Source organism: Melopsittacus undulatus, chromosome 21 (genome assembly GCF_012275295.1).
Source record: "Melopsittacus undulatus isolate bMelUnd1 chromosome 21, bMelUnd1.mat.Z, whole genome shotgun sequence".
Lineage (NCBI taxonomy): Eukaryota > Metazoa > Chordata > Aves > Psittaciformes > Psittaculidae > Melopsittacus > Melopsittacus undulatus.
In genome coordinates, this window is record NC_047547.1 from 1395791 (window position 1) to 1464880 (window position 69090).

Here is a 69090-nt window from a genome sequence, read left to right on the forward strand (position 1 = left end):
GCCCCGAACCCTATGGGCACCCCATGAGCATCCCTGTGCCATGGAGAGGCCCCCACCCCATGGGCACCCCCCCGTGGCACCCTTGGGTGACCCCAAACCCATAGGGAACAGTGGGGCCATTGGGTACCGCTGTGCACGCCAAGGAGCCCCATTGCACCCTGGGGTGACCTATAAACCCCATAGGGAACAGTGGGGCCATTGGGTACCACTGTGCATGCCATGGAGCCCCATGGCACCCTTGGGTGACCCCAAACCCATAGGGAACAGTAGGGCCATTGGGTACCACTGTGCACGCCATGGATGCCATGGACGGGGGGGCACATATTTGGGGGGGGGATATAGGATCTATAAAGGGCAGCATAAAGCTGGGAGTGAAGGTGGGATAGGGCTCAAAGCTGAGCCTAAAAATGATGCGTTGGGTCCTAAACTGCCCCAAATCGGATCCATATTAAAGGGGGGGGGGGGAATTAATGCCCCCCCCCCAAATAACCAAAAAATGGGTGAAAAATGAGGAAAATCCTTAAAAAAAAAAAAAAAGGACATTTATTCAGCCTCTGGAGGTGCTTCCACAGCGAGCGACAGCGCGGGCGCAACTAAAACCAACCCCCCCCTCCAGAGAGACGGGGGGGACGGGACACGGGGGGGGGGGCTCACCGGAATGATTCCACAAGATGGGAATACCGCCCCTCCCCCCCTTCACACCCCCCCCCCCCTCCTAAAAGAACCTGGTGTACAATGAGTCACAAACACAGTCCTGGGGTGCAAGGACACAACAAAGGACATTGGGGTGGCTTCGATGTGGGGGGACCCCCCCCTTTTAAACTGCTGTTAAAGGGGGGGGCCCCCCCCAACATGGGGGGGATCTGCGGCTTCCCTGTCCCTTCTGTGCCTCGGCTCTCCCACTAAGGTTGGGTCCTGTGGGATGACAATGGAGTTAGGATGCCAGAGGGATCCCATGGGATGCTGGGGGGGGTGGGGGGGTTATGGGGGGGGGGGTTGGTTTTGGGTGGTTTCCTGCTTGTTTTCCCTTCATTTCCGGGTGGGTTTCATCCCTCCTGGGCCATTGGAAGAGGGGGAATTCCCATTGGGATAAGGCTGAACTCCCTCACCTGGGGAGGGGGGGGGTTAAAACCTCCTCCCCCCGTAGCTGCCGCCGCCGCTCGAGCTCCCGTAACCACCTGCGGAGGGGGAGAGGGGTCAGAACGGGGGGGATATGGGGGAGAAAAAGGGGGGCAATGGTGCGAAAGGGGGGGGGAAGGAGGGGGAAAGGGGGGGGAAGGAGGGGGAAAGGGGGGGAAAACGGGGGGGAAAAGGGGGGGGAAAGGGGGGGAAAGAAAGAAATGGGGCCCCACACTCCATAGGGAACAGTGGGGCCATTGGGTACCCATAAAGCTCAAGAGCATCCTTGAGTGATCCCTGCATCCCTTGCAGGTCACTGGCACCCATTGGTGATCCTTGCACCCCATAGGGAGCAGTGAGACCATTGGGTACCCATAAGGCTCAAGAGCATCCTTGAGTGATCCCTGCATCCCATGCAGGTCACTGGCACTCATTGGTGATCCCTGCATCCCATAGGGAGCAGTGGGGCCATTGGGTACCCATAAGGCTCAAGAGCATCCTTGAGTGATCCCTGCATCCCATGGGGGTCAATAGCACCCATTGGAGATCCCTACACCCCATAGGGCCACTGGGTACCCACTGTTTATGCCATGGAGCTGAACAACAGCCTTGGGTGATGCCCGTGCTCCCCAGAGCATCCCAGCTATGGGGGGGGAAAGGGGGGGAAAAAGGGGGGGGGGAAGGGGGAGGAAAAGGGGGGGTTAAGGGGGGTTCACTGTGGACTCACCTCCGCCGTAGGGCCCCGAGCTCCTGCCCCCGAAGTTGCCTCCCTTCATGGGCCCGAAGTTGGGGGCCTGGTTGTTGTAACTGCCGAAGTCATTGTAGCTGCCCCCCCCACCGAAGTTACTGCCTGGGGGGGGGAAAGGGGGGTGAGGAAGGACAAGGCAGACAGGGGGGGAGCCCAGTGTCACAATGGGGGGGCTCAGAGGCACTGGGAGCTTTGGGGTGACTCCATTGGGAGCCCAAAGCCTGGGGGGGGGGGGGGGGGAAACAGGAAGCCCCAGGGCACCATTAGGGTTAATGGGGAACCCAGGGGCACCCAATGGTTCAACTGGGAGCCCCAAAGCACCCAAGGGCCTATGGGGGTGCAGAGGGGGTTAATGTGGAACCTGGCCCCCACAATGGCCCAATTGGGGTACCAGATACCTGGGGGGGGCAGAGGTTAATGGGCAACCCAGAGGCTTATGGGGGGGGGGTGAATGGGGAAGTGCCCCCCCCAATGGCCCAACTGGGATACCAGATCCCTGTGGGGGGTTAATGGGAAACCCAATGGCAATCATTGTGCCCCCCCTCACCTGTGCCTGCCTCGGACAGCCCGTTCCTCACAGCCAGTGCTGGGCCCCTTGCCGGCCGCCGGCCCCCGCTGCCACCGAATCCCCCCCCCCCGTTGTTGTAGCCATCGTAGGTGCTGCTGCCGCCGCCGTAGCCCCGGTTACCGCCACCGCCGCCGCCGCCACCGCCACCGGAGTAACCGGGGCCGCTGCCACCATAACCTGAGGGAGGGGAGGGATGGGGCTGAGCAGTGGGAATGGGGCTGGGGGGGGGTCCTGCTGATGCAGCTGGTGTGGGGGGTGATGGGGGAGCTGGGGCCGCAGCCTGATGGGGATGGGGAGGATGGAGACACGGGGGGTGTCCATAGGGATGAATGGGGAGGGGAGGGATGGGGCTGAGCAGTGGGAATGGGGCTGGGGGGGTCCCTGCTGATGCAGTTGGTGTGGGGGGTGATGGGGCCGCAGCCTGATGGGGATGGGGAGGATGGAGACACAGGGGGTGTCCATAGGGATGAATGGGGGGGAGGAGGAAGAGGAGACAGAGCCACATTCTGATGGGGATGGAGGAGGAAGATGGAGCCATGGTGGTGCTTAAACAGGGGGGGTGCCCATAGGGATGAATGGAGAGGGAGTGCAGAAGGAGCTGGGGCCACATCCTGATGTGGATGGAGGAGCCATGGCAGTGCTTTAGAAACAGGGGGGGTGTCCATAGGGATGAATGAATGGGGGGGAGGAAGAGGAGCTGGGGCCGCATCCTGATGGGGATGGAGGAAGATGCAGCCACAGGAGGGTGCCCATAGGGATGAATGGGGGGGTGTGGATGGAGGATGGAGCCCACAGGGGTGCCCATAGGGATGAATGGAGGCCGGGGGTGGGGGGGGATGCAGCCACAGGGGGGTGCCCATAGGGATGAATGGAGGCCGGGGGGGGGGGGTGGCTGCTCCCTGACACTCACCCCGACCACCGAAGTTGCCACCGCGGTTGAAGTTGTCATTGGCACCGAAGCCACCACCGCGGCCACCACCACCACCGAAGTTCCCGGAGCCGCTGCGGCCTGAGGGGGGGGGGAAGAGCCATTGGGAACAGCACCGGCAGTGGTTATGGGGCCGGGGGGGGGGCACGGGGGGGGGGGGCTCACCTCGCTGGCTGGCTGAGGCACTGGCCATCTCCTGCTTGGAAAGGGCTTTCCTCACCTCGCAGTTGTGCCCGTTCACAGTGTGGTACTTCTGGACTGGGGGGGAAGGCAGAGAATGAGGGGGGGAAACAGCACCAGGGATGCGGACACCATCCCTGAGCCCAAATGGGAGATATGGATGGAGGGATGGACCCCCCCCCAACAAAGGGATGCTGCTGAGCATCACTGATGGCAATCAGTGCACTTCATTCTAAAGGGCTGTCATCCCTGATCCCAAATGGGAAACATGGATGGATGGACCCCCCCTCCAACAAAGGGATGCTGCTGAGCATCACTGATGGCAATCAGGGCTACTTCATTCTAAGGTGGGGGGGATGCTTTGGGGGGATCCCCCCCATGTGTGCATGGGGCCGGAGCCGATGGTCCCCTCCGTGTCCCATGTGGTAGGAAGGGGATGGCTCCGTCCCCAAGCATCCCTGGTTCTCCAGTGGATGGGATGGATGGATACCAGTGGGGAAGGAATGGCCAAGGGAGTTGGTGACGGGGACAATGGGATCGAGCCCCCTCAGCCCAAGGGAAGGGATGGGATCCAGTGGGATCTGGATCCACCCAGAGCTGCCAATGGCAACCTCAAGGAGCTCAACAAGGCCGTGCCCATGGATGGGGCGATCCCAGGATTTGGGGGTGCTGGACAATGGGAAGCTCCCCATGACCCGCACTGAGCCCCCCTGTGCTGGGCTGCACCCCCAGAGCGTGAGCAGCAGCTCAAGGATGGGGCTCTCCCCCTTTTACTGCATCCTAGGGAGATCCCACTTGGATGCTGCATCCGGTTGTGGTGTCCTTAAGGATCTGGAGCTGCCGGAGCAAGGCCATGAGGATGCTCAGGGGCTGGAGCAGCTCCCATAGGAGCCAGGCTGGGAACACTGGGGCTGGAGCAGAGCAGCCTCCAGGGGAAGAGGGACTGGAGTGATGGGTTCCAACTGGAAGTTCCACTTGGACATAAGGAATAGGAGGGGGCTGGGACACTGGGATGGGCTCAATGGAGAACATTTGCCTGCTCCATCCCATCAAACACAACTGGGTTGGATCCTGGCGCATCCTCCTCCAGCAGAAAGCATCCCAAGGGTTGGAACTGCTTCAGCCCCATCCCAAGGCTTGGAACCGCTTCAGCCCCATCCCAACGCATCCCAAGGCTTGGAACTGCTTCCACCCCATTCCAACGCATCCCAAGGCTTAGAACCACTCCAACCCCATCCCAACACATCCCAGGGCTTGGAACTGCTGCAGCCCCATCCCAATGCATCTCAACACATCCCAAGGCCTGGAACCGCTTCCACCCCATCCCATCCCATCCCAGTGCATCCCAAGGCCCGGAACCACTTCAGCCCAATCCCAACGCATCCCAAAGCCTGGAACTGCTCCAGCCCCATCCCAATGCATCCCAAGGCCTGGAACCGCTTCCACCCCATCCCATCCCAGTGCATCCCAAAGCCTGGAACCGCTCCAGCCCCATCCCAGTGCATCCCAAAGCCTGGAACCGCTCCAGCCCCATCCCAGTGCATCCCAAAGCCTGGAACCGCTCCAGCCCCATCCCAGTGCATCCCAAGGCTTGGAACCTCTTCAGCCCCATCCCACCGCATCCCAAAGCCTGGAACCGCTCCAGCCCCATCCCACCGCATCCCAAGCTCTGGCATCAGCACTCACTGACGATCTTGTCGACAGAGTCATGGTCGTCGAAGGTGACGAAGGCAAAGCCGCGCTTCTTGCCGCTGCCGCGGTCGGTCATGATCTCGATGACCTCGATCTTGCCGTACTGCCCGAAGTAGTCCCGCAGGTGATGCTCCTCCGTGTCCTCCTTGATGCCCCCCACGAAGATCTTCTTGACCGTCAGGTGAGCGCCAGGCCGCTGGGAATCCTGCGGGGGGGATGGGAGAGGGGTCAGAGGGGGGTGGGATGGGGATGGGATGGAGAGAGGATGGGGATGAGGAGGGGATGGAATGGGATGGGGATGAAATAGGGATGGGGATGGGATGGGGATGGAGAGAGGATGGGGATGAGGAGGGGATGGGGATGAAGAGGGGATGGGGAGGGGATGGGGATGGGATGAGGAGGGGATGGGGAGGGGATGGGGAGGGGATGGGGAGGGGATGGGGATGGGATGGGGAGGGGATGGGGAGGGGATGGGGAGGGGATGGGTTTGGGAATGGATTGGGATGGGTTTGAGATGGGTTTGGAATGGGTTTTGGAAATGGTTTGGGATGTGCTTGGGATGGATTTGGAGATGATTTGGAATGGGTTTGGAGATGGTTTGAGATGCATTTGGGATGGGTTTGGGAGGGGTTTGGAGATGGTTTGGGATGCATTTGGGATGGGTTTGGAAATGGTTTGGGATGGAATTGGGGTGTGTTTTGCGTTGTTTTGGGGATAGTTTGGGGTCACTTGGGGATGGTTTTGGGGGGTGTTTGGGGTTGTTTTGGAGGTGGGTTTGGGTCAGTTTGGGATAGGTTGGGATTGGGTTTCGAGGTGCATTTAGAACAGGTTGGGGATCAGCGCAGGCTGTTTGGGATCAGGCCGGGATTGCTTCAGGGATGCATTTGGGATGCTTGGACCCCCCCCCCCCCAAGCAGAGCAGCCCCAGGGCCCATCCCCACCTCTCTGGACACGGCTCTCTTTGGTTCAACGACTCTGCCGTCCACTTTGTGGGGTCGGGCGTTCATGGCTGCGTCCACCTCTTCCACCGAGGAGTACGTGACGAAGCCAAAGCCTCGGGAGCGCTTCGTGTTCGGGTCCCTCATCACCTTGGGGAACAAGGGGCCACGTCAGGAGCCGGCCCCACATCCACAGGGATGCGGCTTCTTCCCATCATCCATAGGGATGCGGCTTCTTCCCATCACCTGTGGTCCCTTCCCTCCTCAGCACCACGTGAGCATCGCCCAGAGGTGATACCCAATGAAAGTGATGGGGAGCAGAAAGGACTTGAAGGCCACAAGGGACTTGGGGGGCTCAGAGGACTTGGAAGGCTCAGAAGTCTTGGGGGGCACAGAGGAACTGGGGGGCATAGGAGACTTGGGGGACACAAGGGACTTGGGGGGCTCAGAGGACATGGGGGGCACACAGAAGACTTGGGGGGCACAAGGGATTTGGGGGACACAGAGAACTTGGAAGGCTCAAAAGACTTAAGGGACATAGAGGACTTGGAGGGCACAGAGGACTTGGGGGGCATAATGGACTTGGGGGGCACAAAGGACTTATGGGGCACAGAGGACTTGTGGGGCTCACCACGCAGTCGGTCAGGGTGCCCCATTGCTCGAAGTGGCTGCGCAGGCTCTCGTCTGTGGTTTCGAAGCTGAGGCCGCCAATGAAGAGCTTCCGGAGCTGCTCGGGCTCCTTTGGAGACTGTGGGGAAGGGGGAATATAGGGGTCAATGGGGGGGGGGTACCCCTAAACCTCCTCCATGCCCCCCCCTTGTAGTCACCCCAAAATGCCCCACCTGGAGCTGCTTTGGGCCCCTCTATCTCCAATGGGAGCCCCATCACTGCACCCCCCCGCCACCCCAAAGCCCCTCTCTGGGGTCTCCAGCCCCATAGGAAACCATTCACCCCCCAGCCCCATCGACACCCCCAATACCACCCAATGGGGCTGCACAGGGGACCCCAGCACCCACTTATGGGGCAGAGCAAGGCCCTGGAAGCCCTCAGCCCCTCTCTATGGGGCCTGAGACACCCCCCAAGTGTTCCTCTATGGGGAACCTCAAGGGACCCTTCCCCCCCCCCCCATGTCCTTGTTTCTGGGCTCACCCAGACCCATGGAGCCCCCAACCCCTCTATTTAGGTCTCCCCATGCCCCACACCCCCCCAGGCCCCATTTTAACCCCTTTATCCCCCCCTATGGGGCTCGCCCGGCCCTATAGGGCCCCCCCCATTCCCCTATGGGTCCCATGTCCCCCCCCATAACCCCAGTCGTACCCCGCTCCCGCGCATGCGCGGCGCCGCCATCGCCCCCCGCAGCACAAAGGCGAGCACGTGGCTGGAGAGGGGGGAACGAGCGGTGGGGATGGAGGGGGGGGGGGGGGGGGGAGCGCGGGTTGCGCATGCGCTAAGACACCACCCCCCCCCCCAACACCACCACCGTGCGCCTGCGCACAGGCGGCGGGGGTCGGCAGAGCGGCGCGCAGGCGCAGTGCGCGCGGTAGGCCGCGGGTGAAGGGGAACCGGGAGGGGGAACGGAGGCGGAACCGGAGAGGGGGGGCGGGGGGGGGGAGGGGCACCGGGGCCGGTGCGGGAGCGGCGGAGGGGGCGGGGCCCGTACCTCGGCCTTGGACATGGCGGCGGCGGCGGCTCCGCGATGCTCCCTCCGTGAGGCGCCGGCTCAGAAAGGGGCCGAGCGAGCGCAGCGCCGCCGCCTCACTCGGCCGCCCCCGCCCGACGCCCCGCCCACCGCGCGCTCCCATTGGTCAGCGCCGCCCGAGGAACTCCCCCGCGCCGCCGCTGATTGGGCGGTGAGAGGGGGGGTGAGGAGAGGCGCGGGGGTATTGGTGGAGGGACAGAGCTCCGCCCAGCGAGGGCGGCGCTGATTGGTTCGTTTAGGGAAAGTCCCGCCTCTGCGCGTCGCGGATTGGGTGACACCGACACAGCCCCGCCCTACGCTGCTTTTCCCGCTCCGGCTTAGAGACATCTCCGATTGGCTCCCTCCCTAACGGACCCGCCTCCGCCTCGTTGTGATTGGCCAGTCCCACTCCGCCGCCTCTCCCATTGGTCGGCGCGGCCGTTCCTCAGCGCGGCCCGGCGGCGGGCCCGGCTCAGGTCGGGGAGCGGCGGCGGAGGAGGCGCAGGCGGGGCCGCCGCCGGTGCCGGAGGTGGGGCTCGGTCCGGAGCGGTGGTACCGGATACCGGGGAGGGGGGGGGGGGGGTGGAACCGGGGAGGGGCGGGCGGGCGCATGCGCGGAGCGGGGCCGGCGGCGCCTGCGCGGTGCGGGCGGTTTTGGCGGGCGGAGCGCGGAGCGGCGGCGGAGCGGAGGGAGCGGACACAGAGCGGGGGAGGGGCCCGGGACGGAGCCGCTCCGGGGCTGGTACCGGTAACGGGGGTGAAAGGGAGCCGGGGGGGGCGGTGGGGGGGGTCTGACGGGGTGGGATTTACCGGGTGGATGGAGCGGCTCGGCAGCCAATGGGAGCGGCGGGAGGGCGGGACGAAGAGGGGAGTGATGGGGGAACGGGCCAATAGCAGCGCGGCTGGGTGGGGACGAGCGGCGGCGCTCGCAGCCAATGGGAGGGCGGGCGCTGCTGGGCGCTGGCCAATGGCGGCGGGTGGCGCGCTCTTTGGCCCGCCCCCCAGGCCCGGGCCCCGCTGTGGGGAGCCGGCACCGGGAACCGGCACCGGGGGGGGGGGGGGTCGGGTTTGAACCGAATCTGGGCTTTTTCACCCCAAATTCACCGCGGTTTGCCTCAAAACTGCGCTTTTCGTCTCAAAAAGCGCTTTCCCCCTCGGAAAGCTGCTGCTCTTTTGTTCCCCCCGGACCCCTGCAGCGGTTGGGAACGTGACTGGCCCGGGCTCCAAAATCTGCCCTTTTACACCCAAAATCTCCCCTTTTTATCCCCAAAACCTCCTTTTTTATACCCAAAACCTGCCCTTTTACACCCCAAATCTGATCTTTTGTACCCAAAACCTGCCCTTTTACACCCAAAATCTGCCCTTTTATACCCAAAACCTCCCCTTTTGCACCTAAATCCTAACCTTTTACTCCCAAACCCTTGCATTATACGCTCAAAACCTCCTCTTTGCACCACAAATCTCCCTGTAACACCTAAAACCTTGCGTTTTATACCCAAAATCTCCTCTGTACACCTAAAACTTCCCCTTTTATCCCCAAAACCTCCCCTTTATGCCCCAAACTTCCCCTTTAACACCCAAAACCTTGCATTTTATACCCAAAACCTCCTTTTTGCACCCAAAACCTCCCCTTTAACACCCAAAACCTTGCATTTTACAGCCAAACCCTGGGGTTTAACTTGTGGGGCACAAAAAAGAGGGGTTTTACCCCAAACCCCATTCCCCCAGACCCAAATCCCTTCATTTTTAAGGCATTTTACCCCAAATAACACTTCCCTGTGCCCAAATCCCCCCATTTTTAAGGGTTTTCAACCCAAATCACATTTCCCAATACCTAAATCACCCCAAAATGGGGTTTACCCCAAATCACGTTTTCCTCTGCCCAAAACCCCCCATTTTTAGGGGCTTTTAACCCAAATAATATTCTCTGTACCTAAATCCCCCCAATTTAAAGGGGCTTTGCCCCAAATCACAGCTCCCTCTTCCCAAAACCCCATCATTTTGAAGGCTTTTACCCCAAATCCCATTCCCCATTCCAAATCCCCATCATTCCCAAGCCATTTTACCCCAAATCACAGTTCCCATTCCCAAACCCCACATTCCCAAGGCGTTTACCCCAAATCACTGTTCCTCATTCCCAAAACCCCCTCATTTCCGAGGCTTTTACCCCAAATCCCATTCCCCTTTATTCCCAACCCATTTTACCCCAAATCCCATTCCCCATTCCCATTCCCCTTTATTCCCAACTCATTTTACCCCAAATCCCATTCTCCTTCCCATTCCCCTTTATTCCCAACTCATTTTACCCCAAATCCCATTCCCTGTTCCCACTCCCCTTTATTCCCAACCCATTTTACCCCAAATCCCATTCCCACTCCCCTCTATTCCCATCCCCATTCCCCCCCATCCCCATCCCCTCCTCCCTGGGTACCACCGGGGGGGGGTCCCCATTGACCCCCTATGGTGCTGTCCCCCCAGGTCCCTTGGGCGCTGCTATGGGCAAGAGGAGCAAGCGGGCAGCAGACAGCTCTTCCTCGGCCGACGAGGAGGAGTATGTGGTGGAGAAGGTGCTGGACCGGCGCGTGGTGAAGGGCCAGGCCGAGTACCTGCTCAAGTGGAAGGGCTTCTCCGAGTGAGTCCTATAGGGAATGGGAACGGGGTCAGGGGATGGAGCTGGGACAGAGGGGCGCCTGTGGACCCCGTTGTTTCCAAGGGGGATGCCCCAGATTGATGTTCCTCGTCCCCAAAACCCCCTCTTTTTGAGGCTTTTACCCCAAATCCCATTCCCCACTCCCAATCCCCTTTATTCCCAAACCCTTTAACCCCAAATCCCATTCCCCATTCCCAATCCCCTTTATTCCCAAACCCTTTTACCCCAAATCCCATTCCCTGTTCCCAAACCCTCTCATTCCCGAACCCTTTTACCCCAAATCCCATTCCCCGTTCCCAATCCCCTTTATTCCCAAACCCTTTTACCCCAAATCCCATTCCCCGTTCCCAATCCCCTTTATTCCCAAACCCTTTTACCCCAAATCCCATTCCCAATCCCCTTTATTCCCAAATACAGGGTATAAGGATGCTGAAGAGGCACCTGCATCAGGGGATGGAGGGATGGGACAAGGAGTGATGGGTTCAAAGGGGCTGGATCTACGGAAGTTTGGGATCCTGGGATGGGTTCAATGGAGAGGGTTTGGCTGCAGCTTGGACCCTGCCGGTTGACCTGGACCTAAGGCACCTTCATCCCGTTGCTGCTGTTGCTCCATAGGGAACACAACACTTGGGAACCGGAGAAGAACCTGGATTGCCCGGAGCTGATCTCGGAGTTTATGAGGAAGTACAAGAAGATGAAGGAAGGAGATGGGAACAGGGGACGGGAGAAGGCAGAAGGAGCCAAGAGGAAAGGGCTGGCGGCCGGAGGGGACGATGTCAAGGCCAAGAAGAAGAGGGAGGTGAGGGCTGCGTACCCAGGGCCCCTTGGGACCGGGATACAGGGATGGGGACACTGGGATAGGGATGGGAGACAGGGATGGGACAAGCAGGCAGGGATGGGGATGGGACACAGGGATAGGGACAGGCACACAGGGATGGGGATGGGACAGGGATTTGGACAAGCACACGGGGATGGGGATCGGACACAGGGATGAGGATGGGGACAGGGACACAGGGATAGGGATGGGACACAGTGATGGGGACAAGCACACAGGAATGGGGATAGGGGACAGGGACACTGGAATGGGACACAGCAATGGGGACAAGCACACAGGGATGGAGATAAGACACTGCCATCCCCTTCACAGGGATGGGCACCCCAGGATGGAGACAGGAACGCAGGGATAAGGATGGGGATCGAGAGACAGGGATTTGAGACCCAGGAATGGGGACAAGCACCTGGTATCCCCTTGACGGAGACAGGGACCCAGGAATGAAGACAGGAACGCAGGGATGAGGATGGGGACCCAGGGATGGGGACAGGGACCCAACATCCCCTTGTTGGGGCACACTGGGTGCCTCTGGAGAGGAACCCCCCACCCCAGCTCACCCCATAGCCCCCATCCAACACCCCATAGCACCCAGTCCCTTCATTCCAGCAGTGGCTCTGGATTCCCAATGGATCCTTGTCTGCTGCCGCCTCCCACTGGGATTGTTTCCTCGCTCCTTATCTGCCCCATTCCTGCCAGGAACGCTGGGATTGTTGGGAATGGTGCTGGGCTTATCGGGAAGTTTAGACTGGAGCAGCTCCCGTGGCCTTGGCTCCAGCCACTGCCCAACAGGGACACGGGAGGAGGATGAGGCCCAAGAGACAGGGACCAGGACCCAGGGTGAGGATTGGGACATAGGGATGGGGACACAGGGATGCAGGGATGGATACACACAGGTGAGGATGGGCACCTAGGGATGGAGAGCAAGGGGTCAGGATGGGGCCCAAGAGACAGGGACCAGGACCCAGGGTGAGGATTGGGACATAGGGATGAGGACAGGGATGTGAGAATGGGGATGAGAACATAGGGATAGGGATAGAGATGAGAATGGGCAATTAGGGATGAGGACCCAGGGATGGATACCAAAGGATGAGGATGGGGACCAGAGATCAGGATTAGGACCAAAGGATGGGGATGAGGACCCAGGGATAGGGACCAGGGATAAGGATGGGGATGAGGACCCAGGGATGAGGGATGGGGACCAAAGGATGGTGCCCCAGAGACAGCGCCCCACTTCCACCCCCACGACACCATTGTCCCCTTATCCCCCCCCATTCCCATCCCCTCCAACACCCCCCCCTCCCCTTCACCACCCCTTAACCCTCCCCTTTCCCCCCCCATCTCCCCATAGAGCAACGACATCGCTCGGGGCTTCGAGCGGGGCCTGGAGCCAGAGAAGATCATTGGGGCCACGGACTCCTGCGGGGACCTCATGTTCCTCATGAAGTGGTGAGGCCCCATGAGCCCTATGGGGATGGAAGTGGGGTGGGGGGGGTGGGTAACCCCATAACCCCCCCTCTGTGTGTCTGTATCCATGCAGGAAGGACACGGATGAAGCTGACCTGGTGCTGGCAAAGGAGGCGAACCTCAAGTGCCCCCAGATCGTCATTGCCTTCTATGAGGAGCGCCTCACCTGGCACGCGTACCCCGAGGACAGCGACAGCAAAGAGAGGGACCCCCCCCGGAGCTAAGGACCCCCCCCAATCCTGTACATAGCCCCCTCCATACCCCCCCCATACAATGGCCCTTCCCATAGCGCCCTAATGGGGGGGGGGGGGGTTGTTTTATGCCTTCCCCCCCTCCCCATCCTTCTTCTCTCCCCCCCCTCACCCAGCCCAATAAAGGGGGGGGGGACAGATTTTGGGGTTTGGGGGGGTTTGGGCTGGTTTTGATAAATTGGGTGTTTTTAGCTGGGGGGGCCCCTGTGTGTGTGCATCCCCCCCCATTGGATTCCAATAAACGGTCACTTTTAAGGAGCTGGTGTGGTATGGGGGGGGCACAAGGACGCATAGCCCCCCTTGTTTTAGGGAGTCAATGGGGATACCCCCCTTTGTCTTAGAGGCTCTATTCCAATGTGGACCCCCCTTATCTTAGGGGCTCTACTCCAATGGGGACCCCCCCTTGTCTTAGATTCTCTATTCCAATGGGGACCCCACATTGCCTTAGAGAACCATGGGGGGGGGCACACAATGACCCCCAGTAGTGACCCCCCCTCCTTGTTTTAGGGGCCATGGGAGGTATGACCCCCCCCACCCTTAACTGGGACCCCCCCATTGTATTAGGCCTGTACCCCAATAGCCCCCCCCCCATGTATTAAAGACCATGGGGGGGGGAACAACAGCCCCCAGTAAGGACCCCCCCTTTGCCTTTAGGGACCATGGGGGGGGTCCCACATTTGAGGCCCCTCTGGTGCCATCCGGTGGCCGAGGCTCGGTCCTGCACCCCCATAACGGGGGGGGGGGGGGGGGGCACAAACGGGCCCCATTGCTCGGTAATGGGGACCGAGGGGGGGGGTCCGGGAGGGGGCGTGGTTAAAGGAAGGGGGCGTGGTTAAGGGGGGGAGAGGCGCGCTGCGGCGCCGCCGCCAGGGGTCGCCATAGTGCTACTGTACGCGCGGGAGGGGCGGGGCTTGCTGAGGCCACGCCCCCTTTGGCCTTATTGGGAAGGGGGGGGTGCGTGCCCGCCGCAAAGCACCACGGGAAGGGCCGCGCTCCGCCCCCCCGCAGACAAAGGGTCGCGCGCGGGGCACGCCGGGAAGGCGGCGGACTGCAGTTCCCGTCGTGCCCCGCGCGGTGGGGTCAGAGGGCACGGGGTGGGGCCGGAAGTGAGGCCGGCGCGGCCCGGCGCGGAGCTCAGGTAGGCCCCGGTGCGGTCGGCGTGACGTCATGGCGCGGCGTGTGACGTCAGATGGGGGTCGGGGGGTGTGGGGGGCAGTTGTGGGGCAGGACCGAGCTGTGGGGCAGGTAAAGGGGGGCAATTGGGGTCCCTATGGGGCAGGTAAAGGGGGGGGGGGCAATTGCGGGGCTTTATGGGGCAATTGTGGGCCCATGTGGGGCAGAACCGCGCTATGGGGCATATAAAGGTGCGGGGGGGGGGGAAGGCAATTGTGGTCTCTAAGGGGCAGGTAAAGGTGGGGGGGTTGCCAATTGGGGTCCCTATGGGGCAGGTAAAGGTGCAGGGGCAGTTGGAGTCCCTGTGGGGCAATTGTGAGCCCATGTGGGGCAATACTGTGCTATGGGGCAGGTAAAGGGGGGGCCAATTGGGGTCCCTATGGGGCAGGTAAAGGTGTGGGGGGGGCAGTTGAGGTCCCTATGGGGCAGATAAATGTGTGGAGGGGGCAATTGTGGTCCCTATGGGGCAGATAAATGTGTGGAGGGGGGGCCAATTGGGGTCCCTATGGGGCAGGTAAAGGGGGGCCCAGCTCTGTCCCCCCTTCCTCACCCCGTTCCCCCCCAGGCCCTGCCCTATGGCGGAGCCGGAGCCAGAGCCGGAGCCAGAACCGGATGAGTGGGATCCGGGCCCCGGTTCGGTACCGGAGCAGTTCCTGCGCCTGGAGCAGCTCCAGGCCCGGGCGCTGCGGGCGCTGGGACCCCCGGGCCCCACTGTGACCCACATCTACCGGCCCCTGGAGTACGCGTGGGAGCCCCACAGCCGCTTCGTGCGCACCTTCTGCACCGGGCCCCGCAGCGTCCTCTTCGTGGGCATGAACCCAGGCCCCTTCGGCATGGGGCAGACCGGGGTGAGGGGGAAATGCATCCCTATGGGGGGATCCCTATGGGGGGGTCAATGCATCCCTATGGGGGTCAGTGCATCCCTATGGGGGGGAAGGATCAGGGCATCCCTATGGGAGAACTGGGCATCCCTATTAGGGGGTCAATGCATCCCTATGGGGGTCAGTACATCCCTATGGGGGGATCCCTATGGGGGGGTCAATGCATCCCTATGGGGGGATCCCTATGGGGGGGTCAATGCATCTCTATGGGGGCATCCCTATGGGGGGGGTCAATGCATCCCTATGGGGGGGAAGGATCAGGGCATCCCTATTGGGGGGTCAATGCATCCCTGTGGGGGTATCAAGTCATCTGTATGGGGGGATCAGGGCATCCCTATGGAGGGATCAATGCATCACTATGGGGGGATCAGGGCATCCCTATGGGGGGGAAGGATCAAGGCATCCCTATGGGGGAACTGGGCATCACTATGTTTGGGGGACCAGTGCATTCCTACTGGGGGGGGGAATAGGGCATGGGGGGGGTGTCCCAGTGCATCCTTATGGGGGACACTGATGCAGGGGATGCCTGGATGTGCCCCAATCCCACCCTCTCCATTCCTGCCCCATTCCCAATATCTCCCCATTACTTCCCCCTCCATTTACCCCTTTCCCCCCCACAGGTCCCATTCGGAGAGGTCCAGCATGTCCGGGACTGGCTCCACATCGGGGGCCAGGTCCAGCGCCCGGATCCAGAGCACCCCAAGCGCCCAGTGCTGGGCTTGAACTGCCCCCGCTCCGAGGTGAGCGGCGCCCGCTTCTGGGGCCTCATCCGGCGCCTGTGCCCGGACCCACAGCGCTTCTTCACCCACTGCTTCGTCCACAACCACTGCCCCCTCCTCTTCCTCAGCGCCTCCGGCCGCAACGTCCCCCCCAGCGACCTCCCCCCCCAGCACCGGGGCCCGATCCTGGAGCTGTGTGACCAGGCGCTGGTGGGTGCCGTACGGGTGCTGAGCACGCGCCTGGTGCTGGCCCTGGGCCGCTTCACCGAGCACCGCGCGCGCCGGGCGCTGCGGGGGGGGGGGGGTCCGGGTGGAGGGGCTGCCCCATCCCTCCCCCCGTAACCCCCGAGCCAACCGGGAATGGGAACGGATGGTGCTGAGCCGCCTGCGGGAGCTGGGGGTGCTGGAGCTGCTGGGGGGGGGGCGGGATGATGCTGAGGGGGGGGATGGGGGAGAGGGGCAGGGGGTGGGGGATGCGGATGGGAAGGAGGGGACCCAGTGAGAGCAGGATTGGGATGCAGGAATAGGGATTGAATGGGGCCATGCCTTGGTTTTCCCACTGAGAGCAGGATTGGGATGCAGGAATAGGGATTGAATGGATCCATTCCTTGGTTTTCCCACTTGGAAGCTGGCTCAGGGCACATTCAGGTGATGGGAATGGCTCTGTGCCTCAGTTTCCCCACTGAGAGCAGGATTGAGGTGCAGGAATTGGGATTGAATGAGTCCATGCCTCGGTTTTCCCATTTGGAAGCTGATTTAGAGCATCTTTAGGGAATAGAGGATGGGCCCATGCCTTGGTTTTCCCATTGAGAGCAGGACTGGGATGTGGGAATTGGGATTGAATGGGGCCATGCGTCAGTTTTCCCATTGGGAGCAGGATTGGGATGCGACAATGGGGATTGAATGGCTCCATTCCTTGGTTTTCCCACTGAAAGCAGGGCTGGAATGCAGGAATTGGGATTGAATGGGTCCATGCCTTGGTTTTCCCACTTGGAAGCTGATTTAGGGCACATTCAGGTGATGGGAATGGCTCTGTGCCTTGGTTTTCCCACTGAGAGCAGGATTTGGATTGAATGGGTCCATGCCTTGGTTTTCCCATTGGGAGCAGGATTGGATTGCAGGAATGGGGATTGAATGCCTCTATTCTTTGTTTTTCCCACTTGGAAGCTGATTTAGGGCATCTTTAGGGGATGGAGACTGGATCCATGCCTTGGTTTTCCCACTGAGAGCAGGATTGGGATGCAGGAATAGGGATTGAATGGATCCATTCCTTGGTTTTCCCACTTGGAAGCTGGCTCAGGGCACATTCAGGTGATGGTGGATGGCTCCCTGCCTCAGTTTCCCCACTGAGAGCAGGATTGGGATGCAGGAATTGGGATTGAATGGGTCCATGCCTTGGTTTTCCCACTTGGAAGCTGATTTTGGACCCCCTTAAATCATTGGGGGGGGGCCTCCATGCCTCAGTTTCCCCATGCTCAGACCCACTTCCCCCCCTCCTTTTTGGGCTGGTTTGGGGGGGTTCAGTGATTTAAGCCCTTTCTAAGGTGCTTTGCTCACCCTCACCAGGGGAAACTGAGGCACGGGGGGAGGCACCATGTGTGTGACCCCCCCCAATAAACGTGTCCTGGGGGACCCCATCCTTGATGTTGTCATTGGGGGGGTCCCAAGGGGTGGGGGGGGGGGGGATGTGTATTCAGTGCAGTTGAAACTGGGCCATGGTGGCTCCCATTTGTGTTCCCGATGGGAATTGCTGGTGGATCCTGGGAGTGAGGCTTTCTGCATCCCATTCCCTTCATCCCTCCATTGCTTCCCTTCATTCCTTCCTTCTTCCGCCTGCCATCCCCATCATCCCATCCCCTTCATCCCTACATCCCATCCCCATCCTATCCATCCCCATCATCCCATCCCCTTCATCCCTACATCCCATCCCCATCCTACCCATCCCCTTCATCCCATTCCCTTCATTCCTCCATCCCATCCTATCCCTCCCATTCATTCCTCCTTCCCTTCATTCCTTCCTTCTTCCTTCCTTTCATTCCTCGATCCCATCCCCTATCAATTCTTCTGTCCATCGCATCCCATCCCTTTCATCCCTCCATCCCATCCCTTCTTTCCTTCCTGTTCTCCAGCCTTTTCCATCCCATCCTGTATCCATCCTTCCATCCCATCCCCTTCATTCCATCCCTCCATTTCATCCCTCCTTTCTCTCCATCCATCCCCTGCATCCCATCCCCATCCATCCCATCCCCATCCATCCCTCCCTCCTTTCCTCCTTCATCCCATCCTTCCCTATCCCGATCCCGATCCCATGCCCGGCTCTGCGGGAAGGAGCCACTAGAGAGAGGCAGAGAGCTGCAGGCACCGCACCGGGATGTGCGGGATCGGGATACCAGGAACCGGGATGGGATGGGTTGGGATGCTGATGGATGGGGATGCGCAGGACCAGGATGTGCGGGATGAGGGAAGGAGCAGATGGGCAAACTCATCCCTTTTAGGGGGGAAAAGGCCCTTTTAGAGGTGGGAAAAAGCCCCTTTCCTGTGAGGAATTTCCTTTCTAGAAGGGAAAAAAACCTTTTTAGAGGAAAAATGGGCATTTTGGGAAGGAAAATTCCCTTTTCCAGGGGGAAAACACCTTTTAGAAGGGAAAAAACTAAGCCAGGGTGCTGTGAGCATCCCTGGGAAGGGGATAGTGGCCATGGGAGCTGGGATGGGTCCTCCATGGGGGGGGGGGGGGGATTTGGGGTTGGAAATGGGATTTTAGGCCTGGGAAGCGGAGTTTGGGAAGGGAATTTAGGATTTGGGAAGGGAATTGGGGGTTTGGGAAGGGGAATTTGAGAACTTGGGATGAGAGTTGGGGGAATGATGGAAGCACTGGGAGTAATGGGGCCATTGGGGAGTGATGGGAGCGGGTGGGATCCTGCTTCCCAAAACCAGGAAAACCCCACTGGGGGGGGGGAGGGAATCACCCTGGTACCCCCCCCTATCCCACTGGGAGGAAGAGGAGGAAGAGGAAGGAGCTGATGGGAGACAACCGCGATGGAGAAACAAAGCAGGAGCGAGGCCCACACAAAGGGAAGCAGTGGGAAGAGGCTCCGGCCCCATCCCATTCCTCATCCCCATTCCCATCCCATTCTTCATCCCTATTCCCATCCCACTCCTCATCCCTATTCCCATCCCATTCCTCATCCCTATTCCCATCCCATTCCTCATTCCCATCCCATTCCTCATCCCCATTCCCATCCCATTCCTCATCCCCATCCTCATCCTCCTCCACACACCGGGATGAATCCCTCAGGAAGGGCTCCCCCCCCCCCACAGGCACCACCACATCCATCCCTTTCCCGATCGTATTCCATGAAATTCCAGACTCATTTTGAGCTCATTTTATTGCTACCCAAGATTCCAGGTGCAGGTTTGGATGTTGGGATTTGATTTTTGGCTGGATTCTTAATATCAGCCTTTGGGAATATCCAGGTAAGTTCGGATCGGGAATGTTTCCTATGGGAATGATTTTATATCCCAATTCTTCAATCTCAGAATCTTCTCAGAGCTGAATTTTTCTATTTCTGGAAATTTTCAATCTCACATTTTAATATTTGACAAATTTTTTGAAATTTGAATATTTTGAAATCTGAAGTTTTGAAATTCTGGATTTTTTTTGCCCTCAATTTTTCACTCTCTGAAATTTTTAAAATCTTGGGGTTTAAGGTGAAAAATTTTATGCCTCAATTTTTTAATCCCAGAATATTTTGGGATCTGAATTTAAGGGGGAATTTGAATATTTTATTTCCATCCATCATTCTGAATCCATTGGGAATTCGGTATTTGGATATTTCCCAAAGGAACAATTTTCACCTGAGATTTTTTCCATTTGGCTCTTTGGGAACTTTTTTAAATTGGAAATTTTCCATCTCCTGATTTTTAGATATAATTTTTTTAATTTTCAAGAAACCTCAAAATTCTCAAATCGGAATTTTTAATATTTCAAATTTAAATTTTTTCCCCCATTTCAGTATTCCCAGATCTGAATTTTTTCCTATCTCAATTTTCAAATCGGAATCATTTTCTATCCCATTTTTTCCTGCCCAAATCTCATTTTCCTCTCTCCGTTTCCAGTTTGGAATCTTGGTCCCAATTCCCATTTCTCTGTGAAATCTTTTTCTACCTCAATAATTTCAGTCCGGAAATTTTAATTTCTGATTATTTTTATACCTGAATTTCTGAGATCCCAAGATTTTAGATTTCAGTAGTTTAATATTCCAATATTTTATATCCCAACATTTGATATCCCAATATCTTATATCCTGCTATTTGATATCCCAGTATTTGATCTCTCCATATTTCAAGATCTCCGCACTTTGCATCCTTGCATTTTCCCATCCCAACCTCTCCCGTCATTCCCATCATTCCCATTATTCCCATTATTCCCATCATTCCCATTATTCCCATTATTCCCGTCATTCCCATTATTCCCGTTATTCCCATCACTCCCATCATTCCCATCCCATTGCTCTCCCCTCCTCCAGCCCCTTTCCCTCCTGGCCCACCCCTTCCTTCCCCCGAGCCCTTCCCACCGCATCCAAGCCCCTCATTCCCGGCAGTGGGAATGAGGCCGGGAAGGGGCGAACGCGGCTCCGGAGCGGGACCCCCGGGACCCCCCCCCGCAGGTGAACGGGGTCCGGCCCTGGGGCTGCCCCTTCCTCTTCCTCCTCTTCCTCTTTTGCTCCCTTCCATTTCCCCTTTTCCCTTTCTTTTCCTTTATTTTTCACTCATTTCCCTGGTTTTTCTCTATTTTTTATTGCTTTTTCCCCACTTTTTTCCCTTCTCCCATTTCTTTCCCTTTTTTCCTTTCATTTTTCCCCCTTTTCCACTTTTTTCCCTTTCTTTTCCTTTATTTTTCACTCATTTCCCTGGTTTTTCTCTACCTTTTCCTCACTTTTCTCCCTTCTCCCTTTTCTTCCCCTTTCCCTTTCCCCCTTTATCCCCATTTTCCCCTTTTCCTTCCCCTCTTCCTCCCCCTCATTTCCTCTCCCTCCTCTTCCCTCCATTCCCTGCTTCCCATAGGGAATGGGCACCCACAAGCCCCCATTTCCTCACCCCCTCCATCCACCTCCAGATGCAGGGGGGGGGGTTCCCACTTGGTGCTATTGGGGGGGGGGATGCTTGGACCAATCCAGGAAATCCGATGGGATGCTCCGGAAGCTTCCCAAAATCCAACCCCCCCCCCCCTTTTTGCCTCCCCCTCATTAAGAGCCATGGGCCCAGTTTTGGGTTGAAACCAGGAGAATTCAGCTCAGAGCCACACCAGAGCTCTGCTATTCCCTGCATGGAGCTCCCGGTCCCGGCATTCCCACTTCCGGGAAGTATCCATCTAAATGCCTATTAATACAGGACTTCAATTGCCATTCAATTCCGTTTCCATTTGTTCCTATGAAATGAGCTGCTTGAGCCATGGGGGGGGGTGAGAGATCCCAAACCATCCCTGGGAATTCCCAACAACATTCCCATTCATTCCCTTCCTTTTTCCCCCAGGAAACCCCCCCCAACCTCCACCATTGAGCCCTTTGCCCCCATCCCACCCTATTCCCAGCCCTGTTTGAGCCCCTCCTATCCCATTCCCAGCCCCGTATCCCGCTATTGATGGGATGGAAAAGCGCTCCCGCTGCTGGAATCCATTAGGATGCGGGTTCCCTGCTCGGCTGCGGAGCCCCCGGTTCCCATCTGTTTGCATCCCGCGGAGCCAAAGAGAGCCGAAAAACAGGGATTTGATTGATGCTCCAGGGCTGCAGCTGGGGCCGAGCAGGGGAAAGTGGGAATGAGGGGGGGGAAAGGTGGGAAATAGAGGGGAAAGGTGGGAAAAGAGAGGTGGGAAGAGGGAAAAAGTGGGAAAAGGGGAAAAGAGGGGAAAGAGAAGGAAAAGGTGGGAAAATAGAGGGGAAAAGAGTTAAATGGTGGGAAAATAGATGGAAAAGGTGGGAAAAGAGAGGGGAAAAGTGGGAAAGAGACAGAAAAGGTGGGAAAAGTGATGGGAAAAGGGGATTTTTGGGTCTTGCCAGCGATTGGGAGTTCATCCTCTTAAGGGGCTCTGTGGTTTCACTCCGAGCATCCCCTTTCCAAGCCTTGGGATGGGGTGGGGCGCTGATCCTGCTCTTTTGGGGATGGGAAAGGGGATGGGAGTGGGATGGGATGGGTTTGGCCTTGGCTTCAGCTGGATCAGCCCTGGGGAAAGTGGGAATTGAGCCCAAGGGGGTTCACCCCCAAATCGTGGCTCCATCCCCAAATTCCCCTGGGCTGGGGAAAGGCTCCGGATTCCCATTTCCAGGCATTTTAGGGGGGGATTCAAGCAAGGAGCAGCCCTTGGAGCACCTTGGTTGTGGTGCTGGAAGCGATTCCCAGCCGCTGTTCACTGGGAAAGGCTCAATGGGGAGCCCAGATCCCAGCAAACAGCCCATTCCCCAGCCCAATCCCATTGGATTCCTTTGCTTTCCGAGCCCAGATCCCAGCAATTCTCCTATTCCCCATCCCAAACCTCTTGTATTCCTTTGTTTTCCAAGCCCAGCACCTGCCAAGGAAGGGCTCAAGAGCATCTTAACGGGGGTAACAGCATAAACCAAAGGAACATCCAACCCCCATTCCCAAAAATACATCAGAAATGGGCATTTCCCCCCATAACACATCCATTTTAGGAAGCAATTCCATAGAGGATGCTTTGGGGGGGGGTCCCCTCCTGTATCCATCCAGCGCAGCTCCATTACCCCTAAAGCATCCTCAACGAATGGGTCCCCTGCCGGGAGCGAGGCCTCAACAGCTTCCAGGCGCCTGTTCCTGCTTCCCAACAGCTCTTCCCACTTCCCTTAATGTTTCCCTGCTGCAGCATCATTCCCTGCTCCTTCCCACTCACTAATGAGGGTAACGAGGCACCGGCTTCGTTACAACAACCCCATTAAGGGGCTCTGCTCGGCATGGAGCATCCCGGTTGGATCCTGTTGTGGGCATGGGGTTTCCACATGGAAAACGGTGCTCGATGGAAAGGGATCCTGCTGCTTGCTTTGCTTCTGTGTCCCTAAGGGCTGAGCATCCCATTGTGGAGCTGGGAATACTGGGAATGGAGGAGGGAGCTCAGGGCAGGTTCCAGTGGCCAAAGGATGCTGGAGAGGGATATGCGTCCGGAGCTGGAGTGATGGGACAAGGATGGAATAGGGGAAGTTCAGCTTGGATCTAGGGAAGTTCTTCCCTGTGAGGCTGCTGGGATACTGGGATGGGTTCAATGGAGGTTTGGATGCTCCATCCCATCAAGTTGGACACAGGGGCTTGGAGCAGCTGCTCCAGTGGAAGGGGTTGGAAGTGGAGGAGCTTTAAGGTCCCTTTATCCCAACCCATTCCATGCTTCCATGATTCAGACCTTGGGATCTGAGCCCCAGATGAGGAAGGAGCAAGGGTGTGCTGGGATGAATCCGCTGCCATTGGGTGGCCTTGGAGCATCCTCCTTGGCTCCGTGTTGAGTTGGGACCTAGGAAATGCAGGGATGAGCCCACAAAGAGCTCTTCTCCTTCCCAATTCCCAATAACCCTTCCATTGAGTATCATGTTCCATAGGGAATGCCCAAGCTGAAGTGGTTCCCGTTGGATTTCCCACATCCAGCATCCCCCTGGATGCTCTCACCCCCCATTCCCAAAGGGATTCTGAGAGAGCGATGCAGCAGCATCACCTCAGTTTGGTACCCACAGATCCATGGGGATGCCCCTTTGCCCCAGGAGGGATTCAGGGAGCATCCCCCATTGGAGGTGGCTCTGAGCAGGATCCATCCTTCCGGATGGATGGAAAACCTCATGGAAAACGAGTGGTCCGGAGGCAGGAGCCATGGATCAGGGTATTTATGGCTGCGGGAAGCCCATCCATCTGCACAAGGATTCCCTGCAATCACCTACAAGCAGCGTTCCTTGTTAATGGGGTTAGTGCTGACCTCGGGATTTATGGCTGCTCTTCCCGCAGGATTGCTGAGGCTTTGCCAACCAGGGCAGGGAGACTGGGAAAACTGGGATCAGGCAGCTGGGAATCACTGCAGGGCAGCTGGGGGGGGCCTGGGTTTGGGGGTGGGTGAGATTTACACCTCCCATAGGATTCCAGAGGGAGGGAGATGGTGATGGAGAGGGGGAGGGGGGACAAGGAGGGATGGATGGAGGGATGGAGGGAAGGAGGATGGGAGGGAAGGATGGATGGAGGGAGGCAGGATGGAGGGAGGCAGGGATATGTGGATGGAGAATCCCCCATTCACCTCCCTCCATGGGACCCGAATTAAAGCATCCCATGAACCCACAAGCAGCATCCTCAGGGAGTCCCCTTGGGCTGCCCCATCCCTGCTCCCCCTATCCCGAAACAGCTCCTTCCTCACCCCTATGAGGGGATCCAGGCCGGGTGCTTGAACCCGGAGCGCATCCCAAGGACGGGCATTTGGGATGGAGCAGAGGAGGAGGAGGAGGAGGAGGAGGAGGAGGAGGAGGCTGCAGCCGAGTTGTGCTTCATGGACCATTGCTCCCAGCAGATGTAAAGCATCAGCAGGGGAAGAGCTCAGGCTCCATCCTTCTCCCGCATCCATTTACGGCTCCGGGAATATTCATATCCAGAGGAGCGGGAGCATCTTGATCGTTCCCATTGGATGCTCCCTTGTCCGCGCTCTCTTTTATGGCTCCCATCCACTATTCCCACTCTTTGTTCGGCTCCGAGGGGCTGGAAAAGGCACCAGAGCAGCTCGAGCTGTGATTAGGAACCTAAATACAGCATCACAGCCCCATCCGACACCTGGATCCAACTGGGAAAGCTGGAATGCTGCGGCTCCATCCTCTCCTGGTGTGGTTAATGGGGTGCTTGGCTTCATCCCCATGCTGGACATTAGGGGTGCTCCATGCAAGGGATGGAGCCCTGGTCCTGTGATGCTGCAGGCAGTGGGATGAGGGGGATTCTTACAGGATATGTTCCTTCCTATAGGACCCATTCCTATAGTTTCTCTACGATACGTTACTATAGGATCCATCCCTACAGGGCCCGTTCCTATAGGATCTGTTCCTACAGGATCCATCCTTGTATGATCCATTCCTATAGGATCTATTCCTACGGGATCCATTTCTCTAGGATGCATTCCTACAGGTTCTGTACCTCTGGAACCCATTCCTATAGGACCCATTCCCATGGTTCTGTTCTCTAGGGTACATTCCGACAGCACATGTTCCCATGGGATCTGTTCCCATATGTTCCATAGCGATAGGATCTGCTCTCATAGGATCCAGGATGCATTTCTTTGGGATTCATTTTAATGGGTTTCTTCTTACGGGATTTGTTTCTATAGGATCCATTCCCATAGGATCTGTTCCTATAGAAGCCATTCCTATGGGATCTATTCTCCCTTTCCCTCCTTGTCCTCAGGCTCCTTTATTCCTGCCCACCCAAGGGAGCTGATGGCACTCCAGGAGAGCAGGAAAAGCAGGATTTCACCCCACTTTTCCCAGGATTCCCATTGGAAATCCCCATAAGGATCCACACCTTAGTGCTGCCATTGCCTTTATTGAAGGACCAGAGCCAGGAGGGAATAACATTGCTCCGGCGCCACAACCCATCCCGATGTGCACAGCATCACCTTGATTCCAGTTGGGAAGAGCTTCCATGGCCCAACCTTGCTCTTCCCAGCACCAGCCAAGGGCTGGTTCCATGTCCTGGGGGGGAGCTTTGCTCTGCTCCTCCTTGAGCATCCCAATGGCAAACCCAGCTGAAAGAGGGAATATGGGAGAAGGACCCAGAGCATCCGTCCCAGCCAAGGTCCATGGGAGGATGGAGGTGGAACCATTCCCTCCTGGCTGATTTTGGGCTCATTCTGTCACTAAATGGTTCATTTCGGTGTGGGAACAGGCAAACCACGGCCATGAGCTAGCATGGATGCTCTTGTTCCCCATTGGGGCTTCATGGGAAGCGGCTCCCATGACAAATGACCTTGTCATGGAGAAGAGCAGAGCTTGCTATTGAAGTGAGGAGTTTAAGTGAAGCTGATGACTTTGGGCAACTTAAAGTGCATTAAATAAAGGGAGAACCGGGATCTTTAAGTCTCATTCATTCTGAGGAGCGTCTGTGATGGGATAAACATGACGTTAAGTGGCCATCGGAGCGTTGCTGAGCGTGCATTTGCCTTTGGAATCCAATGGGTTTAAGCCAAATGGTCACCTGGAGAGAGCTTCATGTTAAAAACCCTTCGCTGAGATACTTCAGTGGCTGCACAGGTACTAATGGAAGCAAACCATTTAGATGGGAGGACAGCAGGGATAGGTTGGCCTGATAGAGGAGAAGTGGGTTGGCACAAGGAGCTCCGTGCTTCTTCCAAAGCCCACATCCTCCTCTTCCTCTTCTGGTCCTGAAGGGGGGAGATGGAATGGTGGGGAATGGATGAGGGGATGGGTGGATGGATGGATGGATGGATGGATGGATGGATGGATGGATGGATGATGGAATGATGGGTGAATGGAGACCAAAGCCAATTATGCCATAGGAAAGAGTTGATCAGAGACCTTTAGCAGACCTCTATGTCCAACAAGGACTTTGCTTCAGCATCAAGTGAAAGGAGGGACTCTAGACTGGAGGCTGTTTCCCACCATCTCCATCTCTCCCCATGTGGGTGAGGAGCTGCTGAGGGACAGGCTGAGCCCCTGCCCTCGACACAGAGGCTTTGCTGGCACCACTGCCTTATTCACAGCAACAGAACAACTTGGGAGGAATGCAGAGAATCCTTCCTGCATCCTTCCTGCATCCCTTCTGCATCCTCCCTGCATCCTCCCTGCATCCCTCCCTGCATCCTCCCTGCATCCTCCCTGCATCCCTTCTACATCCTCCCTGCATCCCTTCTGCATCCTCCCTGCATCCCTTCTACATCCTCCCTGCATCCTCCCTGCATCCCTTCTGCATCCTCCCTGCATCCCTCCCTGCATCCTCCCTGCATCCCTTCTGCATCCTCCCTGCATCCTCCCTGCATCCTCCCTGCATCCCTTCTGCATCCTCCCTACATCCCTTCTGCATCCTCCCTGCATCCCTCCCTGCATCCCTCCCTGCATCCTCCCTGCATCCTCCCTGCATCCCTTCTGCATCCCTTCTGCATCCCTTCTGCATCCTCCCTGCATCCTCCCTGCATCCCTTCTGCATCCCCCCTGCATCCTCCCTGCATCCTCCCTGCATCCCTTCTGCATCCTCCCTACATCCCTTCTGCATCCTCCCTGCATCCCTCCCTGCATCCCTCCCTGCATCCTCCCTGCATCCTCCCTGCATCCCTTCTGCATCCCTTCTGCATCCCTTCTGCATCATCCCTGCATCCTCCCTGCATCCCTTCTGCATCCTCCCTGCATCCCTTCTGCATCCTCCCTGCATCCTCCCTGCATCCTCCCTGCATCCTCCCTGCATCCTCCCTGCATCCCTTCTGCATCCTCCCTGCATCCCTTCTGCATCCTCCCTGCATCCTCCCTGCATCCCTCCCTGCATCCCTCCCTGCATCCTCCCTGCATCCCTCCCTGCATCCCTCCCTGCATCCCTCCCTGCATCCCTCCCTGCATCCTCCCTGCATCCCTCCCTGCATCCCTCCCTGCATCCCTCCCTGCATCCCTCCCTGCATCCTCCCTGCATCCTCCCTGCATCCCTTCTGCATCCTCCCTGCATCCCTTCTGCATTCCTTCTGCATCCCTTCTGCATCCTCCCTACATCCCTTCTGCATCCTCCTGCATCCTCCCTGCATCCTCCCTGCATCCTCCCTGCATCCCTCCCTGCATCCCTCCCTGCATCCCTCCCTGCATCCCTTCTGCATCCTCCCTGCATCCCTTCTGCATCCCCCCTGCATCCCTTCTGCATCCTCCCTGCATCCTCCCTGCATCCCTTCTGCATTCCTTCTGCATCCTCCCTGCATTCCCTTCTGCATCCTCCCTGCATCCCTCCTGCATCCCTCCCTCATCCCTCCTTCCCTTCCTCCAACCTCTCCCCCGACACCAGCTTTGTTTAGGGAAGCAAACTGATGGTTTTATGATCCCATGAATCTTCCCAGGAAGCCAAGGCCCCGGCCAGGCGGCTCCGAGCTCAGCCGGAGCCGGGAATCATCTCCTTGCGAAAGAGAGGTCAGGCCAAGCCTCTGAACACCATTAATGCCAAGGGCTGGGTGCCAAAATCCAGGCTTTTAAGCCCAAAGATCGGAGCTCTAAGCAAGTTGTCTCCTAAAAGCTTTGGAAGGAGCTGAAATCCCCCAGCTCACCCATCAAACTGGGCTGAAAATGCCTCTTTCCTTCCCATTCGTGCTAGGGATTTTGCAGTCTTTTGAAGGGAACAGTCGGGAATACCGCGGGAGCATCCCAACTGTTCCGGTGCTGACATGCAAGGCTTGAAAGAGATGAGCGTGAGGGGGAAAGCAGCAGGGCTGAGATGCTTCCCGTGGTGATGTAACTGAAACTCCCAGTTTCCAGCGCAAGGAAAAGGGTGGAAAATGGTTGATCTCTCCTAAATCCCAACGCGTTCCCAGCGTGAAACCCAATAATCCTCAAGCAGGGCTACAGGGATGAGGGAGGAAAAGCGATTACCCCAATGAGCAGCGGTGTGGGTGCTAGGAAAGGGTTTTAAAGCTGGAGAGATGAGGATGGAGCCGTTATCCATGGTACCCGCTCCCGGTGATGGGGATGCTGGTGATGAGCTGGCCCTCATACTTCAGCTTCACCTATCCCCTTTCAGCTTAAGGTATCCAAAGCTTAAGCCAGGTTCCCGAATGGGAAGGGATTGGGTCATTTTGGGGGGTTTCCTGGCATCACCTGATTTGTGCCAATTCTCTCCACTGACTCCAGAGGGAGCCTGGACTAGGGATGCTGAGGGGTTCATATCCCAACCATCACAGCCATCCGAAGGGAATTCAGCTTCTCCATCAAGGCCAGAAACAAATATTCCTTGGGAAACATCAGCATCCCAAAGCATCCCCCTCCGGCTTCAGCCTCACTAAGGATTTACCCGCAGTTTATACCCATCCCAATCCCGTGGAATTCCATTAGAGGCACACATTGACCTCCTTGGGATGCTGATGGTTGCATCAGGAGGGGGTGACCCCCACCTTCCTCTTCCTCCCTGCTTCTTCACAAGGGTTGTTCTACATGGGATGAAGGCAACAGCACCAGGTCCAACAGGACCCACACTGCTGCCCATGGGATGAAGGCGACAGCACCAGGTCCAACAGGACCCACACCGCTGCCCATGGGATGAAGGTGACAGCACCAGGTCCAACAGGACCCACACCGCTGCCTCCAGCCCCCCCAAGTCTATTTATTACCCACAGTGATTAATAAGGAAGCAAGGGGGGGATTGCTCCTTCCTGGTGCTGATCACTGCTCTGCTTGCAGGGTGGGAGGCTGCAGGGAGCTCGTTCGCCCACGACGCTTAATGAAAGCAGCACAACCCTTGGTGTGATTGAGTTTAATAGGAGAAGGGATACGGGCATGGGGGAAGGATGCTCCATCATCCATCTTGCTTTATCCCAAAGAGCATCTCAAAGGCAATTGGATTTCATAGGTAAGGGGGTGTGGGGGAAAGGGGGTTTGGTAGAGGGGGTTTCTCCTCGCTTGGGGTGAAGCCTGCATCCCTCCATCACCCACCAGCCGCAAGCTGCTCGGGTCGCCCCCATCTTCCTGCAAGCTGGAAAACCGAAGGCGGCGATAGGGAAAGCCGGTGACAAATGACTCGGTGACAGTAATCGCTCCATTAGGATCCGCATGGCGAGCCCCGGCGCAGCCGCCGCGCCGCGCTCCTCCCCGGCACCGGGTGCAAGGAAAGGTCAATGCAGCAGCACCCGAGCTCCCGAGGCCTGGAATGCTAATGCAGCCCCGGGATTCCAGCCGGATTCCCAGCGGATGCAGCCCAACTGTGGCTGGGGGAAAGAGCCAGGGATGGAGGGGAAGGGGGGGAAGGGAGGATGGGAATAACAGGGTTTGGAGCCAAGGGTATCCCTTGTTGTTGATGCTTTGGCACCAAAATACCTGCGTCAGCCCCAGCCATGCTAAACCCTTTGCCTTGCACATTCCCATCATCTTCAGACCATCATGGAATGGGTTGGGAAAGCTCATCCAGCTCCAGCCCAGTGCCACAGGCAGGGACAGCTTCCATAGAGCAGCTCGCTCCGAGCCGCATCCAACCCGGCCGGGTCTTTCACATCCCCTTTGCCTTGCCCTATAAGACAAAGGGAGCTCTTCCCCTTCTTCCCCATGGATTCACACCCCGAGCATGGGAAAGGGCTGATGGGCACAACCTTGGGGGCATCGCAGTGCCTGCAATCCCCTTCCAACGGGGAGCAAGGGTCTCTTTGACCTGACCACCCCATGAGGTGCAATGGAGTTAGTGCCGAGTTGGGATTGAATTCCTGGGATGCAGCTGTGATTTGCAGCCATTTTCCAGCAGTGCTCTGCCGGGATGCAGGGATTGGGATGTTCCCTTCCTTGGGCAGCTTTTATCCCACCAAATGGGGTGGTTTAGGAGCACAAGAGGGTGCAAATCCTCCTACCCCGTGTAAACCTATGCATAAACCTGGGCACGCTTATGAGGGTGCAAACGTGTGGATATGGGAAAACACAACGCATCCGTATCCCGTTTCGGATCCATCCATATGGCGACGCAGGCAGGATGCTCCTCTCCTAAAGGAGAGAAGAATGCACCGGGAGGGGATTGATGGTTTCCCCACTCCATAAAGTGATTGGGTTTATCTGCAGCGTCCTGGTCCAGGCTGGAATGTTCCCATCCTGGAAAACCGGCACCCGAAGGAACAGCTCAGCCTGTGCTCAATGCCACTTGAAAGGGGAAGATCAACCCGTTTGGGAAGAGGGAGCTAAGGAAGCGACGGGAATTGGGCTCTCATGGAGCAGGATCCCCATCCTCCAGCCCCTCCGGGATGCCGAGGAGCGGGATACGGGGAGGGGATGCCCCGGCGACAGAAACCGGGAGATGAAAAGGGTGAGAGGCCTCGGCAAGCGAGGGCTGTCGGGGTGATGGATGGGGGTGAGCGCAGGGTGAGGCCCCTCCTTCCCCAGAGCCACGAGATGCCAAAGGGATTCCAAGAACAAGAGAGCACTGTTCAGCCCCGAAAGCCTGGAAACATGGAAAATCCGCTCTCTTCCCGGTATCCTGCGGGATCCGCTCCTTTCCCCTGCTTTTCCTTTGGTTTTGGGGTGGGTTTTCCACCTTTTTATTGGGGGGGAGGCTTCTTTTGCTTCCTTATTTCCATACAAATAAATAAGGGCGCTGAGGACGTGTCAATGGCAGCGCTGCCGGCTCCAATCCGCCTGGGAGCTGCTGGGGCTTTCCAGCTCTATTTGCTTAGGAGACAATGAGGCACAGGGAGGAAGAGGAGAAACACGGGCAGGGCTGGGGCAAGGCAATTGTGGGGGACCCCCCCCCAAAACCAACCCCCTTTGAGCCAATGGAAACGGGGTTCATTGGGCAAAGCAGCTCAAGCCCATGGGTTTCTTTCCCTATGGATGCTCTGCACCGATGCTCATTTCCCTTCGTGCCCAGGCTCCATCCCTATAGGGGGGGACGCAGTGGCCCCAAACCCACCCCAAACGGCATGGAGCGAGGTGAGGAGCAGCGTTGCTGTGCTATGTGCCCCCCCCCCCCCCCCCCCCCCCGATGTAATCCACAGGCGCCGGAGTGCAGGGATCCATGCGGGATGCTCGTGGTTACACTTAACCATAGGGTTTTAATGACAATAATAGGTTGGCAGCGCTTTTCCCACTTCCCGTGGCCTTCCCAGATGCAGAATCCAGGCAGATCCTTGGAAAACCTCCCCCAAAGTGCCAGAATATGTGGCTAAATCCCAAGGAACGAGCGGAGCTGGGATGCTGAAGCGGTCCCAAGCCCCAATGGGAGCTGCTTTGCTTCCTCCCATCTCTTTCTCCCCTCTTTCTTGCCACATTCCCACATCCCGTTTGCCATCCCACCCTTCATGGACGCATAGGGAACTGGACTGACAGCAGGATATAATGCCCAGGTTGAAACACGGGAGTTATGGGGTATTCAGGAGCTGGATTAAAGCTCGTTTCCATAAACCCCATCATTTTAAGGAAATTAATGGAGGTTAAAAACTAGGAGCTGGGTGGATTCCCAATAATTCCAGGGGTTGGGAAAGGAGGGTGTTAGTGGGGTTGCCAAGGATCCAGCATCAGCAGCATCGCGATGCTGCTCGGCTGTGGATGCTCCCTGGGTACCAGCATCCCTGGGAACATCGGCTTTCCTGGGACCTTGGCGACAAATCCCAAAGGCTCCCGAAGAAGAAGAGCTTTGGGAATGCTGAGCGGTGGAAGGGGTTGGTTATCCAGGGGGATCCATTGGGATGGGCTCCTGCCTGTTAGGTTTGGGGATGAAGAACCTCCCATTGGTCCATTGGGAGAGGTTGGGAGGGGAATGGTGACCTTCATCCCAGCCCCTGCCCCCCCGGGATACACAGGGATCGGGGGGGGGGTCTCTGCAGGGCACCCCCCAGCTCTATCCCAAGGTTTTCCCTTCCCGACGCTCTCAGCGGGGATCATTCCCCTTTGGATTTAAGCTGGACACCCCCGTGCTGGTCCCCTTGGTGGGGTGACATCCCTCTGGTCCTGACTAGCATGGGGGGGGACACATCCCACTGCACCCCACTGCATGTGCGTAAGGAAAACGCATCCATGCGTGGTAACAGGGACATATGGAATTGCAGACATATGGAGACGGGGATGTATGGAATTACAGACATGGAAATGGGCATGTATGGAATTACAGACATGGAAACTGGAACAGATGGACACACACTCATGCTATAGCTCCATCCCAAGACATCACCCTATAACCCCCCACCATGGCTCTGTTCCTGCAGTGACCTGACCCACATCCCCACAGGCAACATATATATAACACATATGACAACATGTGTAACACATATAACATGTGTAATACATGTAACAACATGTGTAATACATCTATAACAACATGTGTAACACATATAACACATATAACAACATGTGTAATGCATATAACAACATGTGTAATATATATAACGTGTAACACACATAACATATGTAACACATGTGACATATATAACAACCCCTATAACATATAGAACCCCTATACATGAGGCTGCTACAGCAGAGCAGCACCAAACAGAGCACACGAGGCCACATCGCACATTTGGGGGTGCCTCTGAGCACCCACACAATGCCCCCAGCTCCCTTTGGCTCTCTCTATAACCATATGGATGGATGGACAGGCACATACACAATGACCATGTATATGGATGCATGGATGGATGTATGGATGGATGGACAGGCACATACACAAGGAGGTTGCGACACCGCGCGCATAAATCCAGCTGTTGCACCATGAATGGGGCCGCATCCTGCACCGGGTTCGTTACCTCGAGGCATCAACTGGGGATGTGCACATACACACACATGTACATCCACGTGAATGTACATACACATACATGTACGTACATACGCATGTACGTACACAAACATGCACATACACGCACATGTACATACACACACATGTACGTACACACGCATGTACATACACACGCGTGCACTAGCCCAGAAGGTGATGAGCTACCGCTGGGATCGGCATCCCATTAACGTGCGTTATTCCATAGGCAAAAGACCCATCAACCCTCGAGGTTTGGGATGCGGGAGGAGGAGGAGGATGGCTGCAGGGAGGCGAGGAAGGGCTGAGGAAGGGAGGAACGGGGGGGGGGGGGGGGGGGAGATGCATTGGGAAGCGAATCACGTCGGGTAATTTATGGGTGATGCTGCGACGGGAGTTGAAGACCTCGATGCCTTCCATAAACTATTCCACTTGTTCCAAACCCGCGGGGGCTGGGAAGGAATTTGGGGGGGGGGGGGGAAGTGTGGAATATTTGTCTTTCCCTTGGGAATTTCGGCTGGGAGCGGCCCTGTCGCCTCTCCCCCAACCCCCAGCTCCCCATTGAGGTTAAGGGCGGCCCCTTAGGGTGCTGCACCCTTCCAAGCGCCCCTTCTCCCTTCGAATCCCTTGGATCCGCTGGAAAAGCCGGGGCTGGGAGCGGCCTTTCCAGCAGTCCCCGCTTGTCAGGGAGCCCATCTTTTAGCCCTCAGGAACAGCAAATCCCCGTGAACTCTGGGTGAACCAAGATTGAAGCCATAAATCAGCCCCACAAAAGCCGCCTGCTGCCTGCGGCTGCCGGGCTCCTACCTTTAACGCTTTCACGGGCGAAGGAGGAAAGGACAAGGAGGAGGAGGAGGAGGAAAGGGGGGGGGGGGAATCGTCCCCCTCCCTCCTATTCCCAAAATGAATCCATTCCAATAAACCCACCTAGTGAATGGGGGGGATGAGGATGAGGAGGCAGGAGGATGCTGGTGCCTTCTGAAGGTGAAATGAAGGCTTCCCCCCCCATCTCTGCACCCGAGATGGGGCTTGTTGGGGTGCTGCAGTTATGGGGGGGGGATGAGGAGGCTGCGGAGGAAGGGGAGATGGAGGAGGAGAAAGCATTGATTAGCGATAGGAAAGAGCTGGCGTAATGGGGCTGGAGGAGAGGGCTCTGTGGTGGAGGGGCATCGATCCGCTAATGGGAGAGAGAAAATGGGAACGAGGGGGGAAAGAAATGTATATATATATATATTTATATTTATATAGAAAGCCTATTAAGGAATAGCAGGGAGCGTGCAGTGCATACAGATGGGCAGCGCTGCCTGCTCCTGCCTGTACCTGCAGCCGGCAGCATCCCAACCTCTCCCAGTCACACACACGGGGGGTTCATCCCTTTGAACCCCCCTTTCCCCTTCACACGACCTCAAAAGCTTGGAATAGGGGGGAAAATACACAGGGAAAACCAAAACACAGCTTCATCCCGGGGCGGGATGCTCGAGGGATGCTCCCCCCCCATTCCCTTAGCATTCCCTCTTTCCCAGCTAATCCAAGCCGCCAAGCAAGCTGATGGATCTGGTGGCTGTTAATTCGCAATGCCCTTTTCCTGCAGGATTTAACTGGGAGTTAATGTACACCGGAAACGCCGGCTCTCCTGCCTCGCTAATGGGCTGAGGTATTAGCCTGCTTCTAACGATGCATACAAATGTACTTGTCTCTGGGGGCTGCCCCAAGATTTATGGCTCTTTTGCCTTCTGGAGCTGTAAACAAGGCGAGGGAAGGAAAAACAACCCCAAAAGCCCATTCCATGAACCGCTTCCTACCTGCAGGAGCCGGGAATAAAAGAGAGGAGGCGGCAACCGGGCGCAAAACTTGACTTTATTCCTATTTGGGGACATCCCCCCCCCCCCCTTTCCAAAGAGCAGGAAATGAGCCGCTTGGATCTAGGGGCTCAACCCGAGGGAATTCCCACCCCCTTTCCACCAAGGGGCCTGGGGGAATTGGGATTTGGGGGTCCGGAGGGGGGTGATGGAGATGCTGCAGGGGTGGGAGATGGGGGGGGGTTGAGTGCGTTTTCACTCTTTTAATGGGGTTTTCTGTTCTTCTCGTCCTTTTAATGGGTTTTTTTCCAGAGGCAAGCGGGGAGCGAGGTTGGGGCCCCCCCTCCCCGGGCATCGCCGCTGCTCCCGGAGGGAATTCCCAGCTAAACCAGAGAGGTCTGAGAAGAAAGGGAAAAGAAATAGGGGGAAACGTCCGAGATGTGACCCCATAAAACAAACCCCAAAAGGAGCAATTCCAGGGAAATCTTCGCTTCTCCGCAGGTTTCCCATCCGCCGGAGCGGGAGGAGGGGGAAGTTTGGGAGCGAAAGGCAAGGATTTGGGAAGAGTCCGCTGGAATCGGCGTTTCTGGCGCGCTGGTAGGTGCAAAGTGCGATCGTGTCCGGGGGGGGGTCTGCTGGGGGGGACTCCGAGAGGCCCCAAAAAAGGGGAAAAGCCCCAAACGGGAAGAGGGGCTTGGAACAGGAATTCCAACCTCCCGAAGTTTCTCCTTGCTTCCCTTGTGGCCGTTATTGGGGGGGTGTGGGGGGAATAAAGTCCTTTTCTTGGCATCTTGGGAAGTAGTTTTCAGGACCGGGACTTGTAACCATCACTGGGGGTGCATTAAATCACAGAGATCGGAGAGATTATATAGACTATATAGATACTATCTATATTATCTTTATTATCTATATTATCTTTATTATTTATATTATTTATTTTATCTATATTCTCTTTATTATCTATATTATCTATATTTATTATCTATATTATTTTATTCTATGTATTATTTCTATTCTATGTAATATATACTAAATATTAAGGATTACAAACTGCATCTTATCTCCTTTGATCTCCTTTGTATCCTTTATATCAACTTTATCTCTTTTATATTTTATCTCTTAGCTATCCCATAGAATCTATTCGACATTCTAGGGTCTATATTGTAGCATCTAGATTATACATTATATATTCTATGTTTAAGCTAATTTATCTATTATCTATTCTATTTTATGTCTATTTTTGTCTCTTTTCTATATTTTATATCATATACAGTATTTTATATGGTCTATAGTATCATATTTCTAATTATCTAATATATATCTATATTATATATAACATCCTTCTCATATATATAACGTATTAGTTATAAAAACATACATTTTACATATTAAAATGAATATAAATTTATGGTATATAGAATAGATATAGAATACGTATTATAATGCTACAGAATGTCTTTTGTATTTTACCTATCGCATATCTTACATGTTCTATACATTTGAATGCATTCTATAAGCTACACTCTACGTTGTGTATTATTATTAGACATTATACATTCGATATTATTATTAACCCTTGTGCATTCTACGCTCTGCAGAAGGTTTAAATCCCATCGTTCCAACGGGCGCTATCCAGTTTCCCATTCCATGGCTTTATCCAATCATACCGGTCTGGACGCACACACTTCATCGGTCCCGATGGGGCACCCGCACCCCTGGGGGGGTCCCAGCACCCCCAGCCCCGTGCCCGCTCCTCCAAGAGGGGACCTGGGGGGTCTCCAGGCCGCCCCCCCCCCCCGGTGCCGGTTTTGAGGCCGTGAATGGGGGGAGCAACCGGTAACGATGGCCCCTGGGCCTCCCTCCTGCCCCCCCCCCCCCCCCCCCCCGGCCCCGCTCACCCAGCGCGGCCCCGGGGCTCCCACGTCATCCCCCGAAGGACGCGGGTTCGAGTCCCCGCTCCGATTCCTGCCCCCCCCCCCCCCCCCCCCCCCTCCCCCTTCATTAGTGTCAATTCTCATTATTGTGGACGTGGTGATGACGTCATTAATTGGCATTTTATTGGTGTTATTGCCGCTATTGGTATTTAATTTGATATGAATTAAATCGCACAGTATCGTAAATCCCATCCTATCATTCACGTTATCTATTGGGCATTATTGATATCGACACTATTATTTCCATTGCTTCTACTATTTCTATTATTTGATTTATTATTAGTCCATATTATTGTCCTTATTGCTGTTTTTATATTATACTGTTGTTATTATTGCCACTATCGCGATTGGTGCTGTTTCCATTGACATTATTTTATATAATATTCCTAATATTTATATGATTGCTATTCCTGTTATTTTATTATTATTTATTATTGTTCCTTAATTTATTATTATTTTATTATTTTTATTATTTTATTGCTATTATTGTTTTTATGATATTTTCGCTGTTATTGCGATTCTTGCTATTCCTATTGATGTTATTATTTTCCCTATCGTTGCCAGCATTGATGCTATTGCTATTATTATTGTACCATGTTATCGCTACCGATATTATTATTGTCGTTAATGGTAGTATCGTTAATTAATAGTATTAGCAATCCTATTACAATGATTGTTACTATTCTTATCGCTTTGTTACTTCATTATTAACGCTTATCGGCATTTACTATTGCTGTTATTATTAATAATATTAATATTGCTGTTATTATTATATTGATATTGCTGTTATTATTATTAATATTAATAGAATTACCCCCATTTTCCTCTTCTCCAAGCTTCTTAAGAGCAGAACATCCGCCTCCAACATGTAACACGCGTGTCCACGTACATGGGCACACACATGTGTGCCATGATGGATAAAAGACACCCATGGAGACATCAAACGCCCCTTTTCCAACCCAAACAGCGCTGGCACAAACTGGGGAGGAGGGGGGTGTGTGTTTCATAGGGACCCCCCAAAAAGCCCTGGGGCCCCGACCCCTTGCACCTCAAAGGTGCAGACACCCCTAAATGTGAGGGGGGACCCCCCTTCAAAGGGGCATTTGCAACCCTCAGAGCCCTCAGCACCCCCAGCCTAAGGGAAAAACCCCATCCAAGGGGGTTAGGGACAGCTCCCCCCCTTTAAATGGGGGTCCCCCCATCCCCAAACCCCCCCCCCCAGTTAAAGGGGTTCCCCCCAAACCTGACCTCTGAATGGCACAAAGGGGGTGGGAAACAGCCCCCCGACACCTGGACCTCAATGGGGGGTGGCACTGGGGGGGGGGGGGGGGCATGCGGGTCTCCATTAACATGTGTGTAAAGGTATCATGGTCACACGCATGAACACGTGTGTAAAGGTATGATGGTCACACACATGAACACATATGTAAAGGTATCAAGGTCAGACACATGAACACGTGTGTAAAGGTATCAAGGTCACACACACGCATGAACACGTGTGTAAAGGTATCAAGGTCACACACATGAACACGTGTGTAAAGGTATGATGGTCACACACATGAACACGTGTGTAAAGGTATGATGGTCACACACATGAACACATATGTAAAGGTATCAAGGTCACACACATGAACACGTGTGTAAAGGTATCGTGGTCACACACATGAACACATATGTAAAGGTATCAAGGTCAGACACATGAACACGTGTGTAAAGGTATGATGGTCACACACATGAACACATATGTAAAGGTATCGTGGTCACACACATGAACACGTGTGTAAAGGTATCAAGGTCACACGCATGAACACGTGTAAAGGTATCATGGCCCTCTATGCAAGCACACATGTACACAGGTATCACATGTAACATCATATATGGGGGGGTCTCTCCACCCTCACCCCTCTCCCTATAGCCCCCCCGCCTCAATGCACTGGAAACCAATGATGCGATCATGAAAGCAAACGGCGATCCCCCCCCCAGCACCTCCCCAATATCCCCCCCCCCGATGCCACAGACCCGATGCACCCCAAAACCCTGCTTTTAACCAAAAAGGGCCTAAATGAAGGGAAGGGAGAGCAGGAGCAGCCTCGCGCTTCCATAGCCACGCACGGAACTAAGTCCTCCCAGGCAAGAAATGACCTTTTCTGCTTTATTTCCCCCCAAAACGAGGGTGTTTTAACCAAACGAGGGGTCCCATGGGGCACCCCCCCCCCCCCCCCCCCCGTTTGATTTGACCACGTTTGGCTGAAGGAAAGGTCTCCAAGCCCTGTTCTTTGGGGACAAATACATTCCAATCCTTAATTAAGAGCATCCTTTATGGAGGCTCCTTCCCCGGACGGGAGATTTAGGTTCTTGCCGTGGCAATGGGGTGATGCTCGGCATGCAGGGAGGGGAAAGGAAGGAATTCCCCCCCCCCCCCCCCCCCGTATCCAGGGCTGGGAATGATGGAACAAACACGCGCAGATCCCTTTGCTCCTCTCCTGCACATTGGGGTAGGGAAGCGTTTGGCTAATCAAGATAAATACCGCATGCATGGCAGGAGCGAGGCAGCCGCCGCTAACGAGGACGAGAGGGACCAGAGAGGGCTCCGGATGCTCCACATCACCATTGCCATGGTTACCCGGGCTGGGGACCGCATCCTCCATCCGAGGGGTGCGGGGGGATGCGCCCACCGCCGGCCCCAACTTCCGCAGGGCAGCACCCCATGGAAAGCAATATGGGGGGGGGGGAAAGGGGATTGATTCCATATTATTCATAGGGATTTGTCAATGATTTTCTAATATACAGCAAAAATCTCATTTATTTTAGTTATTTTTTGGAAGCTATTCTAGGAAACAATGGATTCCACCCTCCAGCCTCTCGCTGTGCGAGTATTCCCCATTGCTGCACCCAGCCTAAAGGAGGATACAGAGGGAAGCGTTGCTGCTCCCTTCTTCATAGGCATCTTTCCCGATGGACTTCCCAAACCCAGCCCTTTGGGATGCAGCAATAGGGGATCTGGAAGCTGCTCAGCAGCGAGGGGAAGGGGGGGGGGGGATTTGCTGCTCAGCACGGATCCAAAGGGATTTATCGGGGACTAAGAGGGGAAAATTCGGGATTGGAAGGAGGAGAAGGTGAATGAGCCTCAGGCCTGGAGAACGGGAGATGAACGGCGGTGCCTGGGGGAGGGAAAGGGCTTTAAAACATCTGCTGCCAGGGCCATAAAGCGCTTGGATTTACAGCCTGGCGCTGCCAGACACCCGCGGGAGGCCTTTCCAAGGAATTCCCTCGCTTTCCAATGGGAAAAGACAAGGCAGGACCCGCGTGTGCCGGAGGAAAGGATGGACACGGCCCCTGGAGCAGGCAGCGTGGCTGGGGGGGGTCCCACAGGCGCACCCCCAGGGGGGATGTGCAAGGGTGCTCATGCACACCATGGAGGTGATGGGGAAGAGGCACCCCACAGCTGGATGTGGGTAGCACCCCTATCCAAGCAGCACCCAAGGTGCCATCTCCACATCTGGACAGCGTCCTGCAGTAACACCCCACATCTGGGCAGCGTCCTATAGTGACACCCACATCTGGTACCCCCACTGAGGTGACCCCCCTCCTGGATCCAAGCAGCACCCAAGGTGTCAGCCCCACATCTGGACAGCATCCCCCAGTAACACCCCACATCTGGACAGCATCTTACAGTGTCACCCCACACCTGGACCCCCCCCCATTGCATGGTGGCACCCCATGGTGGCAGCATCTTAGGGTGATGCTCACATCTGGCCATCCTCAGTGACACCCCCACATCTGGATGACCAAGCAGGCCTGCACCCCACATCTGGGCACCCCCATCCTGCTGCATCCTAGACCTGAGCATCCTCAAAGAGCAGCACCCCACAATCGGACACCCCCCACATCAGCACCCACACTTGGATGCCCCCCAGCATCAACGCCCCACATCCGGGCATTCCCCTCATCTGAGCATCACCCCACATCTGGCCAGCTTCCTATCACAGCCCCCCCCACATGTGGGTGACCCAGGACTCCATCCCTCCACCCCTTCCCCTTCACAGCCTCCTATGTCCCCCCCCAACGTGTGCCCAGCCCCACACCTCGGCTGGGGCTTTCTCTGCCCCTGACCTTTGCAGGGACCTTTTCCTCTCTTATCTCCTCAGATAAGGAGGGAAAAAGCCCTTTTCCTGCCGGGAAGATGCTCTCCAGCCGGGGGGGGGGTGTGGGATTTCAGTCCCAAACCCCTCAAACAAAAAGCAGGGGGGAGCATTTAGGGCCTGCCTTATTTAAACCCCCCCCCCCAAATCAGTGTGACCCCTAAATGCGACGAGATGTGAGAACAATCCCCCCCTTCCTATAGCTCTGTGATTCCCCCCTCTTCCTACATCCCTCCTGCGCTCCATTCCCTATTTAACCCCCTTCCCGGGATCGTTTAGCAAGGAAGGAGAAGCTTTAACTGGGAATTATTGGGATGAGCTACAAGTAAAAAGCGGGATAAACGCCATCAAAACCTCACAATTATCCCTAAAGGGGGAAATACGCTGGAAATTAACCGAATATTCGCTTTTTTCCCCCTTTGGAGCCGCGGGATGCGAGGTCCAGGGCGAAGGATACGGGCGGGTATCGCGATAGGCACGATCACAGCGGCGGAGCCGTATTTCGAGCAGCGCTGTCATGAGGTCTAATCAGGTCTCTGCGCAATTAACATCGCCGCAATCACTGCTCCCCATTAGCGCTAAATGCCCCCCCCCTTCCCGTGTTATTCCTAATAAATATCCCGAAGCATTAAGGATGCTCCTGAAGTGCTGAACCCCAAACGGGAAAACACCAACGACCCCCCCCCCATTAAACCCAATCTATAAACGTTATTTATGGCTATTATCACGGCCCCAAACTTGCCCAAAGGCCCATTCTGGAGCTGTTTGGGTGCTTCCCCCCCCCAGACTTCCAAATCCAGCCTTAAATCAACCTTTTCCAGCCCCAATTCCACAGAGGAGTTGGGGAAAAGCGGAGTCAAAAGTAAAGGTAAAGGAGGTAAAGGGGGGGGGGGATTCAGGGCGGGGGGGAATAAACCCATTTCCAAGCTGGGATTAAGAGTTTAAGGAGGAGGATGAGGCTTTTTCCTCCTCCAAAAGGAGCTTCTTTGGGGGGGGAAGGAAGAAGAAGAGGGGGGGTTTAAAGGCTCTCAAGTGCAAGGATTTACCCTGCCCCCCCCCCAACTGAGGGGAATTAATAAATATCATTAAAATAATACTAAAATAATAGAAATATAGATTATAGAATAAAAAGGGATGGATTCAGCCCCCCCCCCCCGGCCCCAGGGTCTTTGGGGCCATCAGAACCTGCGGATCCCCAGAGGTTGCGGCCCCCCCCCCCCCCCAACCCGGTCCCTTTTGTCCCTGTGTCCAAAGGCAGGGTCGTGACCCGGTTAATGCGGAGCCAACCTGGACGTAAACACTTTATGGGCTCTTCTTTAAACATTGGGAGGCACTTCAAGGATCCTGGGATAGGGATGGGGGGGCCGGGGTGGTCCAGGGGGTCAATGGAGGGGGGGGGGGGTCTGGGTTTTATCTCGCATTGGGAAAGGAGCCTCCTCGTCCTGCAAACGTGAATCTGGGCATGGGAATGGGGATAAAGAGGAGAAAAGTGGGAATAAAAGAAGAGGAAAGATGGGGGAAATGGGACTGAAATAGGAAAAAATCGGAGGAAAATAGGGAAAATGTTCAAAAAAATCGGAGTAAAACAGGTAACGTGAAAAATGAGGAGGAAAATATGGAAAAATATTACTAAAATAGGGAAAATAGGAATAAATAGGAAAATATAGGAATAAAGTGGGAATAAAAGAGGAAAGAAGGAGAAAAATTGAAAAATATGTGAAAATGGGGAGAAATTGGGAAAATAGATTAAATAAGAATAAAATGTGAATAAAATAGGGAATAAATGGGGAAGGTAAGGATAAGATAGGAAAAAATAGGAAAAAAGTAAAAAATAGGGATAAAATAGGAAAAATAGGAATAAAATAGAAAAATTTGAATAAGTAGGAATAAAATAGAAAAAATAAGAATACATATAAATGAAATAGGAATAAGACTGGGAAATAGGAAGAAAATGGGAATTAGACAGGAAAATAGGAATAAGACTGGGAAAATACGAATAAAATAAGAATCGGACAAGAAAATGGGAATAAATAGGAATCAAATAAGAATCAAAGGCTGGGAAAGGGAAAATAGGAATAAAATAGGAAAATAGGTGGGGGAAAGGAATAAACAGGATTAAAATAGGGATATTTAAACCCGAGGGGTATCATGGGGTTTGAAGCGAGGATGAAGCAGCCTGGAGGGATTCAGAAGGAATAGGAATCAATGGGAAGTTGGGGTGATCAATCCCGTCGGGATGTACCTGGGCCACGAGTGGGGGTCCCCGCTCTATCCCTCCCCAGGCATCGCCGGCTGCGCTCTCTGCCTTGGATGCCTCTAATTGTCCCTATAAACCCGGGGGATAATTATAACCTATCATTATAAATGCATCCCTGCCTGCCCTTCGAGGTCCCTGTCCATAAATCCACAGGCGCTGCTTCCAAACACCCCCCAGAACCACATTTTTTGGGGTTAAAAAGACCCATTCGAGGCAAGCATCAATGCATTGGGGCAGCATTCCCCTCACCCGCATCGCGCTGCAGGGGATGGAGGGGGCCGAAAGAGCCGGAGGGTTAAAATCCACCGCTTTGGTCATTAAAAAGAGGAGAAATGAGGAAGCATCAGCATCAAACGGCCCCGAATTCCCTGTTCTCAAAGAGCTTTCAGCTTGTTTAAGTTCCTGATTGCACAATCAAGGAATTAATTGGGAATAAAAAGCGAGCGGCTCCTAAGGAGAGGAAGAGGAGGGATGGGGAAGGAGGGGGGGGGGGGGGGGGGGAACGAGGGTGGAGCCGCAGCAGCATCTTGGAGAGGGGGGGGAAAAAAGGATTTGGGGGGGGGGGGGGATGCTCTGGCCATAAATCACCTCTCGTGTCCCACCTTCCACCTCCTTTTTGGGGCTAAAAATCGCTATTTTTATGATCGCAGAGTGGGGAGGAGTGGAGGCTCCTTCCCTTTAGGGGTGTTTTGTTTCTCACCCACATTGAGGGGTTCTGCTAAGGAAATGGGGGTTTCCTCCTTCTTGCCATGAATTCCCCCCTAAATAAGCCTGGGATGAGGCTGCTTTGATTGGCAGCTGTCAGAAACAGCAGCTCCCAAGCAGGAGAGGAGGAATAAAGGCTCAAAAATCGCCTAAAAGCACCTGAAGTTTGGAGAAACCCTTCCCCCAAAGCCTCCCGGTATTCCCGGAGGGAGAAGAGAGCTCATTCCCCGTCCGAATTCCTTATTTTCTGGATGGGAAACCCCTTCCTCTTCCTCGGAGGAAGAGAGAGGGATCCAAGTGTCATCGGGGCAGCCAACTCCTGGGGAAGAAGGCGAGAAGAAAGGGGATCGAGCCATCCAAAGCAGAGTTTCTTGGGGGGGGGGGGGGGGGGGAGGATGGAGCCAAATCTCCCTTGGGAAGCAGGGATCGGTCCCAACTCTTCCAGCTTCTCCATTCCATGGCTCGGGCAATTTTGCCATGGATTAGAGAGCAAAGCAGAACGTTCATGGAGAGAATGGGAGGAAGAAGGGAATCGTTCGATTCCCACCGCAGAAGAGGGTGATCCATTGATTCCCTTTTGCTCATCCTCAATCCCACGCGCGTTTCTTTCCCAAGAGAAACCCCCTTTCCAAACGCTCCCCAAAAATGCCTTTTCCCCCCCAAAACGCAAGGGCTGGAACCGCTCGCCCTGAAGCAAAGACGCGACCAAGCAGGGAAAGGTGAGAACTGCAAATCCCAGGCAGCATCCTCCCGGTGGCTGCTGCTGCTGCTTGGGAAGGGAATGAGAGGATCTCACCCCCAAAAACGCCCCGTCTGAACCCAAAAAAACAGGTAAAATGTTTCACTTGGTCCCTCGCCCATCAAAATTAATCACGGCGACAGATGAGGAAGTCCATAAAACTCCATCTCCGCGTAATGATAGAGGAGAGCGCGATAAATAAACGTTGCACGTTGGAGGTGCTGTCAGGGCCGGGGCGAGCCCGTAACTCACTCGTTTAACCCCAGGCGCGTGTTTTGGCTTTTAATTCCAATTAACGCCGCACAAGGAAGGGGTTCCAAGGGGGAAAGGGCTGCGAGGAGCCTTAATGCGTGTTAACTACGAGCTAAACCCCCGCTCAACAGGAGAGCCTTGGGGCTATAAAGGGAAAGGGGGGAAAAGGGGGGGGGGGATATGTGTTTCCAGTGCCTCCAAAATCAAAAGGGGAAAGTTCAAATGGGGACCGTCGCAGTTATCTCCCCAAAGCATCCCTGGAGCTGTTATTGGCCCTGGTTTATCCCTTTTCCTTCCTAACAGGCAATACAGGAAGGTCAATCTCTGAGCCTGCTGATGTAAATCTAAGAGGGGTTAGCAATCCTCGCAGGCTCTGGATACAAAGACTTCCTCACCCTTTCCCCCCCCCTCTCCCCCAAGCTTTTATGGCCGGTTAAACCCTTCCTAACCCGACTTTGGAGCCCTCTCAAAGCCCGAGCCCTTCGCGAAGCTGCTTCGAGAGAAGCGGAGCTAAAAGAGAAATCACATCAAATAAAGAGGGAATCGGTAAAAACTTCATCAGGGAACTTCAAAACAAATTGGACTGGAAGAACATAAAAGAAGGGGGGAGAAAAGAGGGGGGGGGGGAAGCGCCCTGGCCTCAGATGTTCATTTGAGCCTCCAGAAACACGTTGTTGCTGGGAGTTTTATAGCCCAATAAGCAAAGTAAAGCGAATTATCCCAGCACTGAACAATGCAGGCCCCCGGGGGGGGGGGATACCTCCTGCAGCCACATCTATAGGTGCTGGGGGCACAGAGATGAGCCCCGAGGATGGAGGGGAGGGGGGGGGCATTGCTTCCTTGCAGCTCTGCTGCCCCTCTGTCCCGCAGCTCCATCCCGCTGGGGAAACCTGGGGTTAGTTTGCATCGCAATCAAATCCCTGCTTCCCCCCTCCTCCTGCACCCTGTTTCTCAGCTCCCCAAACTCCCAGGGTCTCCTTTTTGCTCTGATTTAATAATATTCCCTTTTGAATGGCTTTTTAAGTTATTTACGGCTATTTTCGGGGGTTATTCATCTGGTTTTTCTTGGTTTTTGGCCTCAGATAGGGGTTACTTACGTGGCTGGGAGCGCTCCTGGACCAGCCGGGAGGCAGAGCATCTCTGCAGGAAAAGAAGGGAGAGAAGTTTGGCCGCCACTTCACCCTTCTCTCCCCTTTTCTCCCGGCTTATTTTGGCCTGCAGACAATGCCATAACAGGCAGCAGCGCATCTGCCCCCTCCCCACCCCCCCATCCCTATGGGAAAACCTACAAAGCCCTTCGGAACAGCCTCGGGGGCCTCTAAATGGGTGTCCGCGGACACCGGGGGGACACGGGTGGGAGGCGGCGGGTCAGGAGGGTCGGGGTCAGCCCCCACCGCTTGCCCTTCCCATGAACCCGCTCCCCCCAACTTCCAGAAACTTTCTTGCCATGGAGCCTCTTCCCATGGAGGCGGCCGGAGCCTCACAGGGATCCTGGCTCCGGCTCTTGCAGCAGCCACAGCCATTGTCCCCCCTTTCCCCCCCTACTTTTCCCTTTACATCCCCTATTTTCCCCCTCTTCCTTTCCTTTCCTCCCTTTTCCTCCTCCCCTACTTGTTTCTCCCCCTTTTTATCCCCTTTTTCCTCCTTTCTCCTCTTTTTCTCCTGTTTTCCTCCCCTTTGCCCTTTTTTCTCCCTCCTTTCCCTCTTTTCTCCCATTTCTTCCCCTTCCCCCTTTTTCCCCTTCCCACTCCCTTTTCATTTTTCTCATTTCCCCCATTTTTCTCTTTTTTTGTCCAATTCCCCCTTTTTTCCCTCCCCCCTTCCCATTTTTCCTTTTTCCTTTTCCCTTTTCTCCCTTTTTTCTCTTTTTTATCTCCCTTTTTTCCCATTTCCCCCTTTTTTTTCCCTTTTCCCCCCTTCCCCTCTTCACCACATTTTTTCCCCTTTCTCTCCCCTTTCCCCCCCTTCTTTTCACTCTTCATTTCCCTCTTTCCTTCCCCTCCCCTTTTCCTACTCTTTTCCCACTTTTTTCCCCCCTTTCTCTCCATTCCCCCCCCCCTTTTTTCCTCACCCCCAGCCTGGCTCAGGCCGTGATTTCCCCTCTCCCTCACAGCCAAGGACAGGGGGGAGATGGGGGGAGAGGACCCATAGGACCTGCCACCCCCAGCACCCCCCATGGGATACACTCAGCACCCCCCCCAGAGCCCCTTCCCACAGCTCCAAACTCCAACATCCCCCAAATCCAAGAGGGAGAACCCCAACCTGGAGCCATGCTCCTTCCTCGCCCCCTCCTCCTCCTCCTGCCTCCAGCCCGCAGCAGTGCAGATGCCCAGCTCTGCCCCTCAGCCCCGAGGTGATGCGGGGGGGCTGCGCTGCCTCCGCTTGGGGGCATTGGGGTGCTCGGGGGGGAGCACCCACATCCCAGCACCTGGGGCTGGGCCTTCCCCGCACTTTTGCTCCTTTTTCCTGCTCTAAACCTCTTTTTCTCCCCTTCTTGGTCCTTTTCCCCCCTAATTTTCCTCCTATTTTTCCTCTTTCTGCTTTGATTTCTTGCCTATATAAAACGACATTAAAGATACCCAACTTCCCACGGGATGGGCTGAGCTTTGGGTGCTGTTTCCTGCTCGTTATTACATTTTATTCTATTTTTCTTTATTTTATTTTATTTTACTTCATTTTATTTTATTTTATTATTTTTACTCTTACATCATCTTATTTTATCTTACGTTCCCTTATTTTATCTTATGTTCTCTTATTTTATCTTGCTTTATCTTCATGTTATTATTCTATTTTGCTCTGTTTTCCTCTGTTTTGCTCCATTTTACTCTACTTTGCTTCACCTTACTCTATTTGGCTCCCTATTACCCTATTTTATCCTATTTTGTGGTTTTAGGCCTGGGTTTTATCTGCCTTCCGCGCCTCAGCTGGACAGGCTGGGATCTCCCTTGGAAAAAGCCCAGATCCCAACTGGCTCCCAACACCTTTCCCTGCTCCATAGAGGAGATGGAATGGTTCCGGGTCCTGTCGATATCTTTTTCTCTTTCCAGCCTCATCCTTGTATTAATATCACTGAAGGAGGATGTGAAAGAGGAAAAAGAAGCGGATGAGCTTTTCCATACAAACTCCTCGGGATAAATGGGAACCTTCCTCTCCCCCTCCATCCCCAGCGATCACAAAGGGGCCCGAGACCATGATGTGCTCCCTGGAAGCTTAAATCGATGGTGGAGAGGGGGAAATAAAAGAGATAAAGAGAATAAAACGTCCCTAAAGCTGCTGGCAAAGGCTCCTCTCCAACACCTCAAGGTCCCAGGTTTAGAGGGGGGGCACTTCCAGCAGGCCTCCCTCTCCCAGCCTCTTTCCATAGGGATTTTTAAGCAGCGAACTTCCCGAACCAAGGCCTAATTCACTAACAAAACGGGGAAGGCTCAAGCCCAGCATCTCCCTATGCACCCCCTTGCTAAGACATGGAAGGGACACCCAGGTTTTACCCTAAAATCCCTCTATTGCTGGCATTGCACAGGCCGCCTCCAAAGGCCAAGAGCAATGACTTGGGGTTATTAACGCTATTACTGCTATTATTCCCATTATTCCCATTATTATTATTATTCCTATTATTATTATTAAAGAGGCTTTTCATTGCCGGGCAAAATTCAATGTGACCTCTTGGCTTGAATGAGTCGATGCGAGGGCGCCACGACAGCAGGAGAAACAGTAATAATAATAATAGTAATAGTAATAATAATAATAATAATCATCATCATCCTTATTAATAAGAATAAGAAGAAAACCGGCAACAATAAAACTGCAAAAACACCACGCGAAAAAGTTCAAAGAGGACCTAAACCCAACCCATTTTCTGCAGGGTGGAAAGCAAATACAAGAGGCAAGCCCGGAAGCTGCCCCCAATGCACAGCCCTCGCCTGAAAAACCCCAATTCCTCCTTTTTCCCCCCCATTTTTGCCTCCTGAGATTCAGAAGGCAGCGGTGATGTCCTAAAAACCCTGGAACTGAGTTAGCTTTAGGTTTGCTTCAACTGAACTTAAGCAGTCGCTGGTGCACATGGGCTCCATTGCACATTGTCCCAGCATTTTACGATCCTTATTATGATGATTTTGGGGAGGGTTGGGGGGGGAGGGGGATTTGGGAATGGGGGAAGATATGGGGATCAAATAAGCCACCAGACATAGAAGTAAAACTAATTCACACTGACTGGTTTATTGAACACTGGGACTTCCACGTAACACACTAAAACTCTTTATTGCAAGTTTACAATGCGCAGGTCAAAATGGGTCCAAAAAACCACAAATAAGCACGACAAAAAAATATAAAGCCCTAGCTAGCGACTGCTTCAAACCTTCTTCTGCTTTGCTTTCTTTCCATCTGCCACTCGCTCTCTCTCGCCCTCCCCTTTTGCCTTCTCAATTACCCAGCAAAGCCTCGTGTGCTGCTTCGTAGCGTTTTGTTTGCCCTTTTTTCCCCCTTTTTAAAGCTTCCCCCCCCCTTGCTACCAAAGAACTTCCTTCGCTCATTGTGCATTTGTAATGCAGAGAAAAAAAAGAGGGGGGGGGGAAATACCTACATTTCCCTTTTGTTTTGCTGTTGGTTCCTCTGCTTTTGGCGTCCAATATTCCCATCATTTCTCCATTTCCATTCAGCCAACAGAAGATTCCCGTTTTCCTTCTTTTCCCCTTCCCCCCCCCAGCTCCCTCCCCATCCCCCAGCTCTTCCAAAATAAATAAAACCCCTTGAAATGGCGTAAAAACAAAAAGAACCCCGCAGGTACAGACACCTGGCCTCATGCTACCGGACATGCACCTAAAGCCCGTTGGGGGGGGGGGGGGAAAGGACACCCGTTGGGTTTTATACGCACAGGAAAAAATAATCATCATCATCATCATCATTATTATTATAAGAAAAGAACTACGAAGGGAAAAGGGGGGGGGGGAGAAGGGAAAGAACCAAAATATATATATATATATATTAGATTCTATAAATAATCCAGAGTCATTTGTGTGCGGGTCTGGGGGGGGGGGGGGATCGGGGTTGTTTATAACCTGGTGATATCCTCCGTGCGCGGGTCCTGCGCGGCCGCGGAGGGCAGCTCCTCGCCCGCGGCCGTGCTGGCCGGGGCGGCTGCGGCGGCTGCGGGCGCTGCCGGCGCTGCCCGTACTTTGGTGTTGGGCAGCCTGTGGTCCTTTTTCCATTTCATCCGCCTGTTCTGAAACCAGATTTTGATCTGGCGCTCGGAGAGGCAAAGCGAATGGGCGATCTCGATGCGCCGCCGCCGGGTCAGGTACCTGTTATAGTGAAACTCCTTCTCCAGCTCCAGAACCTGCTGCCTGGTGTAGGCTGTCCTGGACCGCTTGGGTTCGCCTCCATTGTAATTGGGATTCACTGGAAAAGGAGGGGAAGGAAAACAAACAAAACGAAAAAAAAAGGGGGAAAAAAAGGCAAAAAAAAAAAAACAACAAAAGAAAGGAAAAGGGGGAAAATACCAAAAAAAAAAAGGGAAAAATACAACAAAAAAATAAAAAACACACAAGGAAAATCAGCGTGGATGGAGAGAGGGGACTGGAGGAGCCGGGGGGGGGGGGGGGGGGGGGGGGAGGGAAAAAAACACAAAAGTAATAGGCTAAATAGGTAATAAAGAACTTTGGGCAGCTCAAGAGTTTCTATTCTAATAGGAAGGGGTTTCCCTGGCTCAAAAGACTGAATTATTTATGCACCCCTTACAAAGCTTTCGGAGTTTCACACATACATAACAGAACGAGCCACATGGCTAAGGCTGCCCACAGTAGCTCGGCTATAAAATTTATGGTGGGTGTAATTACCCATTCGGAGTCGTAAATCCAGTTCAATTGTGCTAACCCAAAGCCTCTCATGGAAGGGAAGGAAATAAAGAGAGGAAGAGAGCGAGAGGGAGCGAGCATGGTGTGAAAAGAAGAGGCGAGAGACAGAAGAGGAAAATAAAAGTTGCATACCAGTACTGACGTGGATTTTTTTCATCCAGGGATAGACTATGGGCTGTTTGGATGCTGTGCTGGTGGGATGCTCGGGGTTTGGCTGGCTGCAGGCTGGAGGGGCTGGGGAAGGAGTGGTGGAGGAGGAGGAGGACAAGGCAGCTTGCTCGCAGAGCTGCTGCGCTTTCTCTGAGAGGTGCTGCCCTCCTGGAGCTGGCCCCGGTCCCCTTTGGAGCGTGGCCGGGTTCCCGGGTGCCTGGAGCCCCCCGCAGCCGAAGGGCCGGTCGGGGAAGGAGGGTCGCGGTACCGGGTACAGCTCCGGGTGGTGCTGGTAGCTGGGCTCCCTGCCCCGGCTATAATACTCCGGACTGTGGTCTGGGATGTAATTATTTTGCGAATATTCCTCGCATGGAGGAAATTTCGGATCGATGTAGTTAGAGTCCATCAAATAAGAGCTCATGATCATTAATTTCTGGAGTGGAAAATAATTTTTCTCGCTTTGTCGTTTTTCTGCTCCATAAAGCCCTCCTACTAGCTGGCGACCCCGTAAAGTTACTTTCACCATGTGACAGCCGCGGCCAATCACACCCGCCAGCCCAGGCCCCGGATTAGGAACCAAAAGCTCCTGCAAAATGCACCCAAATTGAGGGGGGGGTTAAGGGGTGGGGGGGTGATATGATGATGATGATGATGATGATGATGGGACCATGGGAGCGGGTGTGCTGGGAGATGCGCGTCAATGCGAGGGACCCGGGCTCTGCGGCCGTCACCGCGCCTCTGGGTGGTTGGGGGGGGGTACACACCATAGGGGAGCCCCCCCTTAGGGGGGTGTGTGTGTAAGGGTGAGGAGAGTGTGTAAGGGTTATTGTGTAAGGGGGGTGAAATGGGGGGCACTGGGCATCCCCCCGCCATCTGAATGGGAACAATGAGCCCCCCCAATCCCCCCCCTCGGTGTAAGTGTGTACATGGGAGTGTGCCCCCCCTCCGAGCTGCATTGACCCTTCAGACCCCCCAGACTCGCCCCCCAAGTAGCCCCCATCTGCCCCCCAATACTGGGGAGGGGGTAGGGAGGTTGGGGACAGAGCCAAGGGGTCCCCCCGAAGCCCAGACCCCCCCTATCCCGGAGGGGAGAGGGTTAAACACCAGCAGCACCTATTTGGGAGGTAGGGGGGCGTTACCTGGAAGGTAGAGGCAGGTTTGCGCCCCCCCTCCCCGCCTACAACCAGCGGTACAGGCAGGGCGAGTCTGGGACTCCCCCCCCCCCATAGACAACGAAGACACCCCCAAAATACCCCCGCTTTGCTTAGCCCCGGCCTTAAAGCAAAGCAGGAGAGATGGGGGGATTGGGGGGTGGGGTCTATGTCTTGGGGGGGGGGGGTAGCACCCTGCTTCTTCCTCACCCTGGTGCTGTAGGTGAGGCACCCATGGGGTGCCATGGCCAAGCGTGTGCAGCACCCCAGGCCGCTTGACCCTTGCTTTGAGCATTGACCTCCCCATGCTCAAGCTAAGGGGGGGGGATATATAATACATATATATATATTTATATATGAAATTACATATATACACACAACAATCCATGTATATAGGCACTGTAGAGCTGTATATGTGCGATTTGGGGTTAAAACTGGAGGGACACGTTAAAAATGGCTCCCACCTCCCCAGCCCAGGTCGGGGAGCTGCAGATGGATGTCCCCACTTTGGGAGGCTTTTCAGCTGCCTCAATTAGAGCTTCCCTTCTGATTTCTCTATCTCCATCTCGCCCTAAAGAGAGGGGCAGAGGAGGGAGGTGGGGTATTCCCTCCTTGTGCTTGATAACAATTATAGCTGAAAATCATAGCTTGCAGGGCATTGCCATATTTTACTTGATAACAATAAAAGTGACACATAAAGTTAACTGTTTATGTTTTATTTATTAGACTAAATGTGCCAGCGGTGTCGAAGGCTTTTGGCTGGTTGTTACAGCTTTTTATGGGGTTGTAAAACGCCATAAATCAGTCACCGCGAAATGGTCGGGGCTCTTTGTGCTCTTGGCTCAGAGTTGTGTTTGCGGTGGCTGCTGCTTCTTCTGGAGAGGAAAAGTAATAATGGGGGTTTATTCTGAGGATGATCAGCCCCCCCCAATAATTTGCTTTTTCCCTTTTTTCCCCTTTTTCCCTTATTTTTTACCCCTTTATTTTTCTTCCCCCATCTCCTTTATAATAATATTATTATTATTACTATTATTATTATTATTACTATTATTATTATCAAGCCCTGGCAAAGATCAAACCCCACGTTTACACTTTGTCCCAACCCCCCCCCCCTTAGCAAGTGCCATCAGGAGGATTTAATTAGGAGCGCCGCAATTAAGAGGAAAGCAGAACTTTCCAAGGCTCTGGCATCGCCCATATATTCCCCTAGAGACGAATTTGTGACTGGGAGATGCTCACACAAATTCGAGTCTACAGGGTACATATAGGCGATGGGGAGGGTTGGGGTGGGGGGGGCTGGACCCCCCCCCTGGACACCAGCTCCGCATCCCTGGGGGGACCTTAGGTGGGGTTTTGGGCTTAAATTGGCCTTTTTTAGGCTTTATGTTGGGGGGGGTGAGGTTTATTGGGGGTGGGGGGGCTTTGCAGGGCTTGGCTAATTGCTGGCCCCATTCACCGGCAAAGCCTGCTCCTTCCTAAAGTTGTAAATCCCGGTTTTACCTATAGAACCGCCTATATATCCCCCTCTACAAAGTCAAATCCTTCCTCTTCCCCCTGAGGTTCTGGGATAGGGAGTGAAGGCGGATGGGAGCTGGTTGGGGCAGAAAAGAAGCCTCCGTGCTTAGAAACGTATTCCGGAACCTAAAACATTGATTTCAATCAACCCAATAAATTCCTTTTCTCCAGCTATACTTCATTCTGCCCGAGCACCTCAGACTCATGCAGGGCTTTGACATTTATAGTTGAGCCTGATGCAACAACTTTATTCCAAGGCTGAGGAATATTGAATAAAGATGGAGAGTTAATAAAGTAATTTTTACCTACGCACATCTTTCCTTCCCCCCCCCTTTAAATATATGGGTTTCAATAAGCACCAGTCGAATAAATAAATATCCACAGGTAGTTCTCTTAAAGCGATGCTGGGTGTTTAAAAACAGATAGAAGAAGAAGAAAAGGGAAATAAAGCACGAAACAAACAGGCACCAATCCAAGCACTGAATAATCCCAGGCGTGAAGGTCACAAACGGGGCGGCTCTGGACTCGGTCGCTTTCTTAACGGGGGAAACTCAACTTTATACCCCCCCCTTTGCACCCCCCAATTCCCACCTCGATAGATCTAATTTTAAGGACTCGCTGCTCCATCCTCTTTTCCTTGGGTTGGTTTTTGTTTTTTCGGGGGGGGAAGGGGCGAGTTTCTTAAAACAAATAAACCCCCCTAAAAACCAGACAGAAATCCTCCGGATTTCTCACAAACGCACCCAAAAAAACCTCCTATTTTCCTCTTTTTATTGCCTTTGACTTCTTATTGCCCCCTTCTCTTCGCTTTTTAACCGGAGTTACCCGGTGCCTCCTGTTAAAGTGGTTGGATTTTGTATTTATTTAACACAATTCCCCCCCTTTTTTTCCCTTTTCGCTGTAAAATAAGTCTGCAGGGACGTGTGAAGAATAGTTGTACAAGAATCTGGCTCTTTTGTCTATAAAGCAGCCCTCCCACCGCTCTCCATCCCTCGTCCCCCCACCACCGTGCCGAGAAACACTTTGGGGAGGGACAAAACCCAAGCAAAGGCAGCACCTCGGCAGCGAAAAACAAGAAAAAACAGCCAAAAAAAGATTAAAAAAAGGCAGAAAAAATGAGGGGAAAAAATTAAAAATGCCTCATTTCGGGTTTTATTTCCTTCTCCTACCTAAGGCGAGGGTGGGAAATGGAGAAGTGGTTACTGTCGCGGGGGGATTTGGAAGTACAAAGCGCCTTTTTGACAGTACTGAAGAAAAATCAGGATGCATTGTCTCTCCGGATTCATTGTGCTGGCTATTACCATACTGACCGTTTGGTAACCTGTACCGCGGCCCATTAGCAATCTGTGCTCTCCAGCAAAAAATGAAGTACCTATCTACTGGGGGGGGGTTGTTATCCCGTGTTCCCTAAGAATAGGGAAAGCGAAGGGGAAAAGCTCGCCGAGGGTGAACTCTGCCTCCTTGGGATGCGGGAGGTGGGGATCAAATTGGGAGCGGAGTTTTATTCCCAGCTTGGTTTAAGGTGATGATCTAAAGAGAACTAAACCCCCCCCCCCAATGTATATATTTACTATTTAAACAGTTGCCTTCTCCCTACCACAATCCACGCCAGATAACGCATGAAATCCCCATCTTTCCTCCCAACTCGAAAGCGGCGAGGGCAAAGAAGCCCTTTTGCTTTTTGTCCCTTCCGAACGCAAGCAGACAAGGTCTAATCCATGCAAAGGCATATGCAAATGGTTAATTGATTTTTGTTCTCCCCCCTTAAATCCGTTGTCAGTAAAAGTAATGAATCGACCTCAAACGATTTTAATAAGCAAGGGCTGTCACCCAAACTCCTGCCCTTCCCATTTTTCTTTGAGAGCCTCTTTGCTCTCAACCAAACCAATAACGTAAATATTTATCCCTTCGTTTTAACGCCTTCAAAGATGAATCCCTCCTGTTTGCGACAGAATCGCACCAAATAGCAACTAAAACATGCAAAAAAGGTTCTCCCTTCCCCCCCCCTTTTTTTCCTCCACTTCCCCCCCCCCAACAGGAATTCAATTTTCTCCAAATCTCGTTGAAAGTGGCTTTTTAAAAAGTGGGCGCATTTTAATATTGGTGAGACAGCGTGACCTGAATTTCACCTCAACTGTTTGACTTGATCCAATAGGTCACTGCCAAGGAGTTATTGATGGGGGAACTCCATTGAAATTTCTCTCCTCACAAATGGCCTTTAGATCTTCTAGCGAGTTCAATAACTAGTTATAATGTAGAAGGGGAAAAATGAAGCCCAGAGGCAAACTAATTTGATGTTTCATTTTTATGCCGGAGAAATTGTTGGTTTTTGTTCCTCTCGGCCCCTTCGCCAACGAGAAGGGGACCAAAAAGAGAAAGAGAAGCGGGTGGGAGCCAAGCCCCCTCCGCGCTCAGGCTTCTCTGGGCTACAAACAGCCCACGGTTTAGTCCTCGTTGAATTGGTATCGGCGCTGCAGCCCGAGAGCTCCTCGGGACTCGCTGGAGCAAGGGCTCAGCAAGGGTGAAACTTGCTGTTTGGTAGGGAAAACACCTTTTTTCCCCTTTTTTTCCCCCCCTTTTAAATAATTTTATAAATTATTATAATATTTTTCCCCTTTATTATTTTCTTTTTTAAATTTTTCTTTATTTCTCCTTTTTTTCCCCCCATTTTTCTTTATCTCTTCTTTTTCTCTCATTTTCTTTCATCCTTTCCCCTTTCCCTTTTTTCCTCCCCCCTTATAGCAGAAAGGGATCGTTTAAACCATATCCACCAGTAACCAAGTGACACCGCTCCCCTCTCCATCCCCTCCTGACGTTTATCAGGACCAAACACCTCTGCTTCCCAACAACCCCCCCCCCCAAAAACAGACACCCCCCTCCCCTTTTATTCCCCAGATCACCCCAGTTCATGTGACCGCATCTGGGCTCTTCCCTCATTTGTTGGCCTTGGGGAGGGTTTTCTCCCTGTTATTTCCTTCGAATCCATTTGATTTTGGGCTTAAAATCTTTGTTTTAACTCGGGAGGGGGTTATGGGGGGGGGTGGTCTGAGAGGCAGAGAAGAACCCGGCTGGAGGATGCTTTTAAGTGATGTATATACAGGAGCTAAGATCTCTCCTTGACTTTTCATAGACAAAGACGACTTTACACTGACCCATCGGGTAATTGCTGAACCCTGGGTTAAGTTGAAAAGAAAACATTGGGCTTGGATTGGGGAAAGGGCGTGTTTTGGGGGGGGGGAGAAAGTGAAAGTTGCAGGAGAAAGTGTCCAGGGGCTGCAAAGGGCCCATTAGCAGATCTATAGATGTTATTGTATGGGGTGGAAACATACACAAACTTGAGCCCGAGCCCTCTTGTTGGAGAGAGCTTCTGCTTTCAGCGGTACTTAATGCTCTTAGCCCATGGAAATCTTCCTTTGGGATGACAATATGAACAATTAACATCATCGTTCCCACCCCCCCGCACCCCCCAACCTCCTTCCGTCAGACCCCCTCTGGTTGTAAATCCATTTCTGGGCTCCATAATCCTTCTGGATGGCTTAGGCCGGGAGAAGGGGATGGGAAAAGTTTCTGTGTAGGGAAGGGGAATAAAAATCAAGTGTTTTTCCCCCAAAAAAGAGACCATCCAGCTCCAACTGGAGGGATTTAGGGGGGGAATATGGGGAAAGAGAAGCCTCGGCCCGCTGTTACTGCAGAAGGAACGTGGCAAAGGTGGCTCAGCCTTTACTCATAGGGATGCAGAGCCGCAGGCCTGGCTCCAAAGTGGGGTAGAAGGGGATAAACCAAGGGGAAACTCCCCTTTTCGGTGCATTTTGAGTCCTTCCAAGCCCAGGTTTAATCACACTGCACTCAGCCCTTTTTAACACCCTTTGCAACCCTGTGGGTACACCTCGGATCAACACCCAGCTCTCCTTTAAGCCTTTGGGTGTCCCTTCCTCTGGATGCAGGGCAATGAAAAGTGGGATCAAGAGGGATGGAGAAGGGGGTGACACGCGTGAGGAGGTGGCGATAAGAGAGGGGTCCTGCCCCTATGGGGCCCGGCAGCATCACATGGAGGGCAGATCCCAGCCTCGCAGCAGATGTGGAAGGGACGGGATGAAGGGCAGGATGATTTAAAGGCCCGGTTTTATCGCCTCTCGGGCCGTGTTTTAAGCTCTCCCGCTGTGTAAACACGCTCTTCAAACCCGACACGACCCAGATGCGCGCAGCTCCGCGCCCATGGGCGCAATCCAGCCCTGCCAGCAGCGGGGCAGAGGAATAGGGCTTTATGTAGGGAGAATTCTGCTCCCGGGAAGGGGAGAGAGGGATGGGGAGGGATGTCCCCTCCGCACCCGCAATCTGGGAAACCCCTTCGCAGAGTCATCATCAAATAATAATAATAATAATAATAATAATAATAATAATAGCAATAATAATAGCAATAATAATAGCAATAATAATAGTAATAATAATAATGCCCCAGGAAAGCAGCGCGGACGCCCTGGAGCCCGGGAGACCCTTGTTAAAGTGGGAAACACGGGATTTAGTGCTTGGAAAAGATGCTCCCCGCTCCCTTTAATGTTTATTTATACTTTTTCTTTCACCAGGGTACTTTCAGTTTAATCTTTCGCAGTGCAATAAACTATTATCTTAGTTAATCCCCAAGGCGAATCCATCAAAACCTTTTAATAAAAACGTTTCCTGGCTTCCGCGGGGGCTTCCAGCAACAGGAGCTGGGAAAAGGCGAGCCCCGCGCTGGGATTTTAGGGGGTATCCCTAAAAATTCCTGCTAGGAAAATAGGGGGAGAGAGGGGTGTCGTGTGTGTCCCCCCCCACCTTCCTCGGAGGGGTTATTAGGATTCTGGAGGCATGGGGAGCTGCGGGAGCCATCACTCACGGCTCTCGGAGCAAAGGGAGCCGGGCTGGAACAAGAGGAGCCGTGGGGATGATATAGAGAAGGAGGCCGGCAGCATCAATCCCGACCTGATAAGAAATCGGCTGCTTCCCTGAAGAAAAAAAAAATAAGAGAAGAAAAAGGAAATAAAGAAAAAAAGAGGGATAAAAATAAAGGGAAAAAAGGGGGATTTTTTTTTTTAATAGGAAGGGGAAAAAAGAAAGAAGAAAAAAAAAAGGGGGAAAATCTCTGCCCCCCAGCCTGAGCCGCGGAGGTTTGGGGAGGAAAATCTCCTTTTCCCAACGCTAAAGGTGCCCCCGATCCTTTAGATGTGCTGGGAAAACTGGGAAAGGTGAACTGATGGGGGGGGGGGGGGTGCGGAAAGAGGGAAAGGGCAAAGCCCAAAGGGCACGGTGAGGGTCGCTGCAAGGAGCAGCCTGGCGAGAGCTTGTGCAAGGCGCAGCTCACCCCCAAAAGCCTCCTTTGAAGTCCCAGCTCTGACCTGGAACCTCGCGCTCGGGGCTGGAAGTGAAGGATGAGGCGTTCGTGCTGCCCGCTGAAAGCTCCCCATAAAACACAGGTTGGTTTATACCTCGCTTCCTCCCTCACCCCCCCCTTTCCCCACCCCCCCCCCCCAAGACCCAGCTGTGGTTTTAAAGCTTCTTATTTCGCCACTATATGACAGAGAATTAATGTCGACAAGAGCCAGGTAGCGGAGAGGAGCGGACACAGATGGGAGGTGTCAGCTTGAGTCTGCAGGTAAATCTTTCCCCCCTTTCCCAAGGCTTCACCACGTAAAAAGGGGAAGGAAAAGAGGAAAAGTAAGGAAAATAGGAAAGGGAAAAACAGCAGGAGAAAGGGATTTGGTTTGTTCGGACACACACAAGCCCGTGCACTCAATTGCTCCCCCCCATTTCAAATCCCACCTATGAGCTCCAGAGGGACAAGAACCCCCCACAAGAGGGAAAGGGGGAGAGGGGATGCTCAGCCCTGAGATAGCCCTCAGGGCACCCCCAAAATCTCTCTTAGCACTCGGGGGGTGGCTCTTTTTTGGGGGGAGGGGATCCCAAAATCCCTTCCATCCCAAACTGGGGGGTTATCTGGGGGAAGTGGGGTGTCCTGTTGGATGCTGGATCCCACTGAAGGATGCAGAGGGGGGAAAGGAGAGTACCGGGGGGAGCACACGAGCTACACTGCTATTACTCAGAGGAGCTCATCAAGCTCAGCCTGCACCCCCCTAATGAGGTCTCTAATAGAGGGACAGGCCCCCCTTCCCCAAAGGAGAGGAAGGATCGAGCTTTGTAGAGGCTCAAAAGCAGTGCCCCCCCCCATTTTTGCCCTCCCCCCCCCCCCCCAGCTGTGCTCCCCCTCAGGTCGAATCTGCTGGAGGGTCAAGGAGATTGGGGGGGTGATGATCGGAAAGGCCCTCAAAATAATACCGGGATTCAGGGAATGGGGAGGAATTGGAGGGTTCTCTCTGGGGGGAAGCAGAGTTGGGGGACGAGGCATGAGAAGGGATAAAAGGAAGAAGAGAGATGGATGGATGGGTGGATGGATGGATGGGAGGGAAGGAGGAAGGAGGAAAGGAAGGATGGAAGGAAGGAAAAAGAAGGAAGGAAAAGAAGAAGAAAAGGAGGAATGAAGAAACTCAGGGATCGAGGTGTACTCGCCAAGCCCCGAGTCTGGCAGCAGGGACACTCCTACTGGGAGTCTGCTGGATGGGGGTGTCCCTGTTTTCTCCCCCCCAACAAATCCCTCTTATCCCCTGCCACCCCCAATGAGCTCTGCGGAAGATGGGAAGTGTCTTGCAACCAAAATCACTTCTTTTAAAGCCAAAGGCAGCCTCAGCCTCACGCTGCTGCCTCCTCCGAGTCCTGTTTATTTATTTTCCCTAAACCTACGGGAAATAAAATGTCATTTTTCCAAACGGGAAGAGCCCCCCCCCCCCCTTTCCCAAACTAACTCCAGCAAACTCAATTCCTGCCCTGGGCGTGAATAAATATCGGAGGTCAACAGTAGCCGCTCTCCCTTCCCTGGTGATTACTCTACTGCTGAGAGGGAATCAGAGGAATCTGCTAAGTGCCAAGAAAACATGGAAATATCCCGGTGTCTGTTTATGTAAGTGTGTTTGTCTGTGTGTCCCGTCCCCCCCCCACAGGACAGCGCATCCATGCATCCATACCCATCCACACACATCCAGGCGTTGCATCCCGGTGTGGGGAATATCCATAAGCACCCGGCCACAGCTCAAGGAGAAAGAGGTCTGATAAATGCTATCTACATGGACATAAATTGGGGGTGTTTAATTCCTGGTCAAACCGTGTTGCTTTGGCTGTAAAGAGGAGGGAAGAGTTGGGATAAGGAGATAACAGAGGATGCGTATAGAGGGATAGTGATTGGGGTGTTTTCCTTCTTAAAAGCAGGGAATGGGAGGATGGATATTCCCAGTTCCTGATGGGAAAAGGGGTCGCGTCTGGCAGGGAAGAGAAAAATCGCAAATCAAGGGAAAAAATATCAAACAAAATAAAAGGAAAAGGGAGGGGAACAGAATAGAAATCGATACCTCGGGATTCAACTCTTGACCGGGAAAACCCAGCTCAAAACATCATTTGATAGCAACGCGCTCGGAGGAGTGGATAATAAATCAATAAAATCAATCCATCAATAGGATCTGCAGGGACAGGCCGGGGGGAAATGGAAGGTGATGGGCAGAAACTCTCTTCCCCACCTCGGGTAGAAGACAAAAACCAGCCCAGATGATGGGATGGAAACATCGGGTTGCACCTATTCTCGCTGGATTTCCTCCGTCCACCCTCTAATGATCCCTGTTTTCCCCAGCACCCAGCTGGATGCGAGGAAATCCTATTCCCCACAGTCATTCTCTGGACTTTATTATTTGTTTCTCCCTTCCAATTATGCAGAAAATGATTTTTTCCCGTTACAAAGAGCGGGTTCTTCTCAACGCTGCTTTGTTTTAATCCCGGCATTCACACAACAGAGGGATGGGGATGGATATTATGGATGTTCCCGGTCACACATAGGGACGCGAGCAGCCTCCACATCCCAAATACATGATATCTGAGCGAAAAACCCGAAATATCCGGAAGAAAAGGCTCCAACCCGGCGTTTATTTTCATGCCCCAACATCCATCCCCGGGAGGAAGAGGTCGGAGGGGAAAGAAAAAGCCGAGTTTTACATCGGACACTAAGAACTTTCTTCTTTCTCCCCAATTTCGTGCCCCCCCCCCGCGTGTTTCTGTCACAACCAGCCTCGACAAACGCAGCAGAGCACCCCCTTCACCTCCAGCCAGCTCTTGGGGTCCCCCCAAATCCCCTCTTCCCGTTTGGATGCTTCCAGCGATTTCGGGTTATCCCAAACCACCTTATTTAAATGAGCCTTGCAAGGAGTTTCCGTGCGGTTTGGGGTCATGGGATGATGGGATCCAGGGGATCCCCCCAAACCTCTGCGTGTTCCCAGCTCCACAGGCTGGAGTTGCCCGATTTTTTTGCACCTTTGCCCACTATTAACGACCTTACTAAATGGGATAATTCTAATTTTTAGCATTTTCCCCTTTTACAAGCCCTCAGGACCTGCAGAATCCCAGGAAGTGGGGGCAAGAAGAGGATGCTAAGACCCCAGGGACTCCCCCATAAGAGCCCTGAGCTGGGGACAGTGTCTTTATCCCACCATCGTGGGGATGTCTTGCTGCTCGGTGGGGGGATGTGAATAAAATACTGATGATTTCTCATGATATAGGGCCCTATAGAGCCCTATAGATCCTCATTGCTCTATAGGGCTTAGGCAGATGGATCTGCTGGGGGGGTGGCTGTGTTGGAGAGCACATTCCCAGTGGGATTGAGGGGAAAAACGAATCTCCATCTCCATGATGGAGACTAAAACACGACCCCGGCCCTGATGCCAACAGTGGGGTGCTAAACAGGACAGCAAGGCCTGGGGGGGGGGGGGTAATCACAAGGCCTCTGCAGAACAGCAGCCTCCCCTCCCCAGATCACTGATACCCACCCTCAGACCACAGCAACCCCCCCCCAGACACCCCCAAATGAGGGTCCCTGAGTAAGGCACTTGGAGAAGGGGCTTAAATCCCCGCACTGGGTCCCTGGCCAAAAGGAGCACAGGTCCCAAAGGGCTGCTGCCTGGTTTTGGGGGGGGGGGGGGGAGGGATTGAGCCCCGGAAGGCTCTGAAGAGGAAAGGATTTGGGGGTCCCGAGGTGTTTCACTGTGGCATTGCCTCTTACTCCATCCTATCCCCAAAGGTTGTGCCTGCACAGTGGGGCACAGCACCCCTGAGGTGCAGAGGGGGGGTCCAGCCTCTGCTGCAAGGGGGTCCCCATCCCTACAAAGAAGCTGCTGGGAGGGGTTTAGTCACCTCAGCACCCACAAAGCCCCCCCAGCACCCACCAAAGAGTCTGCACACATGGATATGTGGATGTTTGCATGCGTGAGAGGCCTTGCATGTGCACATGCACTTGTGAGAACATGTGTGTGCATTCACATGCCTGCTATGTGCTGCATAGGTGGGCACACACGTGTGCATTTGCACATGTGTCCATGCCTATGTAGGTGCATTTGCATGCTGGCCTGTGTGCACACACATGTGCACACATACATGGATGTGCTTGTGCATGGATGTATATGCATGTGCATTCCCGAGTGGAATTCCCTCCAGACAACTCATATCACAGAGGGAATCTGCAGCCTCTGCTCCCTGTGCTGGTCCCCCCAATACAACTCCTGTGTCCCCCCCACAGTAGCATCCCCCCTAAGTGCCAGGCCTGGGATAACATCAGGATGAGGCCTTGTGGAAGGTGGGGGGGGCACAAATCAAAGCATCTCTTCACCCCCAGGAGAACAATAGAGGCCCAGCAATTGTTTAGATGGGATGGGGACGGGGTGCCCCATTGTTTCCAATGGGTCACCCTCCTCATGGGGGCCACTCCGGGGTGGGAGCCAGAGAATGAGGCCACCCCCTCCCATTTCCCAGCCAGTTGCACTCCCTCATTGCCCCCTCAACCTGGTTCCTGGGGGAAGTTTGATCCCAAAGGCCTTCCCAGCTGACAGGGTGGGTGTCCCAGCACCCCAAAGGGGTCCCTGGAGCGGGTCCCCCACTCCAACTGCCACATAGACCAGCAAGATGCCCTTTATCCATGTGTGACCCCCAACTTGAGACACCCCCACTTCACCACCACCTCCCTTAAGGCAATAGGGGAGAATCCACCTTCTTCACAGACCCTTTTCTTCTCATCATGGGGTCCCCCCACGATGTGGAGTCCCCCCACGATGTAGGGTCCCGCACAGAGCCATCATTCCCCCACTCACCTGTCGCCCCCCCCCCCCCCCCCCCCCCATGCAGGCCCCTTCCCTCTCCATGGACCATTTCTGTCTCCCCCTTTATATTTATTGAAGTTATTCCTTTCCTTTTCCCTTCTTCCCATTGCAAATCCCAACTCTTCCCAAACACAAATAGCCTCCCCCGCAAAAAATCCCAACAAACAACTCAGGGATGAAATTTGGGGATGCTCCCAGCCTACCCTTAGGCTGTACCTTGAAGGAAGGGGGCGGCGGATGGGGATGAGTGGGTTACCAGCCAAACCAGTAATACATAGACTTGCCTTGGCCTTATCTCCTCTCCAGCAGCCCTGGGGATGCGAGGATGGGGGGGGTGGAAAGCGGAGATTGCTGCAGGATAAGATCCTCGCCTGCAGCATTCCCCTTTGGAAAATCCACATTCCTGCTCGCAAGCCATTCCCCCCCCCCCTTGCCGTTTTCCCACGCAAAAAAAGGATTTCAGGAAGATTTCCTAAGAGAGGCTGAGAAATGGGAAGCACTAAAATAGGTGAGGAAAAAAGGGAAAGAAAGAAAGGGAAGAAAAGGAGAGTTAGGAAGGAGCAAACTTACGCGGGAGGTGCTGCTCCGGCCGCCGCGCTCCGCACTAAGCGCCTTGTCCCACTGTCCCAGCGTTAAACAGCTCTAGCAGCTGCGATGGTGGACAGTTAAGATTATATATGATGTAAATATATTGTGGGTTTGTCAGCTCCCCCAAACCATAAAACTTAGTTTAATGACATCACGTGCTCCCTGAGAGCCATTCAGGGCTTTTGCTTAGGGCCATCCACATAAATAACCTTCAAAAGTTTTAAACTACTAAATTCACATAGAAGGCATGAGTATTTCTGCTAATGTTCTGATGTTCTCGGTGAAACTAAAAGAGCGTTGCGTTTCTGGAGGCAAACAAAACAAACATCCAAAACAACCCGTGCAAAACAAAGGAAAACAAAAAAATATGACGGATTTTTTACATATCTAGAGATAGAGATAACAAAAAAATAAGGAACTTTGGTTTGTTTGTTGTTTTCTTTTTGGGCCATTTTAAGTTCTCACGGGGTTGACACGGATGACGGGGCAAGGTAAGTCCTTTTCTATTTCCTTCTTGAGTCTTTGGGAAGGGAGCGAGCAGACGAGAGGGGAAATCAAAAGGCAAATCCCAAGCAGCACCAGCAACAACATCCACCAAACACCCAGCACCCCTCAGAAAAGTGACCCTTAGAGAAGGGGGGGGGTGAAGGGTGCAGAGACCCCCCCTGACCCCTCTCTCCCCCCTCCTCGGGGCAGGAGAAGCCCGTAATTAATCATAAGTAGCCGCACTCCGCTCCGCAGGGTGGAAACGTGAAAGTTTGAGGTTTAAAGTGGAGGTTTAGGGGGTGTTTTGGGGCTGTTTTGGGGTTTTCCCCCTTGCTCTGGCAGCTCAAACACGCGTGGTCTGGAGCTGGTTAACCCTTGCCTTGACAACCCCGAGCTGCCTTAGCTTCGCGGTGAAAAAGGCGAAGGGAAAAGGTGTTAAAGAGTGCGAAATGGAATCAGAATCCAAGAGAATAACCCAGAGACGCTGCAATAATCCCGGGGAGAGGGAAGGGAAGGCGTTGCTTAAGAGAAAATTGAACGGAATAACGAGCAATTACCAGCACACGCCAAGAGGGTTTTGTGCCTGAGCAACCAGGCAAGAGATTTACACAGCGTGGGGAAGAAATAAAACCAGGAATATAGATAATGATAATAAAAAGAAGAGATGATTGGGATGGTTCCCCAGCACCCCCCCCCCCGCAATCACGCCAGGCCCTCCACGAGTGGGCAACCACTGGTGTACAGGCAGCAGAGCAATAAGTGAGGGGAACCTTGCTCGGTTTTGCAGTATTTCACCCTAAAATGACAGTTGAGAAGGGGGAAAAATGAGTGAAAAAGAGGTTTTTTTTTGCTGTTAAGCGACCCTCCCATGAAATATCTTTACAGCTCGCAACTCGCCAAACAACCAGACCCCCATCAACCCACGGATCCCAGCCACCATAAGGATTAAACGAAGCCCCCGGAGCTGGGAGGGGTGCCCCACTTGAGCACGCTGTGCTAATTGTACCCCTAAAAGCCCCCGAGCCAATGTTGGCAGCAGCGAACTTTTGTTTTGCCGGGTCAGGAAATTGTTCCGTTGTTTCCCGTGTGTAAAGGAAATCCTATAAAGTTTTATGGAGCTTATTGGCTTCTCCCGGCGTTTGTTTTCGCCTGTAAAATAGCTGCGAGACACGGGAGGAGCCACCCCGCATGTCTGGGAGGAAGAATATATAGCTTGAGCCCTATGCAAATCTCAGCTCGTAGAGTACACCATAGACGCACCTCTCGCTACACGAGTGGGTTCGGAGGGGGTCCCCCCACACTCTTCCTCTTCCTCCTCCTCCTTTAGACCCTCCACGATGGGGTTTTTTGTGTGCTTTGGGTTGCTGGTTTTTTTACCTCTGCCATATGGCTGTAGGTATGGAGGAGTCCATATGGACCCAAGTGTTAGCTCCCGGGATGTATGGATACCCTATGGAAGCGTGTTTCCATCCTAGAGGTAGAGCCCATGTGTTCTGCATTAGGCCCCTCCACCTTAGCAGAGACAGAAAATAATAGATACGTATCTGTATTAATATATATGTATAAACTAAGATATATTTGTAAAATTATATATATAAACATATAAATAGTATATGAAATAATAGATAATGCTATATTAAAAGAAAATATAATTTATATTAAATAATATAATAGATGTGGATCTTTAAAAGCAATATAGATATACTTAAAAGCCAAGAAGAGCCCCTCTTCTTCCCCTGCAGCCTCCTTAAGGACTGCTCCCTTCTATATGAGTGGGGCTAACAGGCCTGGTGCCATCACCCAATAGAGACCCCCATCCCAGTCACCACTGGGACGTCCTCCCCACATTCAGGTGCTGCCCAACCCGCAGCGGGTGGAAGATTTTGGGGGCAAAAGTGATTTTATCCCAAATACTGGGGAGAAGAGAGAGGGGGAGGGGAGAGAAGCAAGGAGAGAAGGTCATTTCCACCCGATATTCCCATTAAAATGCCATCTGCCATGCGAGGAGCCCAGCCTGGAATGGAAACCCTCAGCTAAATAAAGGAAGATAGACAAGTCCGAGCTGGGACAGGGAGCAGATCACCTTCCTCAGGGCCCAGCCAGCACTATTATCAAATCCCCTTTTCCTCCCTTTTCCCATACTCCGGGAAATAGGAAAAGCAGCAGCTACCTTTTCCAGGGTGGGAGGAGAAGGATGCTCTAAGCTAAAGCATCCTTTCCCCCTCCCTGAAAGCTGCTTTGCTTTAAAAGCACTGATAGCATTTTAAAAGCAATACTTTGCCCAAAGAAAGCTGCCCCAAGGAGCATGAAAATCTCTGCCCAACTTTCGGAGTATTCTCCGTTTATTCCATAGGATCAAACCAGAAGTTTCATTGCCCTTTCGCAGACAAAACAACTCATAAATATACCGCGGACCCCACTGGGGAGGGTTCAGAAAGGAAAGAGCTCCTGCGAGGGACCGAATTTAGACAGAGATGTACAAATCGGGGTTCGCCTTGCATGGGTTAAGGTTTCGTGTTTAATTATAGAGCTTAGCATTTAGCAAATCCACACGAATTACGCAACAAATAAATACACAAGAATAGGAAGTCCAGAGGGTTGGGGTTTTATCCCTCCCCCCCCACTTCCACCCCCCCAACCCCCCCCCCCCCCCCCATGCTGCATTTTCCTGCCCGGAGATTTCAGAGGATCCGTGCAAATCAGTGTTCCCCCCTCCCCTCCCTTAGCCCCCTCCTAAATCTATTCATTTCTTTTATATGCAAATAGTAATAAAACGATGCCATCAGCGTCCCAAAGGAAGCGCAAACGCACTCCCCTAACCCCCCCCCCCCCCCCCGGGCCCTTCTGTGGGGTTCAGAGGTGCGTTTTAGGGGTTCCCAGCCTCAGCCGGGGGCAATACTTCCCCTCCCGAGCAGAGAGGGTAAAACCAGAGGCCAGAGCATCTTCCCTGCGCAATTCCCAGTAAAGCCACCAGCAGTTTCCTTCTCCCATCAGGGCGAGCGGAGAGCGAAGCCAGGACTTTATAAAACTCACCGGGTTTAGGGTTTTTTATCTCTTCTTCCCCCCCCCCTTATTTTCCTTTTTTTGCCCTTTTTCACCATTTCCTTTCTCATTTTCCCTCTGAATATGGCGATTTTTAGTGCTGAGAGGACACCACCAGCCACCCCGCGGATTTCTCTTTAAGCTTTTTGGTTATTTTGTCCTTTTCTTGGCAATTTCCCCCCAAAATAAAACAGCGCACAGGTTAGGACACTTGGTAGCAACCTAAGGAGCCATACACTAAATCTTGCATGAAGCTAACAGCGGGGTTGGAGTTCCCCCCCCCTATTTTTGCATACTAATAAGAGATCTCCTTTGTCTGAGGGATGCGTGAGGATAAGGACCAGAGTCCAAACAGCAGCTCCCTCCCTCCCCACCCCAAAAATCCAAGTTTCCACCAGAAGTGATGGGAAAAGGGGAGGGAGGGGGGGCGAAAACAGCATCAACAAGGGAAAAACGGAATCAAATCAAAGCAGGGGACCCCCCCCCCCCCCCATCTTCTGCAATCCCACCTAAAGAGCCTCTTTGCTTTTCAACTTGGAATCTTTCTTCCACTTCATCCTCCGGTTTTGAAACCAGATTTTGATTTGTCTCTCGTTGAGGCAGAGGTTGTTGGCGATCTCAATGCGCCTCCGCCGCGTCAGGTATCTGTTAAAATGAAACTCTTTCTCTAGTTCCAGAGTTTGGTAGCGGGTGTAGCTGGTGCGGGAGCGTTTCCCATCCGTTTCTGAGGGGGGGAAAAGACATAAGAATAAAGGGCAGACACCGCATGGAAAACCCGAAGCAATTTGGGGTGCGTTTTAAATCGGTTTATTAGAGTTTCTGTAGACGGCAAAACCCGGTTACAAATCTAGGAGATACAGAAGTTTGCTGCGGGCACGCAGGGAGTGAAGTAGCCTGAAATCCTTCATCCCCCAACACCTTCAGCCCCCCAAGTCTTCCCCTTCCCCCGCCAAAGCCCACATCAAACGCATGTAGATGAGCCAGAAGTGAACCTGTTTCCTCTCGGACAATAA

The 69090-nt window shown here is 53.7% G+C and overlaps 5 protein-coding genes across 7 annotated transcripts in view; 2 read left to right on the forward strand and 3 right to left on the reverse strand.

Annotated features, from left to right (window-relative positions):
* Nucleotides 1–735: 735 nt before the first annotated feature.
* On the reverse strand, nucleotides 736–7928 carry HNRNPA1 (heterogeneous nuclear ribonucleoprotein A1). The gene is made up of 10 exons (XM_034071568.1): nucleotides 7834–7928; nucleotides 6805–6921; nucleotides 6177–6323; nucleotides 5230–5440; nucleotides 3529–3621; nucleotides 3346–3444; nucleotides 2415–2612; nucleotides 1847–1969; nucleotides 1110–1178; nucleotides 736–915 (listed from the first exon to the last, which is right to left on the reverse strand). The coding sequence occupies exons 1-9, from the start codon at nucleotides 7846–7848 to the stop codon at nucleotides 1126–1128; spliced, it is 1056 nt and encodes a 351-aa protein (XP_033927459.1). The 5' UTR covers nucleotides 7849–7928; the 3' UTR covers nucleotides 736–915; nucleotides 1110–1125.
* A 388-nt stretch (nucleotides 7929–8316) lies between these two features.
* CBX5 (chromobox 5) lies at nucleotides 8317–13100 on the forward strand. 3 transcript variants are annotated; one of them, XM_034071497.1, is made up of 5 exons: nucleotides 8317–8380; nucleotides 10330–10483; nucleotides 11117–11300; nucleotides 12682–12779; nucleotides 12871–13100. In XM_034071497.1, the coding sequence occupies exons 2-5, from the start codon at nucleotides 10347–10349 to the stop codon at nucleotides 13019–13021; spliced, it is 570 nt and encodes a 189-aa protein (XP_033927388.1). In that variant the 5' UTR covers nucleotides 8317–8380; nucleotides 10330–10346; the 3' UTR covers nucleotides 13022–13100. The 3 variants fall into 3 exon arrangements, with proteins under 3 accessions (XP_033927388.1, XP_033927389.1, XP_033927390.1); XM_034071498.1 differs by lacking the exon at nucleotides 8317–8380 and adding an exon at nucleotides 8541–8599; XM_034071499.1 differs by lacking the exon at nucleotides 8317–8380 and adding an exon at nucleotides 8566–8593.
* A 1013-nt stretch (nucleotides 13101–14113) lies between these two features.
* Nucleotides 14114–16323, forward strand: SMUG1 (single-strand-selective monofunctional uracil-DNA glycosylase 1). Its single transcript, XM_034071615.1, is given in 4 exon segments — nucleotides 14114–14186; nucleotides 14787–15069; nucleotides 15723–16123; nucleotides 16125–16323. Coding segments are annotated over 3 exon segments (873 nt in total). The 5' UTR covers nucleotides 14114–14186; nucleotides 14787–14796.
* A 33803-nt stretch (nucleotides 16324–50126) lies between these two features.
* Nucleotides 50127–51604, reverse strand: HOXC4 (homeobox C4). The gene is made up of 2 exons (XM_005139952.2): nucleotides 51061–51604; nucleotides 50127–50473 (listed from the first exon to the last, which is right to left on the reverse strand). The coding sequence occupies exons 1-2, from the start codon at nucleotides 51602–51604 to the stop codon at nucleotides 50127–50129; spliced, it is 891 nt and encodes a 296-aa protein (XP_005140009.2).
* A 16982-nt stretch (nucleotides 51605–68586) lies between these two features.
* The window catches only part of HOXC5 (homeobox C5), a 1434-nt gene continuing 930 nt past the window's right edge, over nucleotides 68587–69090 (reverse strand). Inside the window, exon 2 of the mRNA XM_005141769.2 lies at nucleotides 68587–68801. Coding sequence (XP_005141826.2) covers nucleotides 68587–68801 — 215 coding nt within the window. The remainder of the gene's footprint in view (nucleotides 68802–69090) is intronic.

Bases quoted from the DNA above. Each gene is read 5' to 3' on its own strand.
- CBX5 (XM_034071497.1), top strand. From the start codon at position 10,347: ATGGGCAAGAGGAGCAAGCGGGCAGCAGACAGCTCTTCCTCGGCCGAC. The intron at 10,484-11,116 runs GTGAGTCCTATA...GTTGCTCCATAG, and splicing joins AAGTGGAAGGGCTTCTCCGA to GGAACACAACACTTGGGAAC. The intron at 11,301-12,681 runs GTGAGGGCTGCG...ATCTCCCCATAG, and splicing joins AGGCCAAGAAGAAGAGGGAG to AGCAACGACATCGCTCGGGG.
- HNRNPA1 (XM_034071568.1), bottom strand. The intron at 5,441-6,176 runs GTGGGGATGGGC...TCCCCCCCGCAG, and splicing joins AGAGAGCCGTGTCCAGAGAG to GATTCCCAGCGGCCTGGCGC. The intron at 3,622-5,229 runs GTGAGTGCTGAT...CTTCCCCCCCAG, and splicing joins CTCTGTCGACAAGATCGTCA to TCCAGAAGTACCACACTGTG.
- HOXC4 (XM_005139952.2), bottom strand. From the start codon at position 51,604: ATGGTGAAAGTAACTTTACGGGGTCGCCAGCTAGTAGGAGGGCTTTAT. The intron at 50,474-51,060 runs GTATGCAACTTT...CTCCTTTTCCAG, and splicing joins AAAAATCCACGTCAGTACTG to TGAATCCCAATTACAATGGA.